Source organism: Ammospiza caudacuta, chromosome 11, assembly GCF_027887145.1.
Source record: "Ammospiza caudacuta isolate bAmmCau1 chromosome 11, bAmmCau1.pri, whole genome shotgun sequence".
NCBI lineage: Eukaryota > Metazoa > Chordata > Aves > Passeriformes > Passerellidae > Ammospiza > Ammospiza caudacuta.
The window spans coordinates 4,604,803-4,675,554 of NC_080603.1; the positions used below are offsets into that span (position 1 = coordinate 4,604,803).

At 47.8% G+C, this 70,752-nt stretch overlaps 3 protein-coding genes across 3 annotated transcripts; 2 read left to right on the forward strand and 1 right to left on the reverse strand.

The window, feature by feature from the left end:
- Positions 1-2,915: 2,915 nt before the first annotated feature.
- LOC131562655 (pinopsin-like) lies at positions 2,916-36,903 on the reverse strand. The gene is made up of 5 exons (XM_058812481.1): positions 36,570-36,903; positions 34,302-34,630; positions 11,351-11,584; positions 6,797-6,946; positions 2,916-2,966 (listed from the first exon to the last, which is right to left on the reverse strand). Exons 1-5 carry the CDS (start codon positions 36,901-36,903, stop codon positions 2,916-2,918), a joined length of 1,098 nt encoding a protein of 365 aa, XP_058668464.1.
- Positions 36,904-59,893: 22,990 nt separating this feature from the next.
- LOC131562759 (G-protein coupled receptor 35-like) lies at positions 59,894-60,826 on the forward strand. Its single transcript, XM_058812614.1, has one exon. The coding sequence runs from the start codon at positions 59,894-59,896 to the stop codon at positions 60,824-60,826; it is 933 nt and encodes a 310-aa protein (XP_058668597.1).
- A 5,485-nt stretch (positions 60,827-66,311) lies between these two features.
- Positions 66,312-67,253, forward strand: LOC131562742 (G-protein coupled receptor 35-like). The gene has a single exon (XM_058812582.1). The coding sequence runs from the start codon at positions 66,312-66,314 to the stop codon at positions 67,251-67,253; it is 942 nt and encodes a 313-aa protein (XP_058668565.1).
- Positions 67,254-70,752: the final 3,499 nt, after the last annotated feature.

The following is a 70,752-nucleotide window of genomic DNA, read 5'->3' on the forward strand; positions in this document are numbered from 1 at the left end:
TGGAAAGCCTGTCTGATTAATCTCATTCTCATTGATTTACCACTGTGTCGTTGTCTGGTTTTTAATGCAAAGTGGTCGGGGTTTTAGGCAAATTATATTAAAAACCTCAACATGTAGAATTAAGATTGAATGAAGCTCTTTCTGTTGCTAACCAATCTTCCTTTATGCCATGAATCTATTTTTATGCAATCATCATCATTTTGGATTGAAGGGAACATTTTTGTTATTTACCATATTTATACACTGTTGAAACCCTGCTTGCTGAGAATTTTAGAGTTTCTGTGCTGACAGGCACTGACCCCCAGGAGAACACTGCATTGACCTGAGGCCGTGGAGAAGGTCCCAAATTGATTGATGGAACTGGGATTGTGGCTGTGGTGTTTGAAGAGAAGTGTGTAATATCACATGGTGGAAAACTTAGAGATTAAGGTATAACAATATAGTAATATCTGTAAAGCAAGATGGAGGTTTTAGGGCAGAGGCTGCTCCTTCTTTACTTGTGGAGTAATCTTGATGTTTTTCTTTTGTTTTCCTCTCCCTTATTTGTATCTCAGTTGTAAGATCTGGTTTCGTCTTTCAGGATGAAAACCACAGCTGACGTTGGGCTTTAGACGTGGAAAGCCCTGCTGTGACTGGAGGGTGCCCACTGGATCTGAGGGGTCCCCCAGTCCTTGGCATGTCCTGTAACAACCTGAGCTGGGCACGGGGTGATGGTGATGGAGGTGCCCTGGTAGGGTCTCCTGGGGGAGAGCTGAGCCCTACTGTGTGATGGTGTTCACAGGGGTCTGAGGATGAGGGAAGAGACACAGATCTGACTCCATGTTTCAGAAGGCTTGATTTATTATTATATATATGATATTAAAACTAAACTAAAAGAATAGAAGAAAGGATTTCATCAGAAGGCTGGCTAACAGTAGAAAAGGAATGATAACAAAGGCTTTGTGGCTTGGCTCTTGGTCCAAGCCAGCTGACTGTGATTGGCCATTAATTAGAAACAACCACATGAGACCAATCACAGATGCACCTGTTGCATTCCACAGCAGCAGATAACCATTGTTTACATTTTGTTCCTGAGGCCTCCCAGCTTCTCAGGAGGAAAAATCCTAAGGAAAGGATTTTTCGTAAAAGGTGTCTTTGACACAGCTGGGGGAGAGCAGAACCCTGCTGGGGAAAGGGCTCTCCATGGAGTACTGAGGTCACCCTTGGGCTCCCACACAAAGGGATTTTGTTATTTCTGCAACATACTTGAGATCTCAGTGGTTTTCATGCTAATTTTAAACTTGTAAGATGTTTCTCATGGGCTGTTTATAGACTGGTTGGCTCTTCCAAGGCCCAGAGGGAGTTTTTCAGTAGAGCGAGCCTGAGAACTTCACTCAGGAAGACCAGCCAGGAAACCAAGTTATTTATTTATTACCCTCAGAGGCACAGCTCACTGAAGAGGGTGAATCCTGCAGACTTAATGCAGCTTCTCAGCTCAGACTGACCACACTGATGCTGAGGGAACTGCTCAAAAGATTTCAAATAAAGGCTTGTATGGAGGTGTGAGGGGCTGGGGTCACAGAGACTCCAGTACCCCAAATCTGCCCCTTTTGAAAGCCAGGCTGCTGCAGACCTCCATCTGCTGTGCTCCTGAAAAGCTGGAGAAGAGCACAGACACCTCACCAAGGAGAGCTTGTTTTGGAGAAGGCAGGGTCACACCTGACTGACTCAGTGTACACTGGTTTCCTACTTGGTTTCTGCTCTGCTGGAAAACTTGCAGCCTGACTGGATTCATTGCTTTGGGGCTTAAGGGGAGAGTTAAATCCCTCTTCTGCTCAGTAGTGCACATGGAGAGGTTTCTTCCTGAGAGCAAACCCCTCTGCAGTCAGGATTGAGCATCCATGTGCAGGAATAAAGGCAAAGAAATAAAGAGTCCTCTCTGAGGTTGTTATAGAAGGCACTGTGCAATAATACCTCAAATTATTGTCTGTATTTGGGTTATGTAGATGGACAAGATAGGGTCTTTTCCCTGTGTTTCCTCAAATTCCAATTTGGTGGGAATGAATTGTTAAACTCGAGCAGTTCAACAAAGCAAAGGCAGGTAATTGGTCTTCTAATGCTTGTGTAAATATTTCCAGTTCTTGTGATGGAACAGGATAGTGTGCACTGTGACTTTAATAATCTTCTTTTATTTTCAATCTTTCTTAAATAGATGCAGAAATTCCTTCTCCATTGTTCATCGCTTTGGGCTGTGTAACTGTGTCAGCTGCTGACTGAGAGCCAGGGGAGCAGGAGCCTCTCTGTTCATTCTCCCAGGTCTCCTTTCTAAGGATGTTTTTATCTTTGGATCACAGCAACTTCTGCTGAAGGGTTTGTGGCTGGCACTTGGTGCATTTTTACTGCATTTAGATCAGCAGGGTGATGCTTGCATGAATCCTCATCACTGGAGTGTGACTGTGTTCACAGGGGTCTGAGGATGAGGGAAGAGATGAGGATCTGACTCCATGTTTCAGAAGGCTTGATTTATTATTTTATTATATATATTACATTAAAACTATACTAAAAGAATAAAAGAAAGGATTTCATCAGAAGGCTGGCTAACAGTAGAAAAGGAATGATAACAAAGGTTTGTGGCTTGGCTCTCTGTCTGAGCCAGCTGACTGTGATTGGCCATTAATTAGAAACAACCACATGAGACCAATCCCAGATGCACCTGTTGCATTCCACAGCAGCAGATAACCATTGTTTACATTTTGTTCCTGAGGCCTCCCAGCTTCTCAGGAGGAAAATTCCTAAATAAAGGATTTTTCGTAAAAGATGTCTGTGACAGTACTGGTGTAATTCTGATATAATTAATTTATCTGTTATTGAACTTGCTCAGAGTTTGATGGGAAACCCAATAAACACAAAAGCACTTTCTGGGTGCTGGATGTCATTCAGTTGTCAGTGGTGTGACTGGTGTTGCCCACTTTCTTGGGCAATATTCTCTAGGCATTAGGGGAGAAAAAGCCATATAGCCCATGTGGGAAGGCAAATAAAATCAATCACTACAGCAACTGCAGTCATTGTTCATCACACTAAGTTTAGTTCCCCTGTGCTATGTAAAAATAACCTGTGTGTCAGCTTCCTACCTGGCTGGGGGCTGTCCTGGCCCCAGAGCTGACAGAAACTCTGCAGGGTAACTCCACAATGAGTGCTGGCTGTACCCACGTGCCAGGAACCCCGAATTCCTTGGGATGAACTCCCTGCAGCTCCAGAGGGTGCTGCTCCTTCTCCTGCAGGACTTGGGCTTGTTCTCTTCTAATCTGGGGCCTTGGCCTTTTACAGCTGAGCTGGTATTTCTGTTCAATTCAAGGCGAGGCACAGGGGCACTGAGAACTGATTTGCTTTAAATGAAGTTTCAGCCTGTGGGCCTGAAGCGCTCTTACAGTGGTGAGAAAGCTCCCATTGCCTGGAGGGACTTTTCCTCATCCCTTCCTGGAACGGGGCCACCACAATCCAGGCAGAAAAGGAAAGAGTGAAAGAGTTCTTGGAAGCTTTTCCTGTGATGGGTACAAGGGGGTCTGTGCCTCTGGGAGGTGACATCTGGTGACATCTCACATCTGATGAGTCCCAAGGGATGTGCAAGGTTCCCTCCTCCCTGAGGGTGGTGCCTGTGCCCTGATCATCCTTTGTTCCTTTTGTGATGCTGGGAAGGGAGAGCTCTGAAGGACACGGAGCTGTTTGAACTGTTTAATGTTCATTTCCTTGCTGCTATCAGTTCTGCTTGACTCTAAACCCAGTTCTTGTGTTTGTATCTGAAAATTCAGCAAAGTCTCCCTTGGGGTGTTCTCTGGGCATTGGGTCTGCATGCAGTGAGATGATTCATTCAAAGCCAAATAGATTTTCCTTATCACAAAAGAAAAGGATGCAAAGTAGTGCAAGGGGTGAATTTCAGTCATTTAGCTCATTTTTCATATATTGAAGGTGCTGAAAAATAGGTAAAGGAAGGTTTGACTGCTTGCTGAACACCATGTGATACTGCTGGTTACACAGTGCTTGGTTTAAAAAAAAATCCAGGTAAATGGTTATGAAATTATAATCTCTTTTAATGGCAGCAAACCTGCCTGCTGAAATGAAATTACAAGCTGCTCATAAACCTCAGAAAGTAGAGAGCTGTACAGTCATTGAAACAAATGGGAGCTGTACCTTCTTTTCAAGGAGGAGAATTTTGCTGTCACTTTGGAAGTGTGAATTGAAATCTGGGGATTCTGGTGTTGTTCTGCTTGTGCTGGTGTGTGTGTTTGGCCTTTTCTGTGTGTTTTTCATGAAATTGGTGTCACCTGGATGGTGTTATCCAGCAGTTTGGCCAGAGGAGCTGCTGGGCAGCCCAGGCCAGGTGCAGCTGCTGTCCCTGGTGCCAGATGTGGGGATGGGTGAGGGCTGTGGTGCTGAGCTGACCAGGAGAGGAGGCTGGGGAGGTACCACTGGAGAATATTTTTATTTACAGCTACAACATCCTGCATGTTTCCAAGCAGGGCAGGTACAAGCTGCTCTCAGGTGGGGTTTGCAGCAGGTTACAGGGTTAATGCGACAGAAACCAACAATTTGTGCTGAAAACACACATTTTTATCACAAACCATGAATTATTTCAAGTCTCCAAGACACCTACCAACACCAGATTTGTATGCTCTAAGAACAAATCCTTACGTGTACAAAACCCACCAGTCACAGAGCTGCAATACTGCTATTAATGCACAAATTCATACTGGAATTTAACAATCCACCTAGAGACAATATCAAGGGAAAAGATGAACTGGAAAATTCCTGGCATGCTTTCTAATCGGAAAATAACAAACTACTCTTTAAAAAGATGTGCTTGGGAATAAATAATTGATTAGTATTGCTTAGCAGTAAGTGCATCTATTGCTTATATTTCATCCACTAATATCACCTCAGTAAAAACCTCAATTCATGGCTTCTGCTTCTGTATTTTAAAACATTTGGTGTTATGTAGGTTATTAGCACAGTTGTGGTTTAGGGATAAAAAAAGAAATAGGTTGTGAAATAATGTTGTGACTACAATAAAGATTTTGTTAATATTGCAAAGAAAAACAAACCCACATCCCTAGAAGAAAAAGATAGCTTTGATCATCTGAAAAATCAAAAATATCCTTTTGGAACAGGTACCCTGGTAATGATATGCACAGTGTTCACTCCCCAAACCCCTTTGCTGGCTAATTATGGTAATTACAGCACTGTGCTACAAATTTTTGACAGCTGTGATGGGAGGGCTGTGGATTTGCTTCTGTGTGAAACTCCTCTGAAAGAAGGCATTCCCATGTAGTTTGGGGCTAGAAAAGTAATTTTCCACAGAATAGTGCCATTTCATGTTTTCCTTCCAATCTGGGATGAAAATATTGTCAAATATTTTCAAATATGTCAAAATATTGAGATTGTGCTCAGAGTTGATGAGGGAGAAGGTTGTTCCCTCTTTGTTTGTTTATCATTTTTCCTCCAGCTGCCCTTCTGGGGCTTCCCAATGCTTTTCTGTTTGTAGGAGGCACCACTGTCCCTCCCTCCCCAAAAATGCCCAGGAGGAGGAACCTGCAGAAGGATCCCTGGGGGGAAACAGGGACAGCTCTGGGTGGAAGGAGAATTGTTGTTTCAGCAGAATTGTTTTGTCGGGATGTCTGTCTGGTCAGAAGGACCCCGAGAAGAGTTCCAAAGTCTCTTTTCCCAGCCCAGCGCTTGAAGAAGGAGTCAGGGCTCTTCATTTCTCGGTCTCAAGGTTGTTTATTGCATCTTATCTATAAAATTCTTTCTCCTGCCCTGCCGAGGTCCGTCCAGCAGGACAGTTCCAGGCACTCTGCCTGCCCCCTTTATGTCCTTATACTAAAATCTACCTGTACAATGTTTACAATTACTTCCCAATACCCATCACCTGTGTTAGACAGTGAGCTTCTACTCTAAACCAATCTGTCAGTGCCACCATCACAGCAGAAGATGGAGGCCAAGAAGAAGAAGGAGAAAGGCTGGACATGCCCAGATCCCTCCATCTTGCCTCCTGAAACTCCATACCAAAAACCCCAAAATCTACTTTTCCACCCTGTGATAACTTCACTATTATTCTACCTAAACTGTTGTGACTTGCAGATCTTCATCTAAGGTTGGTAATTTGCTCCACGGGTCATAATCAAACCCACAGGTGTTTTGGGCTCTGTGCCAGGGTCTCTGAGCCCCCTGGCAGGGGTCTTGGCTGCTCAGGACAGACAGAGGGATGTCCTGGCTCCTGACATTGTTTCCCCAGAATTGTTTCCCAGCTCTGTTCCCACTGCTGCCCAGGGCTGCCCTGCACTCTCAGCCTCCCTGGCTCCCCTTGCCCCCATAGGTGCCCCCAGAGACCCCCTGCCCAAAGGATCCCTCTGCTTTGTTCCTAAAGCTCACCAAGTGGCATTTCCAGAGATTCCAGAGACAGGGGCTGTGCATTCAGAGCTGCTCCTTCACTGAGTGCTGGGGGAAGTTATCTTTTGCTGCACTAACTTCATAAGCTGACAATTAAAAGGTCCCTCAAATACATATTTTCCTAAGCTTCAGCTGCAATTTCTAAAGTTTGAAGCATAACCAATACATGCACTTTAAATTTTAGCAGAGCTTTACCCTGTAACTGCATAGTTCATCATTATCTGTTTGTGTTTGTTTGAAAAGCAACATGAGACTTTTTAGAGGAGATAATCCAAGCCAGGGAGAGTGGGGCCATCTGCAGGCTGGCCATTCCCTCCTGGAGAGCCTTGTTCCCCTCTCCTCACATGCAGCTTATTTCTTGGAGCCCTCCCACAGCACCAAGCTCTGGATCTCTCCTTTGGGCTTGGCTGGGCTTTGGCAGAAGCTCTTCAGAACCTGGGGTTTGTTCTTGCTGTTTCAGCCTGGGCAAGGAGCTCTGGGGGGATTTGTTGCACCTCAGGAGCTCCACAAAGCACCTGTGAAACTGGCACACAAAGAGAACAGCAAGTCAGCAGGAGTTAAATTCAGCTCAGGTTTTATAAGCTGGGCTTTATCTCATGATTTGGTGTTAATTAAGTTCCTGGGATAGCTCTGGAACAGGATGGGTGTGACAATATTTTGTATTGGAGGTTGAAATGTTTTCTCAAATAAAATATATCTATTGAATGCAGGGGATGATTGGCATCTGAGTCCATTATTAAGAATGTTGAACAATTGTTTATTAAGCTATACTACATTACATTAATGCTATATTTTAACTATACTAAAGAGATGCTATACTATACAAAAGAGACTAAAGAAAAAACTGTGACTGAGACAGCCTGGACACAGCTTTGAGCTGTCACAGATATCTTTTATGAAAAATCCTTTCCTTAGGATTTTTCCTCCTGAGAAGCTGGGAGGCCTCAGGAACAAAATGTAAACAATGGTTATCTGCTGCTGTGGAATGCAACAGGTGCATCTGGGATTGGTCTCATGTGGTTGTTTCTAATTAATGGCCAATCACAGTCAGCTGGCTTGGACACAGAGCCCAAGCCACAGACCTTTGTTATCATTCCTTTCTTTTCTATTCTTAGCCAGCCTTCTGATGAAATCCTTTCTTCTATTCTTTTAGTATAGTTTTAATATAATATATATAATAAAAAAATAAATCAAGCCTTCTGAAACATGGAGTCAGATCCTCATCTCTTCCCCAGTCCAAGAACCCCTGTGAACACGGTCACATTGAGCCAACTGGCCAAGGAAACAAAACAATCCTCAGCAGAATCCAACTGACAAATCCCTTCAAGTGAACAATCTCCATAACACACTCCACATGTGCAAAAGCAACAGGAGCAGAGAATAGAGATAGGAATTTTTCTCTTCTTCTCTCTGTGCTTCTCCAGGAAAATCCTGGGAGGGAGAATTGTGTGTCTCTCTCTCCAGAGACTGTGAATGTCACACATGTCCTTGTGCTCAGCAGAGCAGCACAGAGGGGAGGGAGCCTTGAACAAAGTTCTGGGACAGGTCACAGGCCTCCAGCAGCTGTCCTGTGTTTTATTGATCACAGATATTACAGAGTTTGTGCAAGGCAGAGACTAGAAGGGACTAAAACTTCTCCTTGTAGGATCTGTCACCTGCTGCAAACCCTGCTGTGCACAGGGATTTTGGGGAGCTGAGAGTCACTCCTGCTGCCTCCATCAGGGTATGGATACATCCCCTTGCTCAGAGTGGGGAATGGATTGAATTAATTGAGTTACCAATCAAACTGCTGGCTGCTTTGGTTTGGGTCTGACCAGGGAAAAGATGAGATGTTTAAGCTCTCAGGAGGGGCTGGTTCAATACCCATAACTGGAGGGATTTTTTCAGTTGCACAGCAGAACATTCTGTGGATCTGAGAGCAGAGGGAATGTGCAAAGCATGAGGACAAGGAAACTGCCTGTAGCTGAAAAAATGGGGATTTTAGGTGGTGTGGATTGTGTGCATGGCCTCCCCAAGGCTGCAGGGTCAAAGGCTGGTAACTGATCTCTACGCTCAAGCGTCCAAAACAACATTACTGGTAATTCTTTGTACAACACAGCTGCTAGAAATGAGCTCTGACAACTCTTGTTATCAACAGCCAAGTGGAAAATCATGCTGGTTTTTCATCAGCAGCCTTGCTTGCTGGGCAAAGTGGCTTTTTTAAAGTTTTACACAATTTTTGTATCAGCTGAGGTTCCTTTTTTTTTTCAATGAGAAACTGCATTTTGTCAGGACTAAAAACTTACTTTGTAGTAATCAGAATTTTTTCATCAGCATTGAAATATTAAGCAGCTTCAAAACTCATGGGCGGTACTGTCTATTTTATATTTTTTCTTTGCCCTCATAGTCAAGCTCACATGGTTCTTCCCAGGTACCTTTCTGCAGCTGTTTAATCCCCAGTGAATTCCTGTTTCACTGGAGAGTCTCCTCAATCTGCTTAACCTTCACCTGGTCCTTGCCTGGATGCATTTCCTGCATGTGAATGTTATTTTATCTGGCCTGTTCTCAGATTTTATCCAGCCTCATTAGAGATTTCTGAGCATTGGCCAGAGCATGGGGGAAGCCTGGACACAGAATTGTTTCAGGAATAGCCCAGAATTAGAGGGCAGTGTCACTGTGGGAGCTCTCAAGGCATCTCCTCCAGGTTCCCACAGCCTCAGGAATGCTGTTGGTGTTGAATGTGGTTTTCTGGGTGACCTGAAACACCACAACAATTCATTAACACCTGAAACACCACAACAATTCATTAACACCACAACAACAGCTCCTGCTCTCCCATGCCTGGCACTCCTGGGTGGCTGCAGCATCTTCTGGCCTGAGGTTCTCTCCTGAGGGCAGGGAAACCCAAACTATTGACTTCTCATTCTGCACTGAGTATAGAACCCTGAGCACTGATTGCTGCTGAAATACCAACTGAGCAATGCAAACCAAGTGGAACTGAAGAAAAATTTAAAAAACCCAACCTCAAAACCCCCTCCAAAAACAAAATGAAGCGTGTGTGGAGCACCTGGAGTAAAAGTTCATGGTGAACTTCAGGAGTCTGGCATGGACAAACCCAGTTTAATTTGTGTCTAGCTGCTGTTTGTGTCAGCAAGCTATTCAGTAAAAAGATTAATTTAGAATTGTCTGTAGAAGACTCCTGTGCGCAGTCTGTGTTGTTTTGGAGAGCTCTTTGCACATGAACAAGTTCAGATCAGCCTGGGGGCTCTGAGCTGCCTCTCTGGGGTGAGCAGGGCTGGGGGTGTTGGGAGTGAGGCAGAATTACCCTCTGTGTGCTGGGCTTTCCCTGGCAGGGGATGGCAGCAGCTCCCCAACACTGCAGGGGTTTCATCAGAGACCTTATTCAAGAGCTAAATTATGGAGGAGAAGGGAAAGAAGGGCTCCTATCCCAGGGAAGGTGTCAGGGAATTCTGCACCCCCTGGGCTGTTTGTGGCACTGAGTGGAGCTGGAGGATGCTGAGGAGATGATGGATGCTGAGGAGATGATGGATGCTGTCATGGAAACTTTGACTCCCTGGCAATTTCTCATGTCCCAGGAAAAGCACCCACAGCTAATTCAAGCCAGACTTAAATCAATCTTTTACCATCATCATTTGTTTCCGAGAGAGAGTGAGCAATTTACTGTCTGTGCTTCCTAACAGCTTCCAAAAACCATTTCAAGTGGACAATTTGCTGGACCCAGGGAAACAAATGATCCACCTGCTGTAATCCCAGCAATGCAAAGATTCAGTGCAATGGGCTGGTGGAGCTGGAGCTGCCTGAGGGATTGGAGGAGCTCTGATGCTCTCTGGTTTTCTCTGTAGATCTCTGCTCATCCTCACTTTTATTGTCAGTCCCTGTGCCAGGGGCCAGCCCAGCTCCTCTGGCACTGCAGATCCTCACCAGCTCCTGGAGGGGAGAGCAGGACAAAGTGGCTGAAGGATTTCAGGGGGGTTAAAAGAGTAAATCAGGAGTAAATCAGAGAGCTGGGGTTGTGAGGAGGAGGAGTTGCTGCGGGCAATGTGCTGGGCTGGGTGTGGGGCAGCAAGGGCTCACATCCTCACAACACTTCACATACCTGAGACACCTCAGACAATGCCTGGTGCTTCCACTCTTGCCAGAACACGGATTTCTTCTCTTTTTGGTGAATTGGGCAATGGAAAGGAAGGACCAAAAAATCATTTGCTATTTGCACATGTGGGGAGCTGCTTGCCCAACTGCCAAAAAATGCAGATTTGTTGAATAGATTTGCTCCTTGGAGCTGTTTTTCAGAGCTTCCCTCTCATGGATCTGGGTGATGTCACTGATGCTCTCTTTATCTCCCGTGGTTATTAATTGTTGTGTTGTTGTGGGTCCCAGGATGAAGTGAGAGATGAGAATTGACTCCAAGTTCTTAGAAGGCTGATATATTATATTACTTTACATTACATTACAATATTATATTATATTATATTATATTATATTATATTATATTATATTATATTATATTATATTATATTATATTATATTATATTATATTATATTATATTATATACTAAAACTATACTAAACAAAGAGAAAGGAGACATCAGAAGGCTAGAAAGGAATGAATAATAAAAACCCCTGACTGACCAGTCTGACACAGCTGGACTGTGATTGGTAATTAATTAAAAGCAATTCACATGGAACCAATCAAAGATGCACCTGTTGGTGAGCAACCTCCAGACCACATTCCAAGCAATCAGACAATATTGTTTACATTTCTTTTCTGAGGCTTCTCAGGAGAAAATCCTGGTGAAGGTTTTTTATAAAACATGACAGTGCCAATCTCCCCTCCCTATTTTGTCCCTCCTTGCACAGATGGAATCTGGAGGGAAGGGAAAGGAAGGGAAGGGAAGGGAAGGGAAGGGAAGGGAGGCATTTCACTGACCTGTTTGTTCAGAAACACGTAGATGATGGGGTTGTAGACAGTGCTGCTCTTGGCAAGGATGGCTGGGACGATGCTGGCTGCAGGGCTGATGAGGCCAGGCTGCCCGAAGGTGGCCAGCAGTGCCACAGCTGCGTAGGGCAGCCAGCAGAGGAGGAAGCACAGCACCATCACCATCACCATGAGCAGGACGCGCTGCTCCCGGCCCCGGCCCGGCCCCCGGGGCAGGCTGCTCACCTGGGGACAGAGCACAGCCACAGGGAGGGTGCTGCTGTGTCCATTGGGCATTGCACAAACAGGGCAGCCCTGCTGGGGAACCTTCCTCGAGCTTTACTGCAGCATCAGCCTCGGGACACGGCTGAGGCAGGGGGAGCATGGCAAAGCTCAGCTACAGCCAGCAGCAGCCAAAGGTGGCTTTGATACAGAGCATCTTAAAAGCTTTCTAGCCAATGGCACATTGCTAAAGCTTACAGACAGTTCTTCTAGCTAATTACTAAAAGCACATGTACACCTGCTTCACACAATGTTTGCTTGTCTTCTTTCTATTAACAATACACAATACAACATTATTTAGCTTAAAACCTTCTACCATCTTGCTAAGCACATTTTCCTGCAGTCTTAAGGTATATCTTAGCAAAGCCTAAGACCCAAGCTACTGTTCTATATCCTTGCTTGCTGTACCATTGCAACTTTTTCTACCTCCAGACTTTGCAGCTACAGCTGATTCTAAGTTCCTCTGCTGTTTCTAAGGTTTTCTTTCTTTTTTTTTTTTTTTTTTTTCTGAAAATCTTCTTACCTTTACTATTTCCCACACCTGGGAGCTCCTGGGGTGGCTGCACTAAGGGCAGGGCTGGGGTGGTGAGTGCTGAGTGTGTCCCTGACAGCTGGGCTGTGATGCCTTTTGGGGCTATCTGAAAACCAGAGGCCAGACAGAATTAAGGGAATAAAAGCAGTTCTATTTATGGAAGGGCCTTCAGGTACATTCAGGGCAGACAAAGCCCCCCAGGGGCTACACCCAAAATGGACCATGGCTCACAGGTTTCACACTTTATAAGTTTGGACCATTTGCATATTGGGGGTTCATCTGACAATTCCAGCTTCAGGTAATGAAGCCATGTACCCCAAGTTTTCTCCCCCCAACTCACTTTTGTTTCCATCTCTGGGGCCTGAGGCAGTGAGGTGTCCTTGATTGGAGAGGAATTGTTGTGTCTGCCCAAAATGGGAAAGCAGCAGCTCACACTGTGTGTGGAGTTTAGAATCACAGATTAACAGAATCACAGAATAATGAGGTTGGAAGAGACCTCTAAGATCATCCAGTCCAACCTATGCCCTAACACCTCAACCAGACTATAGCACCAAGAACAATGTCCAGCCTTTTTTTAAACACATCCAGAGATGGTGATTCCACCACCTCCCTGGGAAGAGCATAAGGAGTTATACACTAAAGAACTGCAGGATTACAAATACATGAAAAATATACAAGCTGAAATCCCAAGGCATCAGCGGGACCAGCACAAGTGCTCTGCATCTACAACAGCCCCCTCCAGCTCCCTGCAAACCCCAGATTTTAGCAGGATGCCCTGGGCAGGAGGCAAGGAGGGGAATGAGCCTGGTGTGAGCAGAGGCAGCAGCTCCCAGAGCCCCAGAGCCCGTGCCCAGTCCTGCAGGAGATCCCCAGGCAGGATGGATGTGCCTGTACCCACAGCACTGGGGCTGAGGGAATCCCTTCCCTGGATCCATGGCAAAAGGCAGCGCCTGAATTAAAGTGATTTACAGCAGGCTCCTCCTCTGGGCTCGGGGCTCACAAACCTGAGAGTAAATCCCACTGCATGAAACTGTGCTGGCCTGCTTTGCTGTTGTCTGTGTGCTTGGAAAACCAGACTTTTCAGTGGCTGCTGTGTCATGCCTGCACTCAGAAGTGCTGCAGTAAGCACAAGGAACTCATTATTACAAGCAGTTTTATGGGGAATCCCTCAGGATGTATTTGAGTGTTGGAAGTCACCTTGAGACTAATTGAAATGCCTAACCAAAACTGTTCAAAAAATAGAACATATCTGTAATTGCCTGCTGAGGGAACTCAAATATCAAGTACTTTATAAATATCTTGTTAATGTGCAAATGAAATCTTTTATGACACTTGTCTGTAATTTAAAAGGAAAAAAAGTGGCATTTGCTGCTAGGCAAATAAAGTTGTTAATCAAAATATTTCCATTAGCAAGAAGTGAGTATTTCATTCAGAGCCACCCACAGGCATCAGTAGCTCAGATTTATTCACAGTCATCTCAGACAAATCTCACATTTATCTTCTTCCATTGTATCTCGTGGAGCTGATAAGAATTTTGCACTCCACATTTCTTGTGGATTTCTTGAGAGTCTGCCATGCCTTGGTATAAAACTTCACCCAGGCTGTGTGATGAAGTCCAGACAGCTGGACTGGTGTGGGAGCAGGGCTGGAGACCAGAGAGGGGCTGAATTTCCATATTGTGTCCTTGGTTTGGTTTGTGAGGGTCCTGAGGAGAGGCACTGGAAGGCATCAGCACCAGCTGCCAGGGCTCTGCATCCCCACACCAATCCCATCTCTGCATCCCCACACAAATTCCAGCCCTGCATCCCCACACAAATCCCAGTTCTCCATCTCCACACCAATCCCAGCCCTGCATCCACCACAAATCCCAGCTCTGCATCCCCACACCATTCCCAGCTCTCCATCCCCACACCAATCCCATCTCTGTGTCCCCACACAAATCCTAGTTCTCCATCCCCACACAAACCCCAGCTCTGCATCCCCACACAAATTCCAGCTCTGCATCCCCACACCAATCCCAGCTCTGCATCCCCACACAAATCCCAGCTCTGCAATCCCAGCTCTGCAATCCCACCTCTCCATCCCCACACCAATCCCAGCTCTGTCCCCACACCAATCCCAGCTCTGCATCCCCACACCATTCCCAGCTCTGCAATCCCAGCTCTGCATCCCCACACCAATCCCATCTCTCCATCCCCACACAAATCCCATCTCTCCATCTCCACACAAATCCCAGCTCTCTATCCCCACACAAATCCCATCTCTGCATCCCCACATCAATCCCAGCTCCTCTGAGCCCCCCTGAGCCCTCCTGTCCCCCCCATGCCAGGAACACCTGAGGAGGAGGTGGGTGAGGCCTTGCCTGTGGAGCACCTCAAGGAAAGCCAAAAGCTCTCTTTGGTTCTATTGATTTCCATCAATTCCAGAAAAGGAAACCCAACCACCTCTTCCTTCAAATAAGGCCAGAGAGGACAAATGTTTTACTGGTGTGTTCTAGCTGGACAGCAGTTTCATGTTCACACTCAGGTGTTTATTATTCCTTATCAGTAAAACAGTCTCACTGCTGTGAGTTCAGCAGCTTTGCATTAGAAGGCACAAAATGGCCAACAATCTCTTGGTACAAGGTCTTTTAAGACTAAACTATCCAGTTAAGAGCTGACACCTGGATTATTTTCCCTTTTAACCCAATAACTGATCCCACAGAGCCCACAGTGCAGACTCTTCTGCCCAATTACAAAATGCCACCCAAACCCATGGAGAAGGAGGAAGAAGAAGCTGAAGAAGAAACCCAGGACAGCACCCTGTGCCCTCCATCTTGCTGCCATCCACAACACACTAAAAACCCCAAACCCTCAATTTCTCACCCAGTGACGCACCTGCACTGCTCTCTATAATCTATTGCACACTTTTGTGGGTTCCAGTCTGTCTTGAAGTGTGGGAAACTTTCTCCATGGATGAGGGTCAGAGTCAGTGCTGCCCTGGGGGTCAGGGCACCCCAGAGCATGCAGAGAAATATTCCCAGTGCCCTGGGTTTCCATAAGAAATTTTGAATGTCCTGTCACTTCTGTAACTCTCCTTGAAGCATTTTTTGCTTTTGGCTACAAGACTCCCCTGGTCAGCCAAGGAAACCTGAGATATTAATATTTGGCACACATGCAGAAAATTTCTTCAAAACCAAATCAAACCCATCAACTTTGAAATGTTGCTGCCCCCCATAAGCAGATGGAGACTTGGCTTCACCCTGTGGCTGTGGGCTGTGCCTGGCACCAGATCACCCTCTGGAGGTGGGCAAAGCAAAGAGCTCTGCTAAAGTGATGCTGCTGAATGGTGCTGTGGGCTTTTAGCTTAATTTTGTCGTAATTATTATCACTGCATTAATTAAAGGGGGGGGAATATTTTGGGGCTATGATTTACTGCTCAGATAACCATCAGTCTCAGAGGCTGTGAGATTTTAGAGGAGCAAGCAGCCAGCCACAGCTCAAAGCAGTCACAAGGCAATATAAACCTTCTGATCCAATGGACAGTTGCCACAGGATTAATTTTGCTTTTCTAACCTTTTACCTTTACTCACTTCTACTGCACTGTGGATACTTTTACCCCATGGTGTCACATGCTCACGAATGCTTCTATCATAACCTCTGAACTCTCAGCTTATTCCATACAACCCCATCCTTACATTATGAACCCTTCACATTTTATCAATCCAATTTTTTACTTACTTAAGGCATATTCTTCCTTACAATAGAAACATAAGTTTATGATTTTTCTGCTTAATGTCTGTGTATTGTATTTTTACATCAATCCAGGCTTCTCCCAAGGCTGCAGACCAAACCCTCCTCTGTGTGTGGAAGTTTCTGCCTTTCCATTTCCCACAGTCTCAATAACTTCCAGGAGAGCCAAGAGCACAGGTCTGGCCTGTGCCTGCCCTTGGTTCTGGCCCATGGAGGGTGGCATTCAGCCCAGGCTGCTCCTGGCTCAGCAGCAGCAGCAGCAGGAGTTCAGCACAGGGAACCCTGGCTCTGCATTGTCCTCTGCTTCTGGCTTGACCAAAAATCTCAACTTCAATCTGCTCTGCAAGAAATGTGTTTTTAAAATCTCACTGTTTCTGTAGGGTTTGGTAGAGAAAACAGCTGTGAAAAATGTGCTTTAATTGCCTTTGTATTTTCTTCAGTGGAAATTGAGTCTCTGTTTCTTCTAAAATTATCTTTTCAGTTTCCTAAAATTCATTTTGCCTCTGTATCACAGCTTCAGTGTTGAATGTGTGTCCCAGTGTGAGCTGCCCAAGGTGGATCCATTGAGGAGATCCTTTTAATAAATCCCTAATTTATTCTTTAGCCCCATCCATCCTCTGTTCCAGGCCAGCCTTTTCAAGGCATCCCTGGGAGCTCTGCCAGGTCAGGCAGGACTTGGGATGATTCCTGATCTTGGGTTTCTTCCCAGGTTCCCCAGTTCCTGCCAGGGCAGGATGAACTCTGCTGCTTCAGGGATGGTGTTGAGGAGCCCAGGAGAAATTCTGCATTCCACTTTGCTTATTTTAGCAAAGAGAAGGGAAAAATTTTGGGATAGGAAGGGAGAAATCCATGTTAGCAGGACTGAGGAGCTGCAAGCCCTGGCCCCACCTTGCTCTTACAGTTTTTTTCCTTTTGCTTCGCACGGCTGTTGGTTTTTTACTGGCTGAGTTTCTTTGTGTTTTCTCCTGCAGAGAAGCACCTCAAGGTGGTGATTCAGCCTGCAGAAGTGATTAATTTGCCCTTTAAAAAAATCTCACTGACCATAATTGGGATTGTACACAGTCATCCTCCCAGTGCAGGAGCAGAAATGCTCACCAATGGTGTTTGTGTGGGGTGGCACAGACAGGAGCTGTGGGTGAGGGAATAACGCAGCAAACAATGAGGACAGGTTTAAACAGAGGTCACTGTGGACACAGCACATCCCTGGCTGGGGCTGCTGACTCTGTGCAGGAAGAACACAGTCAGCACTTCACCAGGAAAGCAAAATCCGTGGTTTCAGCACTGGGGGTGGAAATTGCTCAGCCACATCCAGGCCTGGAGGGCACAGCTGAGGCATCTGGGGGGCTCAGGCACAAAATCCCCTGTGAGGAACTCCTGGATCCACAGGGTTACCTGAGAACCTCAGCTGAGGGCCTGATTGTGCTCTCTCTGCCTTTCTGTGACAGCACCACACTCTATAGAGCCTGGAGAATTGACTGCAGCACTCGTGGGACTGAGAGGATGAGAAATGTCAGAATAAGGGAGATAAAGGGGAAAAAAACCTCAACCAAAGTGTGCATGTGCTGGCCTGAAGGTGCCTGATATTGGGGTCTCCTTGAGCCGGGTCTGATAAGCTCTTGGAGATCTATGTGACAGTGGTTGCAGGGGTCTGAGGATGAGGGAAGAGACGAGGATCTGACTCCATGTTTCAGAAGGCTTGATTTATTATTTTATGATATATATTATATTAAAACTATACTAAAAGAATAGAATAAAAAGTTCTCATCAGAAGGCTGGCTAAGAACAGAAAAGAATGAATAAACAAAGGTTTGTGGCTCGGACAGAGAGAGAGCCAGCTCTGCTGTGATTGGCCATTAATTCCAAACATCCATGTGAGACCAATCCCAGATGCACCTGTTGCATTCCACAGCAGCAGATAACCATTGTTTACATTTTGTTCCTGAGGCCTTTCAGCTTCTCAGAAGGAAAAATCCTAAGGAAAGGATTTTTAATGAAAAGATGTCTGCGACAGATCTATAGCACACCTGAGGCATCTCAGCCACTTCAGATGACATAAAATCAGCAGGATGGCTTCTATGGTACTGTTGGAAACAACAAAAGTTTTATAAAAGACAAAATAACAAACTCTTTACAGAGAAAAACCAATCCAGGTGCAAGAGCCCCTCCTGCTCCTGGTAAAACACCTCACAAAAGTGATTATTTCATTTTGTTATCTTCTTTATCTAGTAAATTGCTCAGGTGGGACTTTTTGGCTCCTGTCCGATTGGCTATCCTTAAGTTTGAGGTGAAGTCCCCAGGGTCCTAAGAGATGTCATTTTACCTAATTGAGGAGAGAAACTTCTGGGCTTTTTTCCTTTTTAAGAGAGAAAGGATAATTTTGCCACTCCATGAACATGAGGCACATTGCTAGAGGTGCCAGCTGAGCCCTGTGGGCAAAGCAGGGACAGAAGGGGCAGCACAGGCAGCCCTGAGCATCTCAGGCATCACTGCCTGCTCAAAGGGAGCCCAAGAGCTCTGAAACCAGACACAGAGAGTTCCTGGCTGGGGCTGTTTGAGCATGGACTGAGGAACCAGGCTGTAACCCAGTGGAGATGGGATTAAACTGCACAGCCTGGGCATTGCAGGTCAGCCTGGTTCCTTCTGAGGAGGATGTGAGAGCTCCTGGTGCCCCTGCCCATCAGGGGCTTCTAATAATTGATAAATGTAGGGAGCTGAATTGGATGCCTCCACTATTTGGGGCTGGGATTAGAGGATCTTTAAGGTTCCTTCAAACCCAACACAACCCATTCAATGATTATTGAGAATTTCCTTGAAGTCCCTTCAAATCCAACGCAATCCATTCAATGATTATTGAGAATTTCCTTGAAATTCTGGTTTAACAGTGCTGGTTTAACAATATTTCATTATCCGTGCTAATATTAATTCTTAAAATACTAATTAGCATTTTAACTGAGCCCTAATTAAACTAAGACTTTAATTAGTTAAAATACTTATTTTAACTAATTAAAAACGAAAAAAAGTTTTGCTTGGAGAAGAAATAAATGGCTGGCACTCCCATGAAGAAATGTTGCAAGAACGAGGGTTTTTTTGTTTTGGTGGGTTTTTTTGTTTGTTTTGGTTTTGGTTTTTTTGTTTGTTTATTTTATTTTATTTTATTTTATTTTATTTTATTTTATTTTATTTTATTTTATTTTATTTTGTTTTATTTTATTTTATTTTGTTATATTTCTAAGGAAGCTTTTCTTCTATCCCTGCTAACATTCAAACCTTTGAATTATATTAAAACCTCTAAGTACAGTGATAAAAAAAGCTAGAAACTCCTTATCTGCACTCACAGTGGAGCACTGCCTTTCTCACAGCCCCATCTACTCATTGCCTTGCCATGAGGATGAGAGTGGAACAGGTGCCAGCTCTGCTCCCTCTCTCTTTTAATGCTGTGTGTGAGAGGGGAGCTCTGCTCCTGACATGTGGGAATCCAGAAAATCAGAGGGTTTTGGGAAAGCTGCAAAAGGCAGAGAGACAGCAGAACTGTGATTGGAGGTCAGCAGCAGCCATGAGATTGGTCAGCAGGAAAATTATTTAAACTGTAGAAAAGCAAGGACAAATAGAACAATGGTCTGTGGATTAACGCATGTCTGAATACCTCTCTAAGATGTAGAAAGTTTATCTAGCAAGATATTAGGAAGTTTTAAGCTTAATAATGGAGCTCTGTGCATTGTGTTTTAAGGCTTACAAGCAGGTACTGTATTCAAAATAAGCAAGCATTGTTTAACCAAAGGTACCTGTGCTTATAGTGGTTGGATGGAACTACTGTCAATGTGCTTTTGCTTTGTGTGATTGGTCAAGAAGCTTATAAAGTAAGTTGTAACATTAAGTTCTTGTTCTGCTGCCTGGGATGTGAGCTGCTGGCATCTTCCCATTGTCATAACCATGGAATGAGGCTGATGGTGGAAAATCAAACGGCTCGAGGCACGTTCCCAGCAGTCCTGTCCTGTTGGTGATTTGTACACAGACCCCGGCTGGCGTCACTGACAGACCTGGGGCTGTACCCCAAAACAGAGATGGAACAGCCCTGAGCCAGCAGAGCAGCCTGCAGGACAGCACAGATGAGGCAGAGCAGAGCTGGGGACCCAAAGTGACACGAGGCCAAAAGCAGCTGCACTGCTGGTTTGTCACTGGGAGCTTCTGCTCCCAGATCCCCAGGGTGCTGCACTCCTGCACTGGGTCTGGTAAACTGAAATATCATCGGGCTAAGCTTCGTCACTGGTGGCAAAACCCAAATTCCTGTGTCTGAGTGAAAGAGGAACCTTTTGTGGTGTCCTTCGTGTAACACCAGCCAAGCCCTGTCCCTCCTGGCTGGAAAGGCCCAGGCCTTTCCTGTAGGAAAGGGGACAGTTAGAAGCCCCTCTGATTTATCTTTATATATAAATATTTCTGCATATAAATAAATAAATAAATAAATAAAATTTTATAAATAATATATATTTTTTATAATTTCTATAATTTTATATATTATAAAATATATCTTTTATTATATATATAAATATTTTGGGGGAAATGGGGGAATGTGAGGTGAAATATGTGGAATGGAAAGGGTTTATCATTCCTCTGAGAGTCACAGAAGAGGCAGCAGCTTTTCCTGCAGGGGCAGAGGAGCTCCCTGCCCTGCCCTGCCCTGGCTGGAGCTGGGGGGCTCTGCCAGCCCCAGCTGCTCCCCCAGCAAAGCTGAGCTGGCAGGAGATGGAGATGGAAACTGATTGAAAGCAGTGGCTGTTAGTGTCAAGGGCAACCCCCCACAATTACTGTCAGGGCTGAAATCCTTGCTCAGAAAGAGAAGCAAGGCTGTCTGTGGGCTGTGCAGAGCCTTCCTTCCAACCACAACCACAGCATTCCTGACTCTTGGCTCCTCACCTGGCACTAAAGGGATTTTAATGGATAATGGAACACCTTATGCACAGGAAGGAATAAAACATCTGTAAGAAATTCTTTTTGCCTCCAGCTGCTGAATATTTTCAACCAGAGTTCCATCCTTCTTTTGCAGAAGAGGTGTTGGGCTGGGGGAGCTGAGCCTGGAGTTTGGCTGCACTCAGGAAGTCACTCTCCTTTCCCTTTTGCTTTGCTTCCCCTTTTGCTCTGCTCTCCCTCTTGCTCTGCTCTCCCTATTGCTCTCCTTTCCCTTTTGCTTTGCTTCCCCTTTTGCTCTGCTCTCCCTCTTGCTCTGCTCTCCCTATTGCTCTCCTTTCCCTTTTGCTTTGCTTCCCCTTTTGCTCTGCTCTCCCTCTTGCTCTGCTCTCCCTGCTGGAGGTGTCTGGTCACCCTGCCCTGTGGCCAAGCAGAGATTGCAGCAGGTGTCTGTGTGTTGGGAAGGATGAAAGTTTGGCAAGAAAGTCTCACAGATATGTGTGCTTGGCAGAAAGACTTTTAAATGTGGATTCTGATGAAGGAATAGAGATGGAAGCAAGTTTTGATATGGAAGAAAAGAATTGTTGAGTCTTACAGGATAACCAAGGAGGCAAAGGGTGTGCTAGTTAGAAGGGGTTTTATGGCTTAGAGCAAAGGATAAACCCACCCCAAACAAGAAGATGTTTTTACCAAGCAGGAAGATGGCACAGGCAAACAAACAAGCCTGCTGATGTGGCAAGTAGAAAAAAGGTCTCAGAATTCTCCACTGCAAGAAAACTGAAAAAGCAACTTCTAGCTTAAAGTGTAATGTACTAACTGTTAGTGATTGGAGAACAGTAACATGAATATGGTAATTACAGTAGTTATGACAGGCTATAGATAATAGTTAAGGTATAGATTGGTTCTACTGTGTTAAGATGCTCTGCAAAGAAAAGTATCTAATGCATTATAACCAAAAAAAAAAGTACATAATGCATTTGTAACCAAAACCAAAGGGTCTCCAGGCCTGCCTGCAGCTGGAGCTGACAGCTGTAGGCACAGCTCTGTCATCCACAGAGCTGTGGGTGCTGTAACCTCTTGGATGGAATAAACTGCATTTTGTATACAATAAACTGCATTTTGGATAGAATAAACTGCATTTTGGAGAGCCCTTGGAGTCCCACATCCCTCATTTCAGCTCTTACAGTGGCACCCAATGTGGGGCACCATCAGTAAGAGCCTGATTTAGGGATGCAGGACTCCAGGCCTGCCTGCAGCTGGAGCTGACAGCTGTGGGCACAGGCTCTGTCACCCACAACCCTGGGCTGCTGTAACATCTTGGATCTAATAAACTGCATTTTGAAGTGCCCCTGGAGTCCCACATCCCTCATTTAGGCTCTTACATGTGTGACTTGCACAGCTGAGAGGTGCCACCCTCTCTTCTGAGGGCTGTGGAAAGGCAGAGGAATCCTCAGCCACATCAGGACATTTGTATCACCCAGGCTTGACAAGTCCACATAAATTACTGCTTTTTCCAGTCACACATTTCTTTCCCCCTGCCTTTTTCCTGTGCTGTTTTATCTTTGTCTCCCTCGGTTACTGAGGCACAGTTTGGGTTGCCCTGAGCATTTCCCTGCTTTTGGAAAGCTGTGGAGAACTCCACCTCACTTGGCTGTGCTGTGAAGGGGAACCAGATGACAAATGTGACCATTCCTGGTGTACAAAACATGCTCCAAATGCCACTGATGCTTCTGCCTCAGCTTCAAACCTAAATACAGGCTCTGTTCATGTGCCTTAGTGCACCAGAACACCCCAAGTTTGCCTGCTCATACAAAGAGGGCACCCCCAGTCTGGTGGCTCCAAACAAAGCCCTCTGACCCTGGGCTGTGCTCCTGGTGCTGCCCAGCACCAAGAGCTGGGGGAGGATTTGCCTCTGAAAATCATCTTTTCTTTTCCTGGAAATGAAGGCTGTGGAAAATCTCCCGTGGTAAGTGAGTTAATGAGATTGGTGCTGTGGAAATTTGGCCAAAAGCTCTTAAAGCTAGCTCTGAGAAAGGCAGGTGGTCTCAGGCTGGCAGGGGATCATGAGCCCATGCAGGGATCAGCCACTCCTGATGGCTCTCTGCTGTTCCAGAGCTCTGGCAAAGCTGCTGGGGATGTGAGGAGAGAGAGAAGAAATCAATTTCCATCTGCTGGGCTGATGCCTTTCACCTCTGCAGCAGTAATTTTTCTCATTTTTGAGAGGGCTTGGGAAGTGCTGGAGGAGTCATTGAGTGCCCTGTGGGCTGCAAGGGAGGAGCTCTCTGGCTCAGGTACCCTTTGAAGTGCTCACAGCATCCTCTCACACCCACCTCTGTCCTCTCAAGTGTGCACCTCATGATATAAGATCAAAATTTAAATTTCAATTCAGTCTCTCAGTTGCTGTTATAGACATGGAGGGTTGTAAGGAGAGGTCTTGTAGTCACTAAAAGGGGTTAATGTTTAATTTCAAATGCCAGAATATTAGAATAATTCATCCTGGTTGTTGTTTTCAAAGTCTGGAGGATCAAGTGTGGGCACCAAGCAGCACTGCTGGGTTCCAGGTGTGGCCTCATTCTTCCCAGTCCCTGTGTCTGAGGCTGGAAAATGCAAGATGTGGCTGCGGTGTGTATTCCATTCCCACCTGTCAGAGCTGGGGCAGTTCTCTGCTGTCCCTGGGGCAGTTTTCTTTGTCTCTCCCCCAGCCAACCCTCCCTGCAGGAGATCTCTGCTGTCCATGGCCACTGAGTGTCCCTGCAGGGCTGATCCAATCCCAGCATCCCATGGGGAGATGCTCCGCCCAGGGGAGGAGCCAAGCATTCCTGCCTGGATCCAATCTGAGCCTGGCACAGCACAGCAGCCTCTGCCCCCTGCACTGCCAGAGGAGCAGCTTTCTGCTGCCCTGCATGGCCAGAGGGAGCCCAGGCCCATCTGCAGCAGCCCTGGAGCTGCAGAGGAAAACTCCCCCCTTGTGCAGGATCCCTGCTGCAGCAGAGCCACAGCTGGCACTGCAGGAGGGCTGAGCCCCCCTGGCATGGGGCTGGGACACCTCCCTGGCACACAGGGGGCAGGGACTGCTCTGACTCTGGCAGGGTTGGTTTGCATTACTGCATTTTTATTTATTTTTATTTTCTTCCCTATCAAAGAACTGTTATTCCTGCTCCCATATCTTTGCCTGAGAGCCCCTTAATTTCAAAATTATAACAATTCAGAGGAGGGGGGTTTACATTTTCCATTTCAGGGCAGCCTCCTGCTTGTTCCAGATTGCAAGGCAAGATGTTTTCCATTACCATCTGTATGGCAGATTACCTTTGTCAAGTGGGCAGTTTGCCTTATCTCTCTCTCTGAGTGACCACATTCACACCTCCCTCGGGAGGGGACATCTGCTGATAACAGCTATTGAATGTCACTGCATGGCTGATAAGAACTACAGCATCCCATTGGGAGATGTGAGCCCAGAGGGAGGAGCCAAGCATTGCTACCCAGATATAATCCAGAGGTTTTGAAACACCAGCACGGCTTCTCCACTGGATTCCCCAGAGGAACAGCAGCTGCCTCTCCTTCCACTGGATCTTCAGAGGAAGAATCCATCCTTCTCTACAGGATCCCTGCTCCAGCAGAACCACCCCTGACACTGCAGGAGGGCTGAGCCACAATTCCAATGGGACTGCTGCCAACACCCTGACCCACAGGGTGTCAGGTTGGGTTCTGACTCTGTCAGTGCTGTTCTGTGTAGTGTACTGCATTGTTTATTTTATCCTTTTTTTTTCCTTTCCCTATTAAAGAACTGTTATTTCCTGCTCCCATATTTTTGTCTGAGAGCCCCTTAATTTAAAACTTATAGCACTTCACAGGGGTGGGGAGGGTTTACATTCTCCATTACAGGGGAGGCTCCTGCCTTCCTTAGCAGATTCCTGTCCAAATCCAGGTACCCTGAGCTCCCTGTAACACAGCCAGGGTGCTTCCAGGCTGGGGGCTCCCTGTGCAGGGATGTCCTCTGGGGTTCTGGATCTGCACAGCCCATCTGTCAGGGAGAATGGCTGCTACAACATCTCAGCACCACTGATGCTCTCACTGGTCTGGTTCCCCTCCTCCTGCACCTTGCACTTATTCTTTAATTAGTAATGACTGGTGGAGTCCGTTCCTCTCACTGAGGATGGAGCTGTTCTCAGTTGTTGTTGTCTGGGACACACAGCAGAGCACCAGGGAGAGCCAGGGCAGTGGAGCTCAGCCTGCAGGGCAGGGCTGCTCCTGCTGTCCCTGCAGGCTCTGCCTCCCTCACTGCCTGTGCTTGGACACTTTCAAGGTTTGGAAGCACCTGAGGGAAAATATTGGTGCTACAGGAGGAAAAAAATACCACAGCTGGCTTGTTTTCAATCAGAAAAACCCTCAGTGTGCTCATAGGTGGGTGGGTGCTGTTGGAAGGTCATGCTGTGGCACACCCAGCAGAGGTTATCTCCCCTGCAGCTCTCTGGACAGGCAGAGCCCCTCTGAGCAAATCCCCCAGGGAATCCCAGTATCCCAAAGGAGTTGTTCCAGAGCAGCACTGGGCTCTGGCCCTCCTTGCACCTGTGCTTTGTATCCACATGATGCCTTGGGATTTTAGGATTTGTATATATTCCATGTATTTGTAATGCTGCAGTTCTTTAGTGTATAACTCTAAACTCCACACACAGTGTGAGCTGCTGCTTTCCAATTTTGGGCAGACACAACAATTCTTCTCCAGGCCTGGCAATCAAGGACACCTCACTGCCTCAGGCCCCAGAGATGGAAACAAAAGTGAGTTGGGGGGAGCAAACTTGGGGTACATGGCTTCATTACCTGAAGCTGGAATTGGAAGATTGACCTTCAATATGCAAATGGGCCAAACTTATAAAAGTGTGCAAACCTGTGAGCCATGGTCCATTTTTGGGTGTAGCCTCTGGGGGGCTTTGTCTGCCCTGAATGTACCTGAAGGCCCTTCAATAAACAGAACTGCTTTTTATCCTCTTAATTCTGTCTGGTCTCTGTTTTAGGTAGCCCCACAAGGTGCCACAGGAAGGGATCAGATCCTCCACTGCCCACAGAAGGAACAGCCCTTCCTGCAGCTCTGTGCAGAGACAACCACGAGCATCCTGCATGGGCAGAGCTCCTGCTGCCGTCCAAGAGGGGAAATACAGAAACATCCCCGCCTCATTTTCCCTGGGACTGAACTCAGCTGCAGCCAGGAAAGGCAATTCTTGGTTTTCCTGAGCGTGGGTGGATTGACCTGAGGTGATTTCCCTCTTCCATCAGTGACCTGCATGGCCTCTGCAGCTCTCTGGGCTCAGCTCAAGACTGATTTTCCCTTCCCTGGTGGCTGAGGTGTTGCAGCTGTCAGGATTCCTGCCTTTGGGAATGTGTCTGTCTCCCATGAGGCCCAGTTTAGCCCAGTTCAGTGGCTATTCAGGCTGTTATGAGTAGAAAAGCTGCCCATTTTTTAAAAGGTTGCAGAGTTCCCAGGTTGGGCCAGTTGCTGCCAGGGTGGGGTTCTGTTTGTCACTGTAATCACCTGTCGTTTTCATTAACTACCTGTCGTTGATGGTTAAGAATTCCCCCTTTTGTCCAGTGCTTCCTGGAGGATGGCACCCAGACAGTGAAGGGGAAGGGACATCGAGTTGGCAGCAAATGACATCGGAACCAGCATGCAACGGGAGGGACCCCTCACCAAACCTAGCCAAAAACCCCTAAAACAAAGAGCCAACACACAATTGATGAATCAAAGTAATGTCTAGACATGAAGAACAGAATCCAATATCCACCAAGACCCTTTTTACCTCTCACCCTAAATCAAAGATGTCAGCTAGACAGAGCACCTCAAATGTTGACCTAAAAAGGGAGAGAATTTCCTGATGCTCTCATGAGGACAGGACCTCCCAGCTCTGCCCACAGACCAATGGACACTGCTGCACTCCTCTTCCTCCTCTTCCTCCTTCTCCAAGTTACTCCTGGGAGCAGCAGCAGTGTGAGCACGACCTGTCAGTTCTGCCCCCAGAGCTGATCACTTTTAATAAAAGCATTACAAAGGAGAAAGGTCTCCTGCCCTGTTTGTTTCAGGCTGTGCAGAGGGATGCTGGAGGAGCAGTGTGATCACCCTTTCCCCTTCCTGCCAGGAAGGGAATTGCTGAACACGGAGCTGCTCTCCCCCAGTTTCTCCTGCCCGTGCTGGACCAAGCTGTTTCCTGCATTGGAAACTGCTGCACTTGCTAATTGACATAAGGAAATGAACATGGAACACATCAAAGGCCTCCTTGCTGCACTTTTTTGTCTTTTCCGTAACACATGAGGAACCAATGGGGCAGAGGGCTGGCGGGAACCACGCCAAGGTGTTGGCTTTTCCTGCCCTGCCTGTGACTGCTGCTCCAGGCAGATTTACCCTGATGTGACTCAGGGCAGGAGCCTGTGCAGAAATGCAGAATATTGAGCCTTGCACTGGTGTGCTTGGATGGATAATTTGAAGGCAGGCCCTCAGATTCATTTGTCAAGGAGATAATAGAAGAGTAGGCTGTCTGTGAATTAAAGGGAAAATCCCTGTGACCATGTTAAAACTATACTAAAAGAATAGAAGATAAGGTTTCATCAGAAGGCTAGCTAAGAATAGAAAAAGAAAGAATGGTAACAAAGGCTTGTGGCTCAGACTCTCTGTCTGAGCCAGCTCACTTTGATTAGCCAATAATTAGACACAACTAACATGGGCTAATCAAAGATCTACCTGTTCCATTCCACAGCAGCAGATAACCATTGTTTACATTTTGTTCTTGAAGCCTCTCAGCTTCTCAAGAGGAAAAATCTTAAAAAAAAGATTTTTCATAAAAGATGTCTGTGACAAATCCCAATGCACAGTGTAACACAGTGACACAAAGGCTGGGATTGATTGGATTTGCATTGTGACAAGTCATGTGAGAGGACTTGTCAATGACTCTGACTAGTGACTGTCTAACCCCTGAGCTCACGAAATGATTTATCTGTTTCCAGCAAGCATTTTTAAGGTTGCACTTGCTGTTCCAAGAGCTGGGAGCAGGATGGTTGCCTGCTGCAGGATTCATGGATTGTGCCTGTGTGCTGCTTGCAGTGAGCTGGCTGCTCCCAGATGAATCTGGGATGCTGATCCTGACCAGGTGCTTTGCACAAACAGATATTGGGATATACACAAGACAGATGATGGACTTTGGACCTGGTTAGTGTAAGAGATTTGATAACAGGAGGTGCCTTTGGGGGTCCATGTGCACTGGGGGGGCTTGCAGAAGTTACAGACACTACCAAGCTTCTCCAAGCAGCCAGGAGGCTTTGGGTGAGGATGAATCCAGCCTCCCTGCACTGCCAGCTGCCTGTCCCACAGGGTTTGTGTGACCGTGTTCACAGGGGTCTGAGCATGAGGGAAGAGATGAGGATCTGACTCCATGTTTCAGAAGGCTTGATTTATTATTTTATGATATATATTATATTAAAACTATACTAAAAGAATAGAAGAAAGGATTTCATCAGAAGGCTGGCTAAGAATAGAAAAAGAAGGAATGATGACAAAGGTTTGTGTCTGAGCCAGCTGACTGTGATTGGCCATTAATTAGAAACAAGCACATGAGACCAATCCCAGATGCACCTGTTGCATTCCACAGCAGCAGATAACCATTGTTTACATTTTGTTCCTGAGGCTTTTCAGCTTCTCAGGAGGAAAAATGCTAAGAAAAGGATTTTTCCTGAAAGCTGTGTGTGGCAGGTTTGCCCTGGAACAGGTCACCCCACAGCCTCTGCCCCTGCCCTCTAAGAGCCCTGCAGAGCAAGGGGCAGATTTGCTGTTCAACTCCTCAGCTGGCTCAGCCTCCCAGGCTCTGCCTCACTTCTGTCATTTCCAAACCTTGATGACTCTGTCATTGTCCTGCAGTGACCTGAGCTGGGGGATCACAGCTCCTCTGCTGGGCCATGGGTGCTGTGAGCTGCTCTGGAGCTGCACACTCAGCTCTGGAGCACCAACACACTCTCCATGCCCTGATAACAGAGCCAAGGCCATCCTAAAGCAGCCCTGCTCTCTGCAGATTGCTCCCTGCAGCAAACCCAGCTGGCAGATTTCTGCCTTTCGGGAATGGGACTGGACATGGGGGCACAGGCACCTGTTGGGGAAGATGAAGCAGGAAAGCCTTATAAATATGATTGTCTGGCAAAAGATTTTGAGAACATGGAAACTATAAGCGAGACTGAAATGAAAGCAAGCTTTGAGATGCCTCAGTTACTGAACAACTGGAAAACAGTGGTGTGGCCAGCTGAAGGTAATCCCCTCCTGATGGAACAGCACCCTCTGCTTGCAGACAGCTCCAAGGGTCAGAGCAGACCCTGCCAGCTTGGCAGAAGGGGCCCAAAGAGGAGTTTTTAAGGTTTAAAATGTAGCACAATATGGTAATGTAGTGATTCTTATAGGCTGTATGTAAATGCTATAGGATTTGTATCTTGTACTAGATTGGTTAGTGAGAATCAGAATATTCAACACAGAAGATTTATGGTATTGTAATGGGAACTTTGCTCTCTTAGCTCTTACTCTTAGATCTTACTCTTAGCTCTTGCCTATTAGCTCTCACTTTTCTATGCTCTTACCCCTTTTACTCTCTTACCCTCTCACCCTCTCTCCCCCTCTCTCCCTCTCTGGGGCCTGCTCTGAGCTGTGCCTGGCAGCTCCCAGCAGGGCCCTGCACCCAGGCCCTTTGCAATAAACCCCAAATCCCAGCAGGGCCCTGCACCCAGGCCCTTTGCAATAAACCCCAAATCCCAGCAGGGCCCTGCACCCAGGCCCTTTGCAATGAACCCCAAATCCCAGCAGGGCCCTGCACCCAGGCCCTTGGCAATAAACCCCAAATCCCAGCAGGGCCCTGCACCCAGGCCCTTGGCAATAAACCCCAAGTTCCACGACCTGGCTGCAGAGATCTCTGCTCTCCATCTGTCCCCACTGTGCTACCCCTGTCAATCCTACAGGCACTCCCTGGCATCCCTGGGGCACTGTGCTGAAGCCAGGGAAGCTGAGATGGACCCCCTGACCCAGCTGTGTGCCAGGGCACACCTGCATGGTGCCCCTGCACCCCCAGGAAAGCTGCAGCCTTCTCTGGGGGTCTGCCTGGGCCCTGCACAGGCCTTCAGGAGAGCTGTGAAACCTCAATCAAAGCAGAAACACTTCTCAGAAATTACATCATTAACACTAAAGCTCAATGTCATTGGAGACCTAGATAATCCTCCAATGGTTATCTAGATAAACCTAGATAACCATTTTCTAGTGGCTGTTTTCAGAATTCAGATTCATTGTTGGCAGTGTGCTGTGATCATCCCAGCTCCTGTGCTGTTCATTTTAAACTGCTCAGAGCAATCCCTTCCCTCTGGCCATTCCCTGCCAGCCTCAAACAGGGCATGGGAGGAAAAACAGAGCTGGCCTTAGAGGTGGAAATTCTCTTCAAATTTAAGGAATCTGTGTGACCTTGAAGCAATACAGTGGGAGAGGGAGCCTGGACTGATCTCCCAGAGTTTAAACCTCCCTGCAAATCTCCCGTGGTGACAATCAGGTCAGAAATCAGAGCATGAAAACATAAATGTCAAGCAAAAGGATACAATTTTTCATGCCTGGCTGAAACCAAGCACCCTGATCTCCCAGCACAGTTTTACTCCTGTAAGTGGTGCAGATAATCTCACTTACAGCAGATATCCACGGCGGGAGCCAAAGGCACCATTAAAGGCTTACACAGTGCTGCCTGTAATTTAAATCCACTAAAAGCACAAATGTCTGTTGTTCAATTCCTTAAATATTAAGCTGGCATGTGAAGCTTATTTTTGTTCTTTTTTTTTTTTTTTCTCTCACACATGAGGGATTTTGCCGTTTCTGCACCTTGCTGCCCTGGGGATGCTGGGCAGCAGCCTGGGTCAGGAATTGCAGGGATGGCACAGGTCATGGGAGGCAGCAGGGAGGCTCTGCCCCTGCCCACCCCTCCCTCCTGCCTTCCCAAAGGAGCCCAGGTGCACCCACAGCACCATCCCATTCTGACTGTCCCTCTTTGTAAAAATCCCCCTTCCTGAAAGGATCATTTCAATCCAGACTGAGCAATTTTCATTTTATTTTCCCTTGTCTGGGGGTTTCTGCAGGACCAGGGTGTGACAGGGTTCACAGGGGTTTTCAGGAGAAGGAAGAGATGAGAATGTTGACTCCATGTTTCAGAAGGCTTGATTTATTATTTTATGATATATATATATATATATATTACATTATAACTATACTAAAAAGAATAGAAGGAAAAGTTTCATCTCAGAAGGCTGGCTAAGAATAGAATAGAAAGGAATGAATAATAAAGGTTTGTGCCTCAAACAGAGAGTCCAAGCTAACTGAGCTGTGGTTGGCCATTAATTGTAAACATCTGAGATGGGCCAATCCCAGATGCACCTGTTGCATTCCACAGCAGCAGATAACCAATGTTTACATTTTGTTCCTGAGGCCTCCCAGCTTCTCAGGAAGAAAAATCCTAAGGAAAGGATTTTTAATGAAAAGATGCCTGTGACACCAGGGAGCACAGGGAAGACAGCTCCTGACCTTTAGAGCTGTCACCCGTGTGACAGGGAGGGTGACAGCCCCTGCCACCACCCCGTCCCTTTTCCAAGCCACTGTGGTCCCTTCACTGCAGAGATCCCACTGCTCCCTGCAGGCACCAGGGCTCTGCTGTTGCCTGAACTGCTGCTGCATCTCCCCTGCCCCACCCATGTCCACAGCTGTCCACTCTCCTGAGCCCAAATACAACATTTCATGTGATGGCTGCATCAATGGGAAGAATATTTAGTGTAAAACCTTCCCCCTGCGGTGCTGCTGGAGCATAAATAAATGTTCTGTTGGCCCTCGAGAGGGCAGTCCCAGCTCTGGGGTCACTCTGACACATCAGACAGCACAGCCTTCACAGCAAAGCAGGTTTGCTTGCTGTTTCTTGCCCTTGGAGGAACTCTGGAGAGGAAAAGACCTGCTCCAGCCCCAGCTGCTTGTAACAAGCAGCACCTCTAAAACAGGATTTTTAGCCTTAAAAGATGGAAAATCACTGAAGTGCTGTGAAACCCAGCCCTTGCCTGTGCCCCATGGTGGTGCAGGAGCAGCAGCTGCCCCCAGCACAAGGTGACCAGAGGGGACTGAGCTGGCTTTTGTGGGGAGTGAAGGATTTGTAACAAAACAACGGGCTGGGGGTTAATTGAGGATTAATTTAAACATCTCCACTGATTTAATTTGCTTCTGCCCAAAGTCCCTGAGCAACAGTAAGCTTAAATTAAAGTTTACATCTGCAAATGTGGCTCACAGAGTGATCTTTATCTAATTTTCTCTTTGCTTACTGCACGAGGTGAGCCCAATCCAGCTCTGGGAGCACTGATGGAGCTGGGGCCAGCCTGGGGTGGCTCTCAGGGTGCAGCGTGGAGGTGTTTGGGGGTGAATAATCCTTTGTGCTGGGACAGTCCTTGCCTGTCCTGGCTCCCCAAGGGGGCTCTCCAATCTCTCCCAGCCTCTCCGTGCCATGAGCAGCCAGTGCTGGTCCATCACTCATGGCTAAATGCAGATTTCTTCACACAGGAGGGAAAACCTCTGCACTGGCACTTCCAGCTGCCTGACAGTGCTGCCCTGATGGTGTTTGGTACCAAATGTTCCACTGGGGTAGCAAAATTTAGAGCTGCTATTCCTTATCTTGGCAAAAAGCTGTTGGAACCCTGGTTACTGAGAATTTCAGGCTTTCTGTGCTGCCAGGCACTGACCCCCAGGAGAACACTGCATTGACCTGAGGCCGTGGAGAAGCTTCCAAAATGGAATGGCAGAACTGGGATTGTGGCTGTGGAGTTTGAATAGAAGTGTGTGATATCACAGGGTGGGAAACTTAGAGTTTAAGGGTCTAGAATATAGTAATATATATAAAGCAAAATGGAGGTTTTAGGGAACACTGGCTTTTAGGGCCAAGGGTAGTCCTTGGTTTTAGGGAACACTAGGATTTAGGGCCAAGGGTAATCCTTCTTCTTCACCTTCTCCATGGGTTTGGGTGGTTTTGTGTAATTGGATAAAAAAGTCCACATTGTGGGCACAGGTGGTTGGTTATTGGGTTAAAAGTAAAAATAATTTCAGTGTAATTTCTTAATTAGACAGTTTATCCTTAAAAGGCCTTGTAGAGGGAGAGAGATAGGACTCTATTCTAGTTTATTAGAGTGAAGTGCTGTAGAACTCAGGGTTTGTGAGACTGTAGCATAGATAAGAACTAACAGACATCTGAGTCCCAACAAGAAATTCCATCTCATGCATTTAATCCTGATCCTGGCAGAAAGAAGTTAAGACTCAACAATGGTCATTTATGGACTGGCTTTGCTTTGTGCCCATGGTTATCTGCCTCATGCCATGGCTCTGTCTTACAGTTCAGATTTGTTCAGTTCCATCCTCCTGCTCTGCCTGATCCCACCAGCAGCTTGGTCATGTGTGACTCTTTTCCTAGCAGCCTTTTCTGCAGGGTTCACTTTCCTGCTCTCAGAAGAGAAGCACTGATCTCCAGAAATCCCTGCTCCCACACTCTGCACTGACCCTGCAGCTGCTGGAGCTGCTGCTGATGCTCACTTCTCTCCACTGCATTCCTGCAGATTTCAATCTTAGCATCAATCCCATCAAGGTGGGTAAATCTTTCCTGGTTTTAATTAGGAGTAATTTGAAGTATCTAGAGTGCTCTGGCAAGTTTCCTCATCTGTGATGCTGACAAAGGGGCCTCTGATGCCTTAGGATTTTCGTTTTTATATTTTTCAGATCCAGTACTGCATCGGTGCACAACTCCAAACTCCACACAGAGTGTGAGTTACTGTCCTCACATTTTGGTCAGACAACACAATCCCTCTGGGCCTGGGATCCAAGGACACCCCACAGCCTCAGGCCCCAAAAAGTACAAACAAAAGTGAATCAGGGGAACAAACTGGGGGTAAATGACTTCATTAGTGAAGCTGTAATTCAGGGATTAACCCCTGATATGTAAATGGAGCAAACTTATAATTGTGTGAAAAACTGGTGCCCATTGTCCAGCTTGGGTGTAGCCTCTGGGAGGCTGTGACTGCCCAAGGTGTGGCTGTTGAAGGCCTTCAATAAATCCCCACTTTATTCTCTGAATCTTGTCTGGCCTCTGCTCTAGGCAGCCCATCCAAGGCATCAGCACCACCACTGACAGAGCACTCTGCATGCCTGTAGCACTCTGAGCCACAGCTAAAATCAGAGATGAAAATGAATCCAAAGACTTTACCAAGCTCACAGGAGGCTCCTGTTCCAGCCCAGTGGCAGCACATTTGCCATGCCACACTTGGTGCTGCTAACACCTGAGTATGAACTTTCAGAGCCCTGGCAGGCTGGAGCTTGTCCCCAGGACAGCCCCAGGAGAGGCATTTCCAGGGCTGGCAGCACATCTGGCAGCAGAGGAGTTCCAGAGGTGGAAAATGGGCATCATGGGCTTGGAGTGACACTCAAAAGGCAGCTGAGGAACCAACTCACCTGTCTGACAGCACAGAGCAGCTTCCCATAGGAATAGACAATGATGGCAAACGGGATCACGAGGCAAAAGATGAAAAGACAGATGATGTAGGAGGCATTGTTGGCGTCCCTGGAATGCCAGTTCACAGAGCAGGTTATCCCTGCTCCCTCTGGCCCATAGCTGCTCCAGCCAAGCAGTGGGGGCACAGTCCAGAGCAGGGAGTATGTCCAGGACAGGATGATGGCTGCCCAGGCTTTCCTGTAGTTGGTGGTGTCAGGCTCTGCTGTCCTGGTCATGGTGCAGCAGCGCTCGTACGAGAGCACGGCCAGGGAGATGAGGGAGATGATGCCTGTGCCAAACCAGAGCCTGGTATCAGCAAAAAATCAATGAGTGAAAGCTTTGCTGTGCCTCCCAAAACAGTATTTCAAGCTTGGGATGAGCCTGAAGGCACTGGCTTTGGAAACAAGGCAGGCAAGGAGTGGGACTGAGGTGTCCCCTAAGGGTGAGAGGTGCTGAGAGCCTGGCCCCACTCACAGGAGCTGGGGGTGTGCAAACACACCCAGCCAAAGCAGTCAGTTATAAATGCTCATCAGTAATTAACCACACCTGTCTGAATGGATACTTGTGTGTGTGTGTGTGTGTGTGAGTATGAGCTGCAGCAAAACCCTGCCTTCTCCATCAGATCTGGTTCTTGCTGCACCTGTAAAAATCGAGATTAATATCTAGATTTGCCCAAAGTGTGGAGCTGATCTGGTGCTCCTCTGCCAGCTCTGAAGTGCAGCCTTCTGAGCCCTTCTTGGGGCAGTGCAGCCCCATGAGGATTTCATGCTGTGCATAATGCAGAGCTGTAGGTCAAAGCCATGTCCTGAAGCTCCCTGTGCCAGCAAGAGCCCCTCTCAGGAGGGCAGGCAGCTCGTGAGCCTTTGCAGAGACAGTGATGGATCTCCTGCAGTTGGGGTACTGCCAGCAGACACCAAGGGGGCAGTAAAACCACCAGCAGCAAATCAAAGGCTTCTTTAGCATGCAGAAATGCTGGAGGGGAGGTCATTTCTAAAGCTGATATGAGTTTGCAGTTTCCCTCCACGCACACCTCCCGGGCTGCACTGTGGATCGGTGCTGGCAGGTACAAGGGGATGTTGCTGGATGCTGACACACTCCTGCTAAACTTTCCTTGCCGAATAAAGGTTTTACATGCACAAATTTGGCTTTTTACCCTGTGTAACTTCACGAGGGAAAGAGATGGCAGCAAACAGCTGCTGCAAATATCTCTTTAGAGTGTGCATCAACAGTGTCAGTGTCTCCTAAGTGGCTGTGGGAAGCCTGGATGCCGGCTGTGTTCCCGGGGTGGTTCAGGTCTGTTCTGACAGCAGAGGGATGCTCTGCTGGTAAAGCCTCTGCTCCATGGGAATGCTGGCTGGGGAAGAGCCCCGCCGATGTGTGCCAGAGTCTGCAGAGCTTAATGGTCTTTTATAACCTAAACGAGGCTGATTCTATCCCCGCTTTAATCCTTTAAAGTTTGTAGAGCTCTTCCTCAGCCGCTGGAAACACGCTGTGGAGCCTGAATGAGGACTCACACCTAACGCTGCCTGGGCTTTTCCCAGCGAAACAACCACCGAAGCTGGGAAGGATTCCCCCAGCCCTGTGCTCCTGGCGTGCCCGGGGTCCCCTCCCCAGGCACAGCCCGAGCTCCATCGCGGCCCCGGACACGAACGCAGGGGCTGCACCCGCTGCGGGCTGGCTCTGCCCTCCCTGGCCCCCGGAGCTGCCGGGGCTGTCCCGTCCCCTCCCTGGAGCTCTCCCGTTCCCTCCCCGGAGCTGCCATCCCGTCCCATCCCTTCCCGGAGCTGCCGGGGCTGTCCCATCCCCTCCCCGGGGCTATCCCATCCCATCCCATCCCATCCCGTCCCGTCCCGTCCCGTCCCGTCCCGTCCCGTCCCGTCCCATCCCATCCCCTCCCCGGAGCTGCCGGCGCTGTCCCATCCCATCCCATCCCATCCCGTCCCGTCCCGTCCCGTCCCATCCCATTCCATTCCATCCTGTCCCATCCCGTCCCATCCCATCCCATCCCATCCCATCCCGTCCCGTCCCGTCCCGTCCCGTCCCGTCCCGTCCCGTCCCGTCCCATCCCTCCCCGGAGCTGCTGGCACTGTCCCGTCCCGTCCCATGCCATCCCCTCCCCGGAGCTGCCCAGGCTATCCCATTCTCTCCCCGGGGCTGTCCCTTCCCCTCCCGTCCCGTCCCGTCCCGTCCCTCCCGGCGTTGCAGCCCCGCAGCCCGGTGGCACTCACCGCAGAGGGCGGTGGCGAAGCCGTGCCAGGCGCAGGCGGCCCCGGCAGCGGTGCTGTTGCTGTTGTCGCTGTCGCTGCTGCCCGCGGCCAGCCCGAGCGGGGTGCCCAGCGCGCAGCCCAGCAGGTCGCTGAGGGCCATGTTGAGCAGCAGCAGGTTGATGGGGGAGCGCAGCGCCGGGAAGCGCCAGAAGAGCAGCAGCACCAGCAGGTTGCTGCAGAAGCCCAGGCTGCCCACGGCGCCCAGGCACACGGCGGCCGCCAGCCTGCCCCCGGGGCCCAGGCAGGGCTCGGCCTCGGCCCGGCCATCCCCGCAGCCGGCTCCGGCCTCCCGCATCCCCGCGCTGTTCCGTGCCCTGCCCGGGCTGGCGCCGCTGCCCCCGGAGCGCCCCGGACACCCACGGGCTCGGAGCTCGCTGTGCAGCCAGCGGAGCGCTAAATCCGTCCAGAACCGAGCGGGATGTGCTTCAGACCGTGTGCGAGCCTCAGCTCGGGACGCAGCGCTCTCAGAGTAAAGAGCTGACCCAGGCTGTCCTGGAGCACTGCAAAGGTGAAGCTTGAGCTGCCAACCTGTGACAGTGGTCACAGGGGTGTGAGGGTGAGGGAAGAGATGAGGATCTGACTCCATGTTTCAGAAAGCTTGATTTATTATTTTATGATATATATTATATTAAAACTATACTAAAAGAATAGAAGAAAAGATTTCATCAGCTATGTGTGAAAAATGCATGTATTTTATGATCAGCTTTTTGCAAATATTAAAATGAATATGTGTTGTGTTAGAAAGTAGTGCTGCATTAATTCTCTTAAGTAGTGTGTTAAATATAGTTTTAGGTTATAACAAAATGTTAAAATAGAAACTATGCTGTGTAGGATACTTTTTTTAAAGAAAGGACTCGCAGCGAGATAGCAGCCACAGGACACCTGAATCTTTCAGAGAAAGAGAATTTATTGCTCCATTATCAGAAGAAACAAACTTCTTCCTGCCTCAAGGGCGCTGTCAGGATTCAGAGGAAGAAGTTGATGATGACCAGACAAAATCCTGTATTTGAATGGAATTTATGCAGCATGTATGAGATGTATGAATATGCAACAGGCTGTTGCTTTTAAGGGTTAACCCTTTGTTAATGTGGGTCCTTTTTCGGGCTTGTGCTGCCCAGAAAAAGGTACCCGGACGTCCATTACTCTTTGTCTCTATTGTCTCATATTGTCCTAATTCAAATTGTCAAAATTGTTATTACTCTAATTGTATTACTATTTTTATAACAATTTTCTTACTATTAAACTTTTAAAATTTTAAAAACAAGTGACTGGCATTTTTCACACTAAGAATAGAAAATGAAAGAATGAATAACAAAGGCTCATGGCTCAGACAGAGAGTCCAAGCCAGCTGACTGTGATTGGCCATTAATTAGAAACAACCACATGAGACCAATCCCAGATGCACCTGTTGCATTCCACAGCAGCAGATAATCAATGTTTACATTTTGTTCCTGAGGGCTGTCAGCTTCTCAGGAGAAAAAATCCTAAGGAAAGGGATTTTCAGAAAATATCATGGCTACACCAACCAGCTACAGAAAAAGTATTTATCAGTTGAAGTTCCTTAAAATCTAAGTTCTGGTCATATCCCACCCTTCAGTGAGGAGAGCACTCTCAGACATTTTAATGTATTGAGGTGCTGACCCAAGAGGGAAAATCACCCCCACTGTTCTACTCATAAGGGAATTTTTCTTTGTGTTTGCAAATAAAAAGTGAATGTGTCCAATTTCCTGCAGCTTGGTTGCTATGAGCAATTAGTACTGAAAAGGAGAGTGTGAAGCCTGATGTCTTCCTTCTTTTTTTTCCTCTATTTTTTTTAGTTGTTCATTATGGGGAGGAGGCAGTTTCAGAGTATTTCTGCTTGAAATGACCTTCAAGGTTTTTTTTTAAACAAAACCCCTGCACTTTGGGAAAGCTGGCTGCTTCTTGCCTTCCCTCTGGGCTGCTAAGGGGATGGACAGGGTCCAGCATGATGCTCTATCATTTATTAGCATTTCTGAAGGCTAAGAATATAACTGGGCAGGGTAGTTCAAGAGGTCAGTCACCTGAAACTCTGCACTGTAGCTAAAAAATAAGGATGGAAAAACAGACCCTTCACCAACTTTGTTGCCCTCCTCTGGACATGCCCTTCAATGTCTTTCATGGAGCGAGGGGCCCAGAACTGGGCACAGGATTTGAGGTGCATCCATCCATGTAGTTTTTAATGCAGCAAAGGACGTGCCTGTCCAAGCTGTGGGCTGCCAGTTTTCCCAGGAGAATGCTGTGGGATGTGTCAGACCCTGAAAATATGTCAAGAAGTCCTTTTGATAATGCAAAATTGGTTTGATCGCCTGGAAAATTATATCACTTACTATTTGTTGAGGCAAAAGAACTTGCCAACTCATTTGGGGGAAAGGTGCTGTGGTGCAGCACGTCTGTCTCCTTGATCATCTGGGAACTTGGCTGGAATTGCACAGCTGCTGGTGAAACTGGTTTTTCCTCTGGAAAAAAAAAAAAAAAAGGATAGGAATTACTAAACCTAAATGTGGAATCCGAAGCGATTTAGTGACGTTCCCCTCGATTTTAGCAACGGCCACAAGATGGCTCAGGGCAGCTCCGAGTAGGATAGGAATTGGATCCCTGGCGAAAAGGGATTTCCAAGGTGCCCGGAGCCATGGCTTGGCTGGGCATGGCTGGAAATGAGCCGCGGGCACACGGTGACCTCTCTCAAGCCATGTGCGTGACAGCCGGAGCGAGGGTGACCCGCACACGGTGGCCTTGGCACTGCCAGAGCAGCTCGGGGCTCCGGGAGAAGGTGATCTCCAGATAAAGAAACGCCTTGTCCAAGGGCCCTGCTTTGGCCCAGCTCCTGCCAGGCTGGGTGAATTCCCTGCCGGGCTGGCTGGATTCAATGCCGGCCTGGGTCAATTCCCTGCCAGGCTGGGTCAATTCTCTGCCAGGATGGATGAATTCCCTCATGGCATGGGTGAATTCCTTGCCGGGCTGGGTGGATTCAATGCCAGGCTGGGTGAATTCCCTTCCAGCCTGGGTGAATTCCCCACCGGCCTGGGTCAATTCCCTGCCTGGCTGGGTCAATTCCCTGCCGGGCTGGGTGAATTCCCCACCGGGCTGGGGGAATTCAATGCCAGGCCGGGTCAATTCCCTGCCGGGATGAGTGAATTCCCTTCCAGGCTGGGTGAATTCCCTGCCGGGCTGGGAGCTGCCTGTGCTGGCCCGGGCTGTCCTGGGGTGACCGCAGCTCAGGGACCGGACAGGCAGGGACCAGGGCAGGGCTGGCAGCAGCATGGGCGATGCCCGGGCTTTGTTGCGTTGTGATTTCATGGTTTACCTCAGAGCCCTGGGTCCCTCCCCTGAAGATTCCCTCCCAGGTGTGTCAGTCATCCCTCCTTTCCCCTTCCTGACCCCTCCTAGCACTGGCTGTCAGTCCTGGCATTCCAGAAGGGCCTCGAGTGATTGGCAGATTCACAGGATGCCCTCTACCCCTGGGGGGCATTGGGCCATCCAGGTGTCCTTTGTCCCTTGAGACCTCCCCTCCTGTCCCTGCTTGGTGGCAACCTGCCCCTTCCCTCCCCTCTCCCCGGGGTTAAAAGGAGCAGCAACAACAGGCTCAGGGAGTTCTGTTGGAGCTGTGCTGGATTCAGAGGCCTGTGGGCCAGAATAAAGCTCGGGGTCCAAACCCTTTATCAGAACTGGCTCCTTTCCTTCACCATTGCCTTAAAGCTTCTCTGCCAGAGGGAAACCTGAGGAGCAGCCCCTGTTATGGGGGGAAGCTCCATCCCAGTACCACCAGAGCTCCTGCAGGCCTGGAGCTCTCTCCACATGCCCAGCTGCAACACCCAGCCAGCCCAAAGTGTCTGTGGGGTGAAACACCACACACCCAGCCAGCCCAAAGTGTCTGTGGGGTGAAACACCACACACCCAGCCAGCCCAAAGTGTCTGTGGAGTGAAACACCACACACCCAGCCAGCCCAAAGTGTCTGTGGGGTGAAACACCACACACCCAGCCAGCCCAAAGTGTCTGTGGGGTGAAACACCACACACCCAGCCAGCCCAAAGTGTCTGTGGAGTGAAACACCACACACCCACAGCCCAAAGTGTCTGTGGGGTGAAGCACCACACACCCAGCCAGCCAAAAGTGTCTCTGGGGTGAAACACCACCCAGCCAGCCAGCCAAAAGGTGTCTGTGTGGTGAAATACCACACACCCACAGCCCAAAGTGTCTGTGGGGTGAAGCACCACACACCCAGCCAGCCCAAAGTGTCTGTGGAGTGAAACACCACACACCCAGCCAGCCAAAGGTGTCTCTGGGATAAAACACCAGAGTTGCCCCTAATTTGGTTCAACAGCAGGGCCAAACAAGCCCAGGCACATCCCATCCACAATATTGGTGATACCAATAGGGCAGGATGCTGGCCCCACAGGAGGCAGTGTTCCCAGTGGTTGCAGCGCTAAACATGGTGTCTGCAGCTCTGCTGCTGTGAAAAGTGCATGTATTTTATGATTGGCTTTTTGCAAATATTAAAATGAATATGATATGTGTTGTGTTAGAAAGTAGAGCTGCATTAATTCTCTTAAGTAGTGTGTTAAATATAGTTTTAGGTTATAACAAAATGTTAAAATGGAAACTATGCTATGTAGGAGACTTTTTTAAAGAAAGGACTTGCAGCGAGATAGCAGCCACAGGACACCTGGATCTTTCAGAGAAAGAGAATTTATTGCTCTCTTATCAGAAGAAACGAACTTCTTCCTGCCTCAAAGGTGCTGTCAGGATTCAGAGGAAGAAGTTGATGATGACCAGACAGAATCCTGTGTTTGAATGGAATTTATGCATCATGTATGAGGTGTATGAATATGCAACAGGTTATTGTTTTTAAGGGTTAATCCTTTGTTAACGGGTGTTCTTTTTCCTTTTTCAGGCTTGTGCTGCCCAGGAAAAGGTCCTGGATGTCCGTAACTCTTTGTTTCTATTGTCTCATATTGTCCTAATTCAAATTGTCCAAATTGTTATTACTCTAATTGTATTACTATTTTTATAACCATTTTCTTACTATTAAACTTTTAAAAATTTTAAAAACAAGTGATTGGCGTCTTTCACACTGCTGTGCCTCCCTGCTGGCCATCGAGTGTCAGCGTCCAGCCAGCATCCGGACCCATTTCCCACACCGATATTTCCATAATGGCTGGAAAGGGGCAGGAAGGAGACACGGGTAATTTCCTCTGGCAGCACTCTGTGGGTTGTGCTGTCCTGTAAATCCGTTGTCCCCATGTGGAAATCCCACCAGCCACAGCCTCCAATGGCACTGAAGTCAACACCGTTGTAGCAAATTATCTTTTCTCTCTTACTAATGATAAGAGAAGTAATAATCCTCCTACAGGACTAATTACAGCCACAGAAATTGTGGTAATGAAAAAAGTCCCTCTGCTAGCATTCGAAAAGTTACAATTTACATGAACTAAGAGGCTTATGTAAATAATGATTATTATTTTGTACATGGCTCTCTGTGGTCCTGTCTATTCTGATATCAGTAAATCAGGGTGTAATTAATCGCAGAGAATTAAATGTTGAAGGAGAAAGACTGGAAAATTCAGTAAAAACAAAACTTTGGTTGGTTTTGACTCAAAATAAGCTTGGCTTACCTGTCCCAAAGGATGTGACACACTGCTTCCCACTGCCAGCTCCCCTTGCTGCTCTCAGAAATCAGTGTAATTTTTGTTTCAAATGTTGGGGTTGTGTTTTTTTATTTCTTAAAGATTCTTAAAAAAAAAAAAAATAGAGATCTTTATAAATCATCGTGTCCTTGTAGGGCTGTAACCCCAGAGTGTCTCAGAGATGCACTGGCCCTGAGCTGCAGGCTTGGGTCTCCCAGCCTGGATCACACAAGGATTTAGATCTCTCTGTTGTTGTTGTGGTGTTTATTAGTGCAGATCTGTAGTCTGTGCTCCTGTCCAGCCTTTCATCTTCCCCAAAAGATGGGGTGTGATGGAGCAGGTGAGCACAGCACTGTGGTCCTTGTGGAGAAGGTAACATGGTCCTCCATGCCAGGGGAGAGGTCTCAGAGAACCTGGAAATTAAATATAATGGGCATCAAACTGTAAAAAAGATTTTAATTTAGCACTGAGGGCAAATAGACACCAAAAAGGCAAAGAAAAAGCAAAATAATGTATTGCTTTGGATGTTGAAGTCAGTAATGTCTGTGTGAAAGACAGCCTGGTACAGAAACAGGGCACTGAGAATCTGCAGAGCAATAAGGGAAGGGCTTTGGCTCGTTGGAGCTGTCACTGGCCTCTTCCCTCTCCCTTGGTCCAGGCAGGTGGGTGTGTGAGAAATAGCTACTCACTTTTCATAGTTTAGGAAGGTTTATTAAACCTTATCAAAAATACAACAGAAGACTGAATAAAGAAAAAAAGTTATGGCATTGGGAGCAAAAGATTTTCCCTGCCATGTGCTCAGCCCCCTCACCATGGAAGTTTTCCCTTTTTAACCCTTTAAGCCCTCCCAAAGTTCTGTCCATCAGCCCCTTCTTTGCTGTCCAGTGGTGGAGATCCCCTCCTCAAACCCTGACTGGAGCTCAGGTGTTCCACAGTGACAAGCCAGCCCTCCCAGCTGTCCCTTGATAACTGCATGAGGGGTAAAACATCGCTATAAATCTATAAAACTTTTCCTAGCCTATATACTTGATATCTGTCTGTTAATTGTGTGAGTCGATCATTGCATTACTCATCTATCACAGGGTGCATGGCAGGTAAAGCTCCTGGAGCAGAGCTCAAAGGCTGCAGAGGGGTTATGAAGCAGAGCAGAGAAGCAAAACAAGAAAAACAAACAAACAAACAAACAAATAAATAACCCAGGAGTGTGGCAATGTTCTTCACTCAGGGCTCACCAAATGTGGTGGTGTTCACAGGGGTCCCAGAACCAGGGAAGAGAGGACAATCTTGACTCCATGTTTAAGAAGGCTGATTTATTATTTCATTATATGTATTATATTAAAAGAAAATGATATATTAAAACTATACTAAAAGAATAGAAGAAAGGATTTCATCAGAAGGCTTGAAAGGAATAGAAAGGAATGGAATGAAATTTTGTGACTGACCAGAGTCTGAGCCAGCTGAATGTGATTGGCCATTAATTAGAAACAACCACATGAGACCAATCCCAGATGCACCTGTTGCATTCCACAGCAGCAGATAATCATTGTTTACATTTTGTTTCGGAGGCTTCTCAGCTTCTCAGGAGAAAAAAATCCTAGCAAAAAGATTTCTCATAAAATATGTTTGTAACACAGGAGAAAATAAGAATTAACTCTTTTTAACCTTGAAACAGCCACAATTCTGAGCAGAGGTGTCAGTGACCAATTTCTTAGGATACATTTCTCACAGCAGGAGCTATGAGGCATCCTCACAAGGATGCATACAAGTGCATACAAGCACTACTTGCCCTATGCTGGATCACAAAAGAGGCTGTCAAAGAAGAAGGTAGATAATAAGCTCTGGAAACAAGGAAAAATCTTAATGACTTTTTCTCATCTCTCTTTTCAAGGCCTATTAAAGCTCCTGGGATGTGCTAAAAGCCAGAGAGGTCCCTGTGCTCTGCACGTGTACAGACATTCCCAGAATTTTCTTTTATTTATTTATTTCTTTTTTCAGAACTGGGCAAGAGCAAACACAGGGGGAGTCTCTCAGCCATCAGAAGCTGCCCTGCTGCCACAGCTGTGGGTGCCCTGGTGCCCTTGAGGCAGGGTGGAAATTTTCCAGGGTAGAAATCCATTTTGATTTAGGTGAAATGTACATTTCTGAGTTGAGTCTGTGTTTAGAAAACATAGCTATTTAGCCTGGCTGCAGAACCTAGGCTCAGAGAAACTGCTTCAGTGAAGGACAGAGATAAAGGGGGGGGAAGAAAGAGGGTGATAGAGACAGAGACTGCTGTGAGAGCAGCTCAACCTGACCTAGGAATTCTTTCTGATAAAGAAGAACTAGCGGCAAATGTCACGCGAAATTCATAAAAATGAATATGTATGAACCTATTGTGAAATTGTATGGATATGTATTTGGGAGTGGGATAAAAGGAGACCTGAAGTTCCCAGAGGCACGCATGTCATTTTAGGGGAACGATTCCCACATGCATCCAGCACTGTAATAATAAACATACCGGCTTTAAAACTTTCACAAAAGTTGTGGAGTTTTGATTATCTCTGCAAAACACCCTGAGAGCAGCACAGCTGGCTCCTGGCCACTGCCTTTGGAGTGGCAGCCAGCTACACAAGGTTTAATAGGTTACCAGACCCATCACTCACCTCTCTGCTGCAAAACCCAGGTGAGCAAGCTGAGCCTGGTGTCAGCTGCCCCTGTCCCCTTGAAGGGTGCACAAGTGCCACAGCAAAGGCCATGAGGGAGGGGATGAACAGCCAGGGTGTCCTGGGGCACTCAGCTGCACACAGCCAGACCCCCTGGATAATTGTGGACCTCCTGAATTATTCAGCTTTGTTTTGGCCAGCTGCAAGTACTTAAAATGTCCTCAGCAGCTCTGGGTAAGTGATGTCCCAGTCCCAGGTCCTGCTGTCACCAGAGCAGCCTGAATTTGAGACATCACCCTCACTGCTCTCTAAATAACCAGCTCCAATGGTCAAAATAGAAGCCTGAATTACACCACAGCTTGGTGGTATTCACACCTGATTCTTGTGGCATTGTGGGGCCATCTGCTAGACAGACCTTAACACCACAAATGAACCCATTTCCTCTCTTTGGCTGCGTTAAAAAAAAAAAATTGATCATCAGTTTTCCCAGCCAAATTGAACAGTGGTGTCAGCAAAGCACTTTAACTGGAGGTACCAAAGATGAGGTTCAGCAGGGACCCAGCCCAGCAGACACAGCTGTGCTCACAGGGGCTACTTGGGTGTGTTTTGACTTACCTTGGTGATGCCAGTGTCTTCAGAAGTTGTTTCAGGCAGGAATTACTTTTACTATGAAGATGGAGCACCTAAAAGCAGCCTGGACCATGTTTAGGACCTGAGGTGCTCCTGCACTGGAACAGGGGCCTGCCTCCCTCCCGGGGATGGGGTCTTTCCCTGGATGGAGGCTTGAGGCTGTGAGAGCTGCAAGTGCTCAAATGTCAAGAGGAAATATCACTGTCACAACGATCTGCCCACGCAATGTGGGGCTAATCTGAATTTTGGAGTGCAAACCCTTGCACTTCTGAACTGTCTTATCTGGAAATGATGCTACAAAGTTAAAAAATGACCTTTAGACACCTAGTTCAGACACCATTATAACCTTCTGATCACCTCGGATGTTATAGCATCCAGCAGGGTGATAAGAAAAATAGTATTAAAGCCTGGCAGAGCCACTGCAAATTGGCTGTGGGCAAAATGAAGATTGATCTCTGTTTAGAGGAAAAGCAACACAGTGACCTGCAATCAGGAAAGCAAATCAAGCAGAGATTTCCTGAGATAAAAGGTTTGCAGTGAGATTGATGTGACTGAATGAAGAGAAAGGAGGAACCATGACTGGTTTCATTAAACACGTAAGCAAGGTGAGCAAATCATTTCTTCCTTGCTGCCTGTTTCTTTCCCTAAAAGGATGTGGTTTTGCTTGGATTTACCAGTCCTGGGTACTTCTTTTTAAGGATCTACACCTTGTTTTGTCCAGCTGCACGTAATTAAAATGTCCTCAGCAGCTCTGGGTAAGTGATGTCCCAGTCCCAGGTCCCTGCTGTCACCAGAGCAGCCTGAATTTGAGACATCACCCTCGCTGCTCTCTAAGCAACCAGCTCCAATGGTCAAAATAGAAGCCTGAATTATGCCACAGCTTGGTGTTAAAAAATTGGTTGAAAAAAACTGATCCTCAGTTTTCCCAGCCAAATTTAACAGTGGTGTCAGCAAATTTCCTGAGAATCATAAATTTTCCTTAAAAATAAATAATAAATTTGATCTAATAAATAAAGATCTAGACCTTAAAAATAAATAATAAATAAAATGGCTGATAAATTGTCACTGAGGGTTTATGTTGGTGTGAGAGGAACCAGAACACAGCCGTGGGGCAGCAGCTCACAGAGCTGGGGGTGTGAGGACAGGAAGGCTGGGGCAGGGTGGGTGCTGGAAGTGCCTGGCCCAGCTCCCCATCCTGCTGCTCCAGAGTCCCCTGACATGGTCACATTCTCTGGAAAAATCCCCTTGCCCAGGATTTCTCTCCTGGGAAGCTGAGAAGCCTCAGAGAAAAAGGAAAACAATGTTATCTCATTTGCTTCTCCTGTGTTTTGCTGCTTTGGAAAGTGGTTGGAGATTGTTTATCCAACAGGTGAATTGTTTTTACTTACTGGCCAATTACAGTCCAACTGTCAGGGCTCTGGAGAGAGTCACGAGTTTTTCATTAGTATCTTGTTAAGTCTTCTGTAAGTATCCTTTCTCTAAATATCCTTTCTCTATTCTTTAGTATAGTTTAGTATAGCATTCTTTACTCTAATATAATATCATAAAATAATAAATTAGCCTTCTAAGAACATGGAGTCAGATTCATTCCTTCCTGCCACGGGGGACTCCAGAAAATACCACAGCCCCTCTCTATCCTCACTCTGGTTTATTCACTGCTCCAGCCCCTCAGAACAGGGAGCAGAAAGGAAATTCCCCCTGTGTGCTGGAGGGGATGTCCCTGCACACACACAGGGCTGAGGTGGGCAGCTGTGTGCTCACAGCATGCAGGATCAGCATCTTCCTTCCTGTGGCACTAAAGGGTTAATGGGAACAGGGTTTAGGCACCCCTGGACTTCCACAAAGCAATAGAGAACTCTGTCACCTTGTAGCAAACTGGGAAATTGCTTTCAAATGTAATGGAAGTAAGTCATGGAAGGTTACTTCCTGTGCCTGCAAGCTTATTAAACCTAAACATTTCTCTTCACAGAGAAAAGCAAGGCACAATTCTTCCCAAGAATATTTCTGAGATTCACATTCTCTGAACATCAGAGAACGAAAACACAATTCTTATCATTTGCTGTGCCTGTGTTTGTGCCAAAGCAGAATGCAATGTGGAGATTGTTTACCCACAGTGATGGGGTTTTGTTCCCTTGGCCTGTCAGGGCCAGGTGTGTCTGTGTGTGTCAGGACTGTTGGTGACAGTCACAGACTCTGGGCAGTTCTGTGCAGGGTTGAGTGCTTGGCAGATTCAGTTTAGATGTAATGTAACATAGTGTAATATACTATAGAATAATATAGAATAATAAAGTGATTAATTAGACCTCTGATATCAGTGGAGTCAGATGCATCATTCGTTCCCTCATTGGGGCATTTCCCTGCAGACTATATAAGGATCTAGGAGGCAAAAAATCAACATCACATCTCATTTGTGTCCTATGCCTTCTGGTAATACCAGCAGTAGAAGCTGATTTTCCCCTGACCTTTTACTTCAGGGAGGAAAGGAGAACCATCAGGTGAGAGGTTTCCTCTGTGTGTGCTTCACACTGCACTGTGCTCAAGGCCATAGTGAGTAGTCACTGACATGTCAGTTGAAATGCCAAAAAGATACTGATGCAGTGAGAGAAATAATGCACATTTTAGGGGCTGCTGGCATGAAGCAATAGCCTGAAGTCACATAAGCAACTTAGAGCAGCACACATGTCCCCAGAGGCTCCTGCCCAGTGTGGCCCAAGGAGTCACAGCCTGCTCAAACTGCACTGGAGGTGACTTTGGGCAGTGCATTTCAGGCAGCAGCAGCAGCAGCAGCAGATTGGCTCAGGAGCCTCAGGGTGCAGGTGGGGCTTTCTCAGGCCCTGCTCTGTGTGCAGCAGTGGTGCCATGCACAGCAGATGGAGACTCCCAGCAAGTAACCCCAAAATGTTTTCTCTCAGGTGGGGAGCACTGGTGTGCTGGGAGAGGGGCTTGTGGGAAATGGAAAGGCAGAAACTTCCACACACACAGGAGGGTTTGATCTGCAGCCTTGGGAGAAGCCTGGATTGATGTAAAAATACAATACACAGACATTAAGCAGAAAAATCATAAATTTATGTTTCTATAGTTGTAAGAATATGCCTTAAGTGAGAAACTGCATTGATAAGATGGTGAAGGGTTTATAGTGTAGTAATGCAGTTATATAGAGCAAGTTAAGAGTTTAGAGGTTATAATAGAAGCATTTGTGTGTATGTGTGATAATAGCCCATTGATAAATGTATCTGCAGTGCAGTAGAAGTGAGTAAAGGTGGTAGGTTAGAAAAGCAAAATAAACCCTGTGGCAACTGTCCATTGGATCAGAAGGTTTATATTGCCTTGTGACTGCTTTGAGCTATGGCTGACTGCTTGCTCCTCTAAAATCTCACAGCCTCTGAGGCTGATGTTTATCTGAGCAATAAATCATTCTTAGCCCCAAAATAGTCCCACCCCTTCATTAAAAAGCAGCCACAATGATAGAGGTCAGTGCTCTAACCCATCCCAGGGCTCTGGAAGCAGCTGCACAAGTTGGTTCCATCACTGTGCTCCAGTGTTCTGCTGGACAAGCAGGCCAGGAGATATCTGTGCTGCTTCTTAAGGACCAACCTCCCACAGGAGGCCTTTTCTTCTCCAAAACAACCAATACTGCGAAAAAGGAATATTTTAAAGCACTGAAAGTATTTCAGCCATTGAAGCTAGGGAGAGGTAAAGGGCAGGGACCCAGATAAGGGTAAGGGGGCTGCTGTCACTATTGCAGCCACAAAGCTGGGGCAGGTTTGGGTGTCCCTGACCAGCACCAAGGGAAGCCCTGCCCTAAAGAGGCATGAGAAGGTGCAGGGTTGTTTATGTGCATCCTCAGACACCTGGAATCTGCACTGTGGTCAGATATTTGCACAAAGGGGCTCTGGGGAAATCTGCTGCCTTGCTGAGTCACAGCCTGTGGTGATAAAGGCTATCACACAGGAGAAAAGTACTGGAGCAGAGCAGCCACCAAGTGAACCTACCAGTGAAATGGGATCCAGCACAGCTTTGTGGGGTTCTTGCTTTCCCTTCCTCACGTGCTGCCTGATGAGCTCAGTGTTCTGCACAGCCCCTGCTCACTCACTGCTGGGAAGGGGAGCAGCCACTGCCACCACATGGGGTCTTTTTGGGCCAATTTTCCCACCCAAATTTTGGGTTTTTATTTTCCTGGACAGCAGGGAGGTCTGGAAGTGGGAGACCTATGGGAAGCCTGTGTTTGTTGGCAGAGCTGTCAGTGTTGTCAAGTTCTGGGCAAAAGGATGTGTCTGACACGAGGCCAGGGGGGTGAAAGTGTCGTGCTATGTTGATTTCTTACCCTTGATGAGTGGTTGGATAACAGAGTGATTAAGTAACAGTGAAAACGCCTTGGTGTAAATCAGTGGCTCTCCAAAGTGCACAAATTCACATGTGTTTTAACTGTGAGATGCTGAAAGCCAAGATTTCCAAGCTCAAAATTAAATTCCAGTGTTAGATGCTGGAGCTGACCTTACCAAACCACATTTTCCCTGCTTCCTGTCTGTGTAAGTGAGAAATACGCACATCTCACAAACGTGTTCTTCACCCAAGTTCATGTTCCTTGCTCTTCTGTTTTATTCTCTGAGCACAGTGTATCAGCACAGCCCTGCAAAGGGGAAAGGTTAAGATATATATATTTTTAATAGATATTTATAGATATGCTTATATGCCTCCCTGGCCTGAAAAGCAAAGCAAATATAACCAGCTTACTGTTTTACTCCACAAGGCAGCCCTGCAAAGGTTACCACTCCATCCCATCACTGACACTTTACATTTTCTACAACTTCACAGGCAGATCTGTGGCTCACAGCACCCAGCAGGATCAGGGTGGTGTCATTGCTTTCAGCCCTGTCATGTCACCATCATATTTTCTGAAAAATCCCCTTGCCCAGGATTCTTCTCCTGGGAAGCTGGGAAGCCTCAGAGAAAAAGGAAAACAATTCTTACCTCATTTGCTTCTCCTGTGTTTTGTTACTTCGGAATGTGGTTTGGAGATTGTTTATCCAACAGGTGCATGTTTGATTGGTTTCATGTGAATTGTTTTGACTCAATGACCAATCACTGTCCAGCTGTGTCAGACTCTGGAGAGAGTCACAAGATTCATTATATTTCTTTATAGCCTTCTGTAAGTATTCTTTCTCTATTCTTTAGTATAGTTTTAGTATAGCATTCTTTAATATAATATAATAAGATTAAATAATAAATTAGCCTTCTAAGAACATGGAGTTAGATCCATCATTTCCTTCCTGCCATGGGGGACCCCAAAAACACCAAACTGTCACTGCAATGGCACAATGTTGTTATGCTGATGCTCTGTAGCTTGCACAGGAAGGTAAAACCCATTTGTCATCATCAGCTGGTTGCCCCCTGTCCCAAGTGCTTTGGTGCTATTGACAGATCTTGTCAAAATCACTATTCCTAAATTTCCATTTATTAAAGTTATTATTAAACTGTATTTCTAAATTTGCATTCAGTTTCAGGAAACAGAAGCAGTCTGACGTAACAGGGAATTTTTGGTACAGACTCATCATCACCTTTCCAAATGAGGTGAGACTAACTTGAATCTAATTTATCACCTCTCCTTTGCCAGGTTATTTCTAGTTCTTGACTGCTGGGGTAATTTTCCTTCTGAAAAGTGGATGTTTATGGAGCACTCTCCCTCCCTGTACCCTCTGATGGCTGTCCTGCCTCCTGCAGCAAAAGTTTCCCAGTTTAAAATCCTCTGAGCTAAACTGCTCATTCTCATCCAAACTTATGAAAAACCAAATGGAATGGAGTTTAGAAGGCAAGTGGAAAAATAAGCAAGAGGAAGAAGGGTGATGCATCCAGTGAGTTTTAGGAACCCTTTTATTTCAGGAAACCAGCATATACACATTTCAGCCTAGCCTGTGCTAGAATACTGAGAGCAAAGCACTTCTATAGGCAAAGTTCAAAAGTGTAAGCAAAAGCCTCTAACACTCATAAGTACTATGTTGCAGGAGAGATGCTTCTCCAGGCTGAAAGTGCCTCTGTGCAAATGCAGAAATGGGAGGATAACTACAGGCAAATTACAGACTTCTAGTGAAAGCCAAGGATAAATTGATTTGTTCTCCTGGGACTAGACAAGGTCAGAGCATGGGTTACAATTACCAGACCTACTTCCACTCTCCTCTGTTGCTTCCCATTAGCAAAACCCATTTTTTTCTTTTTATTCTTTATTTTTTTGAGTGTTTTGTGGTTGAGGGAGAGTGATGAAAAAAATCTGGTGGAGCTCTTGAAGCATTAGAGGTCTCCACTCAAACACAGGGCACTCAGAAACAAAACGATTCTTAGAGAGGGAGAGAGAGAGAGCAAAAGGGAGTTTTTAATCTCAGGAAATCAATGATGTGAGTCTTTAGCATCAACATAACCAGTCTGGATAGGCTGGAGTGCAGCCTGAAGAGCACTGAGGATTTGCTCCATGTATGAAATAATTCCAAACCTGTGAGATGTATTTGTACAGCACTGTACAGGTGGGTATTGCTGCAGCCCATCCTGAATAAAGCATGGCTGGCTGTGCAAACACTGCCATCCTTAGCCCATCTTTGTTTTCCTCCTTCTTGGACATATGAATGTAAACTGTAAATAAATTAAGCTTTGAATTTGGAATATTAATGAAGGTGAAGACCTTCCAAACCCAAAGGACTGCATAACAAAGTGACCTTTCAAACTGATTATACAGGAAAGAGATGTTCGTGACTGAGGGAGGGGAAGGGGAAAATCCCAAACCAGGTTTAAGAGTGTTTTTGCCTTGCTGTCATGGCAAAGGTGGTACCTTCAAAGGTTGTCCAGGCTGGCTTGTGAATGTTTGCAGCATCCTATGTAGGTGTTGCCCCTGTTTCACACCACAACCAAACCCACTTTGTTTAGCTCTGCTTACTATACTGTATTTTAGTAAACACAGATGTAATCTGTACCAGGTCAGCATCTTCCAGCACTGAGATTTGGTAGAGGAGAGGTAAAAAATGCCAGGTGCTCAGGCAGACCCAGCATGAGCAGCCTTCTCCTGTCTCTCATGGGGGACTGAATCCTTCTGTCCAGGCTAGACACTGCTGCAGGCAGTGCCACTGTCACAGCCTGACCTTCCCCAGAGCTGCTTGGCTGCCACCATCCCAGAGGTGCTCTGCTCCATGTCTCTGTGTTCCCTGGCCCCTTCCAGTGGTGGAGCTCATCAGTCCAGACAGTTTGGCCAGCCTGTATCCAACCCTGTCTCCTATCCATGGTCTTCTCTCCCCAGCCACCTCACCCTCCTGCTTTACACCCCTCTTTGGGGTTCTTTCCTAGATCACCACCTCCAAATCAGTTGGAACTCCACAGGCTGAGTTCCATCTCCTTCTGACACTGGCAGCTTTTAGTCCTCACCATCAACTGCAGCCCCTGCAGATTGTGGTGGCACAAAGTAATTTTCCAGTGCTGCTCATCTCCTCACCTTTTACAGCCAGGCCTGCAGTGAGCTGACACTCACGGTGTGCTCTTCCCTTCAACACTGCTGTGTCCCTCAAATGTCACCCTCCAGGAAAGAGCATCCAGAGAGCTGCAGGACAGTCAGGGCTTACAATTCCTTCAGCTGAGGAGGAATGACTCCATGCCCCTGGGCAGGCTGGGGCTGACCCCTGGAAAGCAGCCTGGCAGAGGAGAGCCTGGCTCCAGGAAGGAATGCAGCTGATGGAGAGGCAGCAGTGTGCCATGGCAGCAGGGAGAGGGAACAGCAGCTGGGGCTGCTGGGGAAGGAGCACAGCCAGCAGCTCAGGGGAGGTGAGCCCTGCCCCTCTGCCCAGCACTGCTGGGGAAGGAGCAGTGCCAGCAGCTCAGGGGAGGTGAGCCCTGCCCCTCTGCCCAGCACTGCTGAGACTGTACCCAGTACAAGAAAGACCTGGACTTACCAGAGCAGGTCTAGGGAAAGGCCACAAAGATGATTAAGGGACTGGAATATCTCTTGAAACAGCTGGGACTATTCAGCCTGGAGGAGTCTCTCAAGGATCTGATCCATGTGTATAAACACCCAGTGGCAGGGAGTAAACTTCTTTTTTAATGTTTAAACAGACTTTCATATATTTCAGTTTGTGCCTTTTGCCTCCTGCCCTCTCCCTGACACAGCTGAAAGGGCAAGAGGCAAAAGGCACAGCCTGAAATATAGGAAAATCTGTTAAAACATAAAAAAAAGTTTAGTCTCAGAATGATCAAGCACTAGAACAGATTGCCCAGAGAATGTGTGGAAATATCCTTCAAGCTATTCAAAACCAAACTGGACATGGCCTCAGACAATGGCTCTGAGCAAAGGGTTGGTGGAAACCTCCTTTTGGTGGAAGGAGGCTCCTTCCAGCCCCAGTTGTGAACAAGACCATCACCATGGGCTCTAACTCAAAAATAACTCACATCACCAGCCTCTCTGGGGAATGCAGCTGCAGCTACCACAGGCAAAAACAGCTCCCACCACCTTTGCTTTGTGGCTCTCTTCACACAGGTCTTTCCCATCCCTGGACATCTGCAGTGACCCTCCTGTCCCTTTTTCACACTGTGACCCACAGAGCCACTGCAGCATTTCGTGTCACCCTGCTCCCCTGCCCCCCTCCTGCACAGCACCTTACAAATGCCAGATGCTATCCAAGGGTCTTATCAGCCTGTGGTTCTGAGCTATCTGACTTGGCTCCTGCCTTTCACACGGGCTGCTCCTCCTGTGACAGGCACACCCAGGACTTTGGATGCCTGTTTGCCCCCTGAGGGCTGTGATCAGCACGCACATCTCTGTGGTTATGGGATGGCTGCGAGCTGCAGAAGCCTTGTGGTGGGGCACAGTGAGTGGGGCTTATCTTCAGGATCCTGTGCCTGAAGCTCTGCCCTGTTTCACAGCTGTGCTGCAGAGCTTCCTTTGCCTGGTGCCACCCAGTGCTCCTGAGGCAGGCACCTGTGGGCATCCTGCCACCCTTCACTCGCCCGGGCTCCAGCCAGCTTCTTCCTTTCTCACAGCTCCCCCAGCCAGGACAGCACCCATGGTGCTGATTGAAGGGCACCAACCACCAGGGCATCCCTGCAACGCAGCAGTGCAGCAGCTGGCCAGTGCCAAGGCTGAGTGTGCAGCGAGGCAGTCCCCACTAGCAGCTGATTACTGACACCAATTAACAACCCATTACTGAGCCCTTTGGGGCTTACAGCTCTGCCTGCTCCCTGCACTTCTGCTAATGCAGAGTTTGACAAGTGAGGCTCTTTGCCACCCATGTGAGATGCTGAGGCCTTGATTTAGGTGCCAGCTGAAGCTCCCCATGGTTTGGCTGTACCTATGCTCACACAGGGCTGCAGGCCAGAGCCCTAATGCTGCCCCATCATGACCCTCTCCTGCTCCATCCATGCCTCAGACACCATCTCAGTGCAGCATTTGAGGAGGGCTGGGGAGGCTTTCCTACACTACATGCCAAGCTGCTCCCTGTGCCAACCTTCACATCCAGAGCTGTGCAAACACAACTCAATGCTCAGGTGTACCATGAGCTGCATGAGGCCATCCAGACCAGGTATTGCACCTTCCTGGCTTTACTTAGCTTAGACTTCAGCACTAGTGAGCATTTCAAATGCCACTTGCTGAACATCTCTGTTGGCCATAGAACACCCCCTTTCAGAAACTGCAGAGTGGTGTGGAGCCGTCTGAATTGCTGCTAGCACAGTCCAGGGTAAGGAAGCAAAAAGGACCTTTGCATAATATCCACAGATGTTTGTCGCAGACATTTTTTCCCAGAAATCTTTTCTTTCAAATTTCTGCATCTTCTGGAAGGCAGAAGCCTCAGAAGAGAAGGTAAACAATTGTTATCAGCTGCTGTAGAATGCAATAAGATACACCTTAATTAACTCATGCTTCTTGTTTATAATTAAGGGCCAATCACAAAGTGCAAGCTAAAGTCTTTAGACACAACTTTATTTTAAATTCTTTCTTTCTATTCTTAGCCTAGCAGCAGCTTTACAACTTTCTCTCTTATTTCTTTTTAGTATAGTTATAATGTATTAGATATCATATATCAATAAATTCAACTTTCTGATCTAGAAACAAGATTCACCGTCTCTCTCTCACCAGCAGCAACCCGCACAAGATGCTGTAATAGATGTTTTATTCAGCTGTGTGGTGAGATGTGCAGGTCCAAGCAGCCACACACAACGGGTCAGGCTTTTTCCCTACAGGAGCCTGGGGGCTGACCCTGTTCTTGGGCAGTACAAAGATGAGGGCGATCAGGAAATAAGGAAGGAGTGGCTTGGGGACATAGGAACAGACAGGAACAGGGGAAGGAGCCCATGGGGTCTAACAGCTTTTTGAGGGAAGCTTCTTGTGTCTCCCTAGACCAGGGAATGTCCCCCCAAAGGTCTCCACAGTGGTGAGGCACCAGAGCTCACTGTACAGTAGTGCCAGCATTGATTTGGCCAGGAGGCTGGCATTCAAAAGCTAACTGATGCGAAATCTGCTCTTATTCAGGAGGAGGAGGTGCTGTGGAAAGCCTCAAGCAGCAGGCAGCTGCTGGTGCCAGGCCCCTGCCCTGCACTGGCAGCCTGTGCCCAGCCTGCCCTGCCTGGCTGCACAGAGCCCGTGTGCCCTGCCTCGGGTGGCACCTGCTGCTGACTCTGGCACCTTAAATCTGCAGGTAACATCACTTTGTTTCTCCTCACTTGCTGCCTGAACACTGCTGAGCAGGGTCCTGCTGTGCCTGGGGGAGGCAGAGGAGGCTTTGAGTGTGGTTTCTGCTGGGCAGGAGTCCCTGGGGTGGGCTGTGATCTCTGAACTTTCCAGGTTCTGTTCTTACTCCAAGGTATTCTCTGGGTACTTTACCTGGAATATCACAGCACTGAGAACTGGAAGTTAATTCATCCCAATATGGGAAATGAGCGATTCTAAGAAATTTTTTTTTGGTCTAGGAGAACTCCTTTCAGCATCTATCAAAGCAGATCATGGTTAGGGTGACCACATTACAGTTTTCAAGGGATGCAGTGATAGATGAGCCAGAAAGAGCACAAGTTTCAAAAAGAAGAGAAGAAACTGCTGTGCCTTAGATCCTTGCATTTGAGAGAGGTGTGAACACCAGCAGCAAGGCTGGAGCAGGCAGTTTGCAGATTTCTTTATGCTATTTGGAAACAGAGAGGAAAAGCTCCTCACTTCAGTACCATGGCAGGGCCCTCACCTGGGTCTCCTCTGCCATGGGGACACTTTGCTGCTCACTCTTTCTGGCCATGCTTCCCCCCAGCCCAGCTCCTGTCCAGGCAGGCCAGCAGTGCTGTGGGTACATTAAAACCTCTGGGAGGTGCTGCCCTGCCCAGGCCTGTTCTCACACCTGTGCTGCATCTTCCCTGAATATTTACTGAGAGCCACCCATTCCATTTGTGGGTCTGTTGGTGACAGTCAGGGCTGTTGCCATGGAGGTGGCAGGTCTGAGGGCAGCTCATGTACAAGATGCTGTGCTGTACCTGACTTCACCCCCATTTTCCTCCTTGCTCTCCCTCTGCTCAGTTCCAGGTTTCTTCCCTCCCCCACCAGGGCCCCCATGCTGTCCTTAGCCACCTCACCCACCAAATTCACCCTTTATTTCACCCACCATATTCACCCTTCAGCTCTTGGTGCCTGCCCACTTTTGAGCTCTCCCAGAAGGAAGGAGAAGATTTTTCCATGCAAGACTCCCCCTTCAGTGCAGCTGATTTCCTGCTGGAAAAACACTGTATGCAGCCACCACAGTGCTGCTGCAACATCCCCTGTGCCTTCAGCCTCTGCCTTGCATCTCTTCCTCCAGCCTCTCTGTTCAGGGTCTGGCAGAAGCCTCCTGTTTCTTGGAGGAAACAAGCCCAGCCCAGGCCTTCCTCCCCAGATGGTCACCAGCTTCTGGGCTGGGGGACAGCTGCTGTGCAGCTCTGCCCAGCCTGTGGTGAGGACAGCAGGACACCCTGCACAGCACTGGTGACCTTGTCTGTTGAGCCCCAGCCTATTGCTGGTCTTCCAGCAGCAGCAAGACGCTGTTTCACAGCTGTCTCCATCCTTTTTCACAGCTGTAAGTTGCTGCCTGGCCCCTCTGATGCTGCAGGCATTTCATCTACCCCACATGAAGCATTTCCACACAGCCACAGGATATGCTAGCTGGTCAAGCTGAACCTCTTTAAAGGTTTGGGGTTTGTTTTTTTGCTCATTCATCCTCTCTCAGTGCTTTTTGGACTGCTTTAAACCCTCTACTCATTTCCTCCATCTTCCTGCCAGTCTCTGGACTGCCCTGTGGGCTGGAGCACTTGTGAGCCCTGCTGCTGGGAACTGCACGGGGCCAGGTCTCCAGCTCCAAAGGCAGAGCTGGCCAGAGCCCTTTGATGCTGCAGAGCCCAGCAGTGTGGTTTGCCTGTGTTGCACCTCTGCAGAGGCTGCTGCAGGCACTGCAGACCTGCACTGCTGCAGGCACTGCAGACCAGCACTGCTGCAGGCACTGCAGACCTGCACTGCTGCGGGCACTGCACACCAGCACTGCTGCAGGCACTGCACACCAGCACTGCTGCGGGCACTGCACACCAGCACTGCTGCGGGCACTGCACACCAGCACTGCTGCAGGCACTGCACACCAGCACTGCTGCGGGCACTGCACACCAGCACTGCTGCAGGCACTGCACACCAGCACTGCTGCAGGCACTGCAGACCTGCACTGCTGCAGGCACTGCAGACCAAGGCAGTGAAAAGAAGCCTGGGCACCAGTGCAGCTGTCAGACTTCTGCCTCGTGCCATAACCAGTGACCATAAACAGTGACAGTTCCCTGCTGCTACTGTCCATAGTGCAGAGATGTTTTCCTCAGGGCACAAGTGTCCCCTTCCCTGCAGGGTACAGGCAGTGAGCAGCAAGCCTCTGTTGGGAAAGCCAGGCCTGAGCATACAAGAACTGTGCAGCAGTCACATTAGTGTCTGCTATTGCAAGACACTCACACATCTCTCCAAAAACTGAGTTATTTGTGTATTTTTCAGTCACTTCAGGACTGAATTCTCATTTGAAGGCAGTGTCCTCACCCACTGGCCACAAGGTCTGCATTGCTGGTGGAGGCACATAACTGCTTAACTAGGCAGAGGTGATGTCCCTTCCCAGGTCTCTGAAAGCTGTGAGATTTCACCAGATCCCTGCCCACTTCACTCTGTAAAAAACTTATTTTACATTGAAAGCAGTTTTTGGTTGTTTGTTTTTTTCTGAAGTGAATTTAGATGCAAGCAGAAGTGACAGATACTGAGAATCACTGGTTCAGAGAATTTTTCCATGTACTTGTCACATGAAACCACGGTGCACAGGAAGGGCTCTGCTGAAAGACGATTTTTATCAGCCCATGAACTCACACTCTTCACGCAACTAATACTCCTGCAAAGCATCTTGAAGCTAGTGTGACAGATGCTCAACAGGTACTACCCACAACATGGATTTCTGAGGGTGGCTGCCTGCCTGCCTGGAGCAGGAGCCATCTAATTTAGCCTTTAACAGCAAGCTCCTTGTTCTGCAGTGGTGTTCCCTCTTCCATATGTAACCTTCTGCTTTGCATCTGTAGACTCCTACTCTCTCCTGGAACAAAGGGACTTAAAATCAGGTAAATCCTTCCACATTCCCCTCCTGGTGAGGCGGAGAGCAGCACACCTCACTCTCTCCCTTGGGAGAGCAGAAATACAGATTCAGCTGGTTTCCTCAGCTTGGAGGAGGAGCTCCAGGTTCACAAGGTGGTGCAAAGGCTCAGAAACTTTCCCAGACAGAACCAGAGAATGAGAATTTCTATCAAGTGACATTTGCTATGCACTCCCACCCCTTCACCCCCAGTCTGAATCCAAACCCAGTAGATCTGACAGAGGAACTTTCACTCATGGGTTGTGCTGGGCTTTAGTTTTGGTTGCTGCAAACCCTCCCTAGCTCAACACCTAAGCTAAGGGTAATTTTACATCATCTGCACAGCCTGGCTTAAGGAATTTGTGTTCACATTGTCACAGGATGTGCCCACTACCTATGGAGGCTCTTCTGAGTGCCATGTTGCCTCCTGCCCTCCCACACTTCAAGATCTCCTTATTTAATAAAGGCTGTCTGCCATGTCCTCTTGGAAATGTATCCTGACACACTCATAAACTTGACATAAACAATACTTGACAAAGGATGCCAAAGAATGACACAGGCTGACTGAGAAAGACAGCTCTGGAAAGCTCAAATTCACATTTTTAACAAAGGACATAAGTACTTACATGTGGTTTGTTTTGGTTTTTTTTTGGTTTTTTTTGTTTTGTTTTTTTTTTTTTTTTACAGCTACTGAGAGATCTTACCATGTCTTTTCCTATTTCAGGTTTCAGAACATCTGTAACTCAGGACAATGAATGTGTCCAACAACTGCAGCACCACAAATCTAGAACCTCACCCCCATGTTCGCCTCATCGAGTTTGCTCTGTATAGCTTCATTTTCTTTTTTGGAGCACTATTTAATGTCCTTGCCTTCTGGGTGTTCTCCTGCAAGATGAAGAAGTGGACAGAAACCAGGGTGTATGTGATGAATTTAGTCTTTGCAGATTTCTCTGTCATCTGCACCTTGCCTTCCATGGTTTATTTGCTCTGGAATAAGTCAGCCCGAGGGGAGCTCTGCCAGTTTACAGAGACAATGTATTTTATCAACATGTTGGTGAGCATCTACATCGTTTCATTCATCTCCATTGATCGATACATTGCCATAAAGCACCCTTTGAAAGCCAGGGCCTTCAGGTCCCCGTCAAAGGCTGCCCTCCTCTGTGGGCTCCTGTGGGTCCTGGTGATAGTCAGTGCCACCATCCAGCTGATGCACCGCAGACATGCAGATCTCTGCTTCCAGACCAACACCCTGCCTGCTGCTCTCAGCCTGCTGGCCATTTTCTTTGTTTTCACTCTCCCATTTGCCATCTTGATCTTCTGCTCCACAGAAGTCATCAGGGACCTCAAGAAACATCTGAACACAAATTCACAGGAGGAGAAATCGATCCATAAAGCTGTACACATAGTTTATGCAAATCTGATTGTATTTATGATATGTTTCCTGCCAGCCTTCCTCGGGCTGCTCGCCAGGTTCATCATGGAGAGCTTTGGAGCTACCTGTTTTCTGCTCTGTGTCATGAAGAACTTCTCCTCCGTGTTGAGGTGCATTGCCACGTCCAACTGCTGTCTCGATAGTGTCTGCTACTACTTTGTCACCAGGGAGTTCCAGGAAGCCTTTCTAAAGCCCAAAGCCAGCACTCAACAAGCAGAGGCAACCCACCCCTTGCAGATACAGACATGCTAAAGGAAAAAGGGGAACAAACCCCAGTATCTGCAACATAAAGAGAAAATACAGCTTCAGGGCTATTGGGATAAGTATTGCTCTTTTTCTCTAGCAAGTTCTTTGTTAGGTTTAGAAAGTTATACTCTATGTTTCCATTAAACAAAACGGTCACAGAGATATGTAAAAGTGTGTATGTAATCAATTGTTGTTAATGTGCCTCCATTCCACCCTCCAGCACCTACTTGTTACTGGTACAGCAAGACAGGTGAGCCATGTACCTCTTTTAGTTCCTTCTGTAGCTAAAATCCACTGATCCTTCTTGCCAACATGTACAAATGTATCTATCATATCATACCTCATTGTGTATTTCAGGTTGTTTCCAGTATTAAACTAATCCAGTTGTCCCAGACTGCAAGGCAAGATGTATTCTGTCTGCCATCTGTATGGCAGTTGTCTTCTGTTCAGTGGGCAGTTTGTTTCATCTCTTCCACACCCACTCCTCCCTTATGCAGTGACATTCAATAGCCTCTTATCAGCAGAATATCTGCTGATAAGAGGCCATTGAATGTCACTGCATGGCTGATAAGAACTACAGCATCCCATTGGGAGATGTGAGCCCAGAGGGAGGAGCCAAGCATTCCTATCCAGATATAATCTGGAGATTCTGGAACACCAGCACGGCTTCTCCACTGGATTCCCCAGAGGAACAGCAGCTGCCTCTTCTCCCACTGGATCTCCAGAGGAAGAATACATCCTTCTCTACAGGATCCCTGCTCCAGCAGAACCACCCCTGACACTGCAGGAGGGCTGAGCCACAATTCCAATGGGACTGCCAGCAACACCCTGACCCACAGGGTGTCAGGTTGGGTTCTGACTCTGTCACTGTTGTTCTACTGTACTGCATTGTTTATTTTATCCTTTTATTTTTCTTCCCTATTAAAGAACTGTTATTTCCCGCTCCCATTTTTTTTGCCTGAGAGCCCCTTAATTTAAAATTTATAGCAATTGGGAGGGGTGGGGAGGGTTTACATTCTCCATTTCAGGGGAGGCTCCTGCCTTCCTTAGCAGGCACCTGTCTTTCCAAACCAAGACAGCAGTTTATATTTATCCCATTCCTTTGGCAGACTGGGCTGGGTGGCTGTTCAGATGGTTCTGGCATATTATTAAGCCCATGTCCCTACAAAACAACCTAGGCTGTCCTGACCTCCTTCCCCTTCACCTCAACAGGTCAGACAGGTGTGAAGGAACACTTCTAGGATGAAAGCAACACTTTTCCAATGCCATAAAGGCACAAAGTCCAGATTTCAGAGCTGTCCTCCTGCCAGGTGCCTCCAGCTGCCCTGCTGAGCCCTGGCCCCCAGACAGCTCCTCAGAGCAGCCATCCCTGCAGGGCTGTTCCTCCCACACGCTGAAGGCCTTTCACTGCTGCCCTGGCACTTGCCACCCTGGCACTTGCCCTGCCCTGGTTCATGCTGTGCCACCAGGCTGATCCCCAGGGCCACCACAGCTTGGGCTCAGAGCAGCCCCACCTTGCTGGGTTTCCACAGCCTGCCCACACTGACACCCCTAACATTTCCATCACGGATTTGTGTTTTTCCATGAGTCAGCAGCCCAGAAAAGTCAGGGCACAGAGGAAGTGGATAAATGCTGCCTTGAACTGGGCTTTTTTTCTTTCTGAATGCTAAAAAACCCCCAAAACAGCACTGAGCTCTGCCCAGCAATACTCAGAGTGTTCCACCAGACAGTGTGGGGGAGTCTTTCCTGCCCACAAATACATCTTCCCCTGTGACCTACACCTGCCCTCAGTCAGCCCACAGTTGATGCACTATCTGCTGCTGTCACCTTTGAGAGCATGAGCTCCTCTGCTGGGTTTGCAGGGCCTGGTTTTTGGTAGCAGGGGGTCCACAGAGGTGGCTCCTGCGAGAAGCTGCTGGAAGCTTCCACCATGTCCAGCAGAGCCAGTCCCTGATGGCTCTGAGGATGGACGTGCTGCTGGCCAAGGCTGGGCCAGTGAGAGAAGTTGGAAACACCTCTGTGGTAACAGATTTAAGATGAAAATCAAAATATAGGGGGACAGCTTTTTCTAGCCAGAGAGGAAGGTGAGAACATGTGAGGGAAACAACGTGGAGACACCAAGATCGGTGGAGAAGGATGGACAGGAGGTGCTCCAGGGGCCAGAGCCAAGATTCCTCTGCAGCCATGGTGAGAGCATGGTGAAGGAGCTGTGCCTCTACAGCCCTAGGGATCCATGGGGATGCAGAGATTCCCCTCCAGCCCATGGGGAAGGTGCCCATGCCAGAGCAGGTGGATGCCTGGAGGAGGTTGTGATCCAGTGGGAGCTCCAGTGGAGAGGGGGCCCTGTTCCCAGGCTGGAGCAGCCTGTCTTTGGAGGACTGCACGCCGTGGATGAGTGACCCACACTGCAGCAGTTTTGGGAAGACTGTCTCCTGTGGGAGGGACTCACATAGCAGGAATTTTGGGAGAACTGCTGCTTGTAAGAATGGACCCAGCTCTGGAGAAGTTCACAGAGAACTGTCTCTCCCATGGTCTCACAGGGACTGCTCTCCCAGAGCAGCACAAGGAAACCTCGGGGATGAACTGACCCAAACCCCCATGCCCTGTCTCCCTGTGCTGTCAGCGGGAAGGAGGGAGGGGTTGGGAGAAGAAAAGGTGTTTTAAGGGCTTACTTTACTTCTTATTATCCTCCTCTAATTTTGAAAGTAATAAAATCACTTTGTGTCTCTAAGATGAGCTTGTTTTGCCCTTGGAGTGTTTTCTCCCAGTCCTTATTTCAGCTTAGGAACCCTTTGTTAAATGTTTCTCTCCTCTGCCCAGCTGTGGCAGGAGAGGGTAAGTGGGCAGCTTTCGTGGGTGCCAGGCATTTGGCCAGTGTCACACCATGAGTGAGCAGCTCTCGTGGGTGCCTGGCATTTGGCCACTGTCAAACCATAACAGCTCCAAAGACAAGAATTAATGGGACAAATCCTGAGGGAGTCAGTTTGTCTCCTGTCAGCTGGCTCACAGAGATGGGATTGCAACTGCTCTAGCCAGTGGGCAGCAAAACCCATCCAAAAGTCTGTGACACAGCACTGGGCAGCTCCTAACCGTGCTCCCAAAGGTCCCAGCCCCTCAGTGCCACACTGGTGGCAGTGACTGCCGTGATCTGGCGTCCCAGCCAGCTGATGGGAAGAGTTACACTCCTGGCTGCTGTGTAGAGGGAGAGCCAGCCCATAGATCTGTCAGGTGCAGGTGACAGCAGCACTGTGTGTCCCCAGGCTCGCTGTCCCCGGGGGCACAGGCACCACTGTCCTCTCGGAATTGTCCCTGTCCCACCGGGCCCCCTCTGCCACCGCAGCACCGCTGCCCAGCCTCCCTGAGGAACCTTCTGCTGCCAGACGGGCAATTTGCAACCATTACGGGCTTTATCTCAGAAATTGTTTTCCCCCGATTGGAAAGATGACATTTTAATAGCCGGGCTGTGTGAGGCGAGGCGGGGATGGGCGGGGGGATCGACGGCGGAGCTCTGAGCTGCCGGCAGCGGGACAACAGAGGGCACCAAAGGCTCCAGCCCGAGGAAGTCAGGGCATAAATGAAGCGCTGGTGTTCGCACGAGTTCAGTGCTGGGCTCAGCCCTGCCGGGCTGTGACAGCCCCGGGACAGCAGTGACAGCACGGATCCCTTCCCTGCCGAGACAGCCGCGGCCTGTGTGAGGAGCAGCCCGCCCGCGGAGCAGGTAAAGCCAGACCTCCCTTCCCTGTCCCACAGCAGCAACCGTGCCCTGCCCGGCCCCTCAGGGAGCGCCTCATCCCCTGCTTCCCGCTGCCCCGCTTCCCTGCTGCTCCCACAGCTGTTCTGCCTCTGATGGCAGCCACATCCCGCTCAGGGGCTCTCTGCCCCTCGCTGAAGGTCCCATTAGTGCTCCCTCAGCAGTGGGGACAGCTGGCACACGGCCTTGGAGCTGCCACACGGCCTTGGAGCTGCCACCAGCTCCGCGCTTGTGTGGGGCTCCCTGGGGCTGGCATGCCAGCCCAGAGGGCTCTGCTGTTCCTCAGGCCACTGATATGGCAGAGTGGCTTTTTCACTGCAAGGTGACCACAACAGGCTGCCAGGCAACAGCTGCAGCATAGGCTGAAACCGCAGAGTGGCCAAAACCTATGAAGCTGAAAGCCCAAGAGCACCAGGACACGGGCTGTATGTTAGTTCTTCCATGAATTCCACCCTAAAAATGACTGTACGCCTGGGGTTCAGCGCTGCCGTACCAGTTCTGGTGCTAGGGCAGGTGTTGTGCTTTCCTCTGCCAGATCTGTCTCCCAGTCTTGGACACTAGAAACAATTCACTTACTTAATGCAATCATCTACTTTCACTACAATTCGCTTATTGATGTTTAGAAGCTGCTGACTTATAAGGCAAGGTATTGGTAAGAGATTGTAGGAATCTGGGCACTTTCTGTGCCTGGCTCATTGCAAACCCTTCCTATATGAGCTGCAGACAAAATCTGATTCATCCTCTTTGCTGGTGGCAAATGCCCTGAGATATTTAAGGGAAGAGCAGGAGATATGTTCTCAGATTCATGTTTTCTGACTAAAATTTTTGCTTTCTACCTTTGAAGGCTGAGATCAGACACATGTGCTCATTTGCTCACTTTCCCTTCTTTCTCTGGAGGCCTGTAATCTGCTAGGACTGCTGATACTTCTGCTGAGCTGTTCCTCCCCACCAGAGGAATGGATTTGTGTTTGAGGGCACAAATCCTGCTCACAGCAGGCACCCACCCACCCAGCAGCCTGCAGCAGCATTCCCACTGCCCCTGGGAGCAAAGCCACTGGGCTGGAAGGGCTCAAGCCCTGAGGATTTTCTCAAGTCTGGCAAGACTCAGAGTAAACCCATGGGGTGGCTTCAGCAGCAAACCAAGGGCTATGGAGGAAGAATGGGGAATGCTGCCCAAGAAAAATGGGGAATGGTGCCCAGGAAAAATGGGGAATGCTGCCCAGGGCAAACGGGGAATGCTGCCCAGGAAAAATGGGAAATGCTGCCCAAGGCAAAGAGGGAATGCTGCCCAGGAAAAATGGGGAATGCTGCTCAGCGCAAATGGGGAATGCTGCCCAGGAAAAGTGGAGAATGCTGCCCAGGGCAAACAGGAAATACTGCCCAGGGCAAATGGGGAATGCTCAGCTCTGGTGTGGGCTGTCCTAAAGCCAGTATCTCTGACAACCACAGCAGAGCAAAGGTAAAAACGAAAAATAGTATTCTGCTTTGCTGTGACCCAACTGTTCATACCAGGACTGGAGGGATGGTGAGGCAGGCTTAACCCTGCACCAGCAGCAAGAGAGGGCAGTCTCGGTAGTTTTGTGGACTGAACAAAAACCAGTTCAGGTTTTTGAGGCTGCCCACATGAGCAGCGCACAGACACGAGGAGCTGCAGGGCCATAAGAGGAGGGCACAGCTGCAGGACACTGCCAGTGAGCTCAGTCTCATGCCTGCACTCTTTCCTTGCAGAGACAGCCCAACATGGAGAACTGCACTCACAGAGGTGCACATGACAACATTGTGGTGCTTCAGCTGGTTGTGTACATCCCAGTGCTCGTTCTGGGGATCCCACTGAACATAATTGCCTTATGGGTCTTCTGCTGCAAAATCAAGAGGTGGACCGAGACCAAGGTGTACATGATCAACCTCATCATGGCAGACTCTTCCCTGCTCTTCACCCTGCCTTTCCTTCTGTATTTTACCATCTACACACATCCCATAGACCGGCTGTGTTTAACCATACAAAACATCTATTTTACAAACATGCCTATGAGCATCTTCATCATCACCCTGATTGCGATTGATCGATACCTTGCAATCAAGTTCCCTCTAAAAGCAAAGATCCTTCGATCCCCACTGAAGTCAGCTTCTGTCTGTGGCTTTTTCTGGATAGCAATGATAACTTATTCCCTTTCGTATCGCACACATCGCGGTAACCAGGACGGTTTTTGCTTTCAGAAACAATCTCTTCTACCTAAATATTCCTCCTTATTCTACAGCATCTGTGGGTACTTTATTCCCTTAGGGATTGTGATGTTTTGCTCCGTACAAATCATCAGATGTCTAAAAAAGAAGATGGCCACAGGCCCTCATGAGACAAAATTATTCCAGAAGGCTGTGCAGATAGTTTCTGTGAATTTGTGTGTGTTTGCTGTCTGTTTCTCACCTTTCCACATCTCACTGCTCTTGCGGTTTGCGGTGGAAACTGCTGGAGCTTGTTCTCTGATGCCAGGAGTTATAACCTACATTAAGGTCTCTGCATGCTTAGCAAATTCTAACTGCTGTCTGGATACATTTTGCTATTATTTTGCAGCCAAAGAATTTCCAGAGTTTTCTTCTATGTTCCCCAAGTGTATATTTTTCAGGTTCAAGATGAACCAAAGCAAGGAGTCACAGCCACCCACGGATCAAGTGATGATATGAACAAGATGTAGTGCATGGCAGGTGTTGAGTGCCACAAAGCTGCTCAAGTTTTGAGGCACAGGCAATGGAGCCACATGCAGTGTTTGCAATCATTGTAGGCACAGGCATATGGACAAAAAGGGGCAAACCCCTCCAAAGGGTCTGATGTTAACTTGAATTTTGTCCTGCTGTCCTCAGTGACTTGACTCCAGCCCTGACTACTGTCTTGTATGGTTGCATCACAGCTCCAGGCGCCTCCTGGTGACAGCTTGTCTTGGTTGGCTTCATGGTCCTTCACTTTCAGTGACTTGTAAAAACTCCAAAATATTTCCTCCTGAGACTGCAAGCTCACATTCTGCTGATGTAAACTTAGAGACAAATAACTTCCTTAGTGACAACTGACATCTAGTTCCCCTACGAGTCTGTCACCACGCGGTAGTGACACAGGTGCAGACCACAGTCTGAAACCACTGACTAGACCTTGCTGAAATAAACAAAAGACTGTTCCCAGCACGGAAAGTGTCCCATATCCAGACATTAGATCCACGTGCTTTGTGTCAATGCTTGGGCAGACAACACAGCACAAGCTGCAGTGAGCAACGGTGCCGTAAGAACAGATGAAACTACTCAGGTCATTCAGCTGATAACTCCAGTCCCAGTTTTCTTCACTGGTGTATTTTCTAATGCTCTGGCATTACTGGTATTTCACTGCAAGCAGAGCAAGTAGCCTGTGTGTGCATGTGACCAGTTTAACCACTGCACACTGTTTAGTCCTCATTCTGCCTTCTAAATGATCTTTTCAAAGACAGGAAAATATATGGGAGACAAATAGTGCCTGATCTTATCAACCATCTATTGCTTAAGGAGATGTGTGAGTGTTGTCACACATCAACAGATATGCTGCAGTTAACTACCCCCAGAAAACAAGAGGCTTCTTGACAGCCATCTCTTACAAGCCAGGCAAGTGGTGTTCAGCAAGGAAAAACACTGCTACTTCAGGAACAGCACAGAGAGCCTTCAGAAACATTTTTGGACCTAGGATTCCATTCTGAGACCTTGCATCTCATTGCTTATAATGAATGCCTGTTCCAAAAAGATTATTATGATTTTTTTTATTATTTTGAAAAAAGAGATAAAGATTCATATCAACCTACTGTTAATCCCAAAAGCAAACAACTTGCTTATTTTTGTAGATTCAGTCATGCTCATGGTTTCTCCCAGTTAACATGGAGAACTTGTTCAATTTACAATGGGCTCCAAATAGGCTATCTACTCTGAAATACAGAACAGCAATGCTTTTTATACATGTGGCCTCACATCCAGGTCTCATAAATGTTCCTTTTTCTCATTGTAAAGGAGAAATTAGTTGATTTCACAATCTCTGTCATCATTAAGATTTTTTTGCTGTTTCCACTGAATGTATGAAAACAAACAAAAAAAAATTCCATACTTTTGCAAGTGAAAATAAAGATGTGTCATAGTAACATATCTATAAATAAATATTCATTTATTACCATTATACAGCAGAGTCCTCTACTCTTAATGCTAAACCGATACTGGAGATTGGGAGAAAAGCCTTTGCCACAGAGATATAAGATCTGCCTTCCAGCAGGGTATTTAACAGTGAAACCCAAAGATGAGCAAGGAACTTCCTGATTATCTGAAGATATATGTTCTACCTTGGACAAAAGTTATTACCTGGTTTAAATGTCAAGTTTAGGATGGGTTTCTGGCATCCTGCTTCAATCTGAACAAAGCCTCAGCTCCCTGAGTGCTCCCAGTAAATGAAAGAGATGAGTTATCAGACCCTGGGCCACAACAAACTGCTGGCCTCCATCCAGCACTGCAATAGCAATCCAGGAGGATGGCGACATCCTTAACCCCAAATCTTTTCCATTTCCTTGCACAAGAGTCTGGGAAATGGCAGAGTCCATCAGCTGCCCCAAACAGCAAGGTTGAACCACTGCATTTTACCAACATTTCTGCAAGATGTAACTTTCCTGTCCCTTAAAAGAAAAAAATGCTAATAATGGTTTACACTTCAGGCTTGTGAGGGAAAAAAAAAAAAAAAGAAAAAAAAGAAGGAAGGAAAGGAAAAGAAGGAAAAGCCTACAAAATAATTCAGAATCTTGCTTTTATGAATCTGCAAAAATAATCTGCTTTTATGTGGGTGGGTGGGTGGGTGAGTGAGTGAGTGAGTGAGTAGCCACCAATATGACATTTTTTGTCCTCCTATGCATGGAAGGCAGGGGCTGGCATTAGACACTATTTTGCTGCTTGGTGGCATTTGGGCAGGCCTGAGAGCTGAGTTCTTATCAGAGGTTTGATCTCCAGGGGCTGAAGGACAATACTGGGGAGCTGTGGGCTGGGTGCTGCTTCCAGGTGCTGGAGGCATCTCTGATTTTGTTTCCTTGGCACAGTATAGCTGTTCCAGGGGTGAGCACTGCCCAGCAGCCTCCAGGGAACTCCACAAGCCCTGGAGCAGCATCAGGTTCTTGGGAAGCACAGGCTTTCCATGCCCTGCCCAGTGTGTGGGCACAGATACTCAGCTGGTCCCTGGTGCTGCTGATGCCTTAGAACTTTAGCTTTTGTGTTTTTCATGTATTTGTAATCCTGCAATTCTTGAGTGTAACTCTAAACTCCACACACAGTGTGAGCTGCTGCTTTCCCATTTTGAGCAGACACAACAATTCCTCTCCAGTCAAGGACACCTCACTGCCTCAGGCCCTGAGAGATGTAAAATAAAAGTGAGTTGGGGGGAGCAAACTTGGGGTACATGGCTTCATTACCTGAAGCTGTACTTGGAAGATTGACCCCCAATATCAAATGGACAAATTTATAAAAGTGTGAAAACCTGTGACCCATCATCCATTTTTGGGTGTAGCCCTTGTGGGTCTTCATCTGCCCTAAATGTACCTGAAGGCCCTACAATAAATACAGCTGCTTTTTATTCTCTTAATTTTGTGTGGCCTCTGTTTCTAGGTAGCCCCACAAGGCACCAGTGCAGGAGCATGGGCAGGATTGCAACACAAGAGCCCCAACAGCATTTCCTGCCATAGGCAATTCCGTGCAGTGCTGGGGAAGGGGAAAGGGGAAACAGCCCCAACAGCCAGGGCTGGTCATTGTGTGGGATTGCTGCACTTAGCCTCAAACCACCATCTGACATGCTAAAAATAAGACTGACATGTTTTGCTCTCCACCCCACAGTTCTCTTGGTCAAGATCTGCTGTTGCACCATCCCCTCTGGCCGTGAGAAAGGCAGGAAAGCAACCCTGTGGGGCAGAGGCACTGCAGGGCAGCCAGAGCCCTGTGTCCCTCTCTGTGTGTGGAGATGGTACCAGCACCCCTCCCGTCCTGCCAGAGGCTCTGCCCCTGCAGCTGCAGCCAGCAGGACGCAGCAATGCAGGGGAGATGGAGATGGAGATATTCCCCAGCAGGGAGAGGAGGCAGGAGCTCATCAGTCTGTCTGACAGCAGGCAATACCAGTGAATATTTTGTCCCACTGGCTACTTTCATTCAG

Coding starts and splice junctions, on each gene's coding strand:
- LOC131562742 (XM_058812582.1), top strand. CDS start 66,312: ATGGAGAACTGCACTCACAGAGGTGCACATGACAACATTGTGGTGCTT.
- LOC131562759 (XM_058812614.1), top strand. CDS start 59,894: ATGAATGTGTCCAACAACTGCAGCACCACAAATCTAGAACCTCACCCC.
- LOC131562655 (XM_058812481.1), bottom strand. CDS start 36,903: ATGCGGGAGGCCGGAGCCGGCTGCGGGGATGGCCGGGCCGAGGCCGAG. Junction 6,947..11,350: donor ACGTGTTTCTGAACAAACAG/GTCAGTGAAATG, acceptor TTTGTGTGCCAG/TTTCACAGGTGCTTTGTGGA. Junction 2,967..6,796: donor GAGATCCAGAGCTTGGTGCT/GTGGGAGGGCTC, acceptor CCTAATGCCTAG/AGAATATTGCCCAAGAAAGT.